Here is a 72,089-nt window from a genome sequence, read left to right on the forward strand (position 1 = left end):
ATGCCCAACTCATCACAAATTTGGAGAAGTTCTCTGACATTGTAACTCTCCATCTTTTACCGGCCTCTTGTTGTTTGCCTTTTTAGAATAGTGTACTATACTTTCGCTATCTCGCTCCTAGCAAGAGATGCGCAAGCCTTTCTCACACTGATTCCCTTCTCAGCATCCCCTGGTTTTCAAAACACTTCCTGTAGGCTTGAAACACGCAAGGTTAACACAATGCTACGCTCAGCCTTTCTCTAAGCTACCCTGTGTGTTAGAGAAGTCTGGCGTTTGAGGGAAACTTCAGGTACTCACCGCGCCGAGGTGCCTGACGCCGGTCAATCCCGCAGCTGCCATCCAATGTTGTGCCGGTGGATCCCGCAGCTGCCACCAATGTTGTGCCGGTGGGGTTATCACACAGTAGCCCACCGTCAACAGGGTTGTGCCAGTGGATCCCACCGCTGCCACCAATGTTGTGCCGGTGGGGTTATCACACAGTAGCCCACCGTCAACAGGGTTGTGCCAGTAGATCCCGCAACTGCCACCAATGTTGTGCCGGTGGGGTTATCACACAGTAGCCCACCGTCAACAGGGTTCTGCCAAGGAGTTGGTAACGCAGCGCTCGTCACCCGTTTCGTGAACGAGGGCTGTGAGCTCCCTGGGCGGTAGCGATGAATCCGAGTCGGCGTTGGTGAGATGAAGAAAAGGCTTTATACTCTATTTACAGGTACTTAAACAAGGAGTTCGGCTCTGGGGCCGAAAGCTACCATAGCCGTACGCGACTATTCTCGCGCAGCGACGGCCGGGGAGATTCCGCCGCGTCCGCACTGTCAGGGGGCGAACTGCTCCTCATGGACGCTAGTGACGAACTCACACTTGGAGTCTCGAACGGAAGCACTTGAGACTCCGTCGCCGAGAACCGCTGACGCTCAAAATGGTCCAATCCGATGGCAGCACTTTCGCAGGGCCAATGGGAGAGCTTGCTGCGCTCTCGCTTCAAATATGCCGCGGGGCGAGAAGGGGTTCACCGTCAGGGCCACGGCGCGCCGTGCTGTCTGGACATTCAGCTCATGTTGAAACACGTCGCTTCTATCCCTTTGGTACGGCTCGCCTCCAGTGCACTGGTGCTTTGCAAAGAAGTATCCAGAGTTTGTGAAGGAGGCGTTCGCCGAAGAAGTTTGGCGTCCGGCTGAATTTCTGGGCGGCTTTGGCCAGGCACAACAGCGCCCAAACAAGTGCAAGGCATTCCCGTTCTGTAATTGAATAATTGCGCTCAGAGGACGAAATCAGGTGGCTGGCATAAGCAATGACGCGGGAGGAACCATGCTGGTACTGTGCAAGGATGGCACCAATATTATGGCCCCTAGCGTCGGTACACAGTGCGGTAGGTGCAGAAGGATCGAAGTGCACCGGAACAGGTGGGGTGGTGAAGGCGGAAATAAGCGTTGTGAAGGCATAGGCTTGGTCACAACCCCATGTGAAAGGTACGTTGTAAGCGGACGAGCGATGTCTGCGAAGTTCAGAATGATGCGGCGGAAGTAGGAGCAAAGGCCAAGGAAGCTTCGCACGTCATTTGAGCTACGCGGAGTAGGAAACGCGCGCACGGCTCGAACTTTGTCAGGGTCGGGCTGCATACCATTCGCATAAACCCAGGACTTTGATTTGGCGCCGGCTGAAGCCGCATTTTTTTGGATTTCAGTTGAAGGTCGGCGCGGTGAAAAACGGCCAGGACAGTAGAAAGTCGATCAAGGTGGGTTGCAAACGTGGCAGAGAAAACGGCGACGTCATCTGAGTAGCACAAACATGTCCATTTGAAGCCAAGGAGCGAATCCATCATGTGCTCGAATGTCGCAGGAACGTTACAGAGACCAAATGGCATCACCGTGGATTGATGGTGTCCGTCGGGGGTGACAAATGCGGTTTTCTCGCGATCCCGTTCGTCGGCAGCAATTTGCCAGTGGCAGGAACGCAGGTCGATGGAAGAAAAATAGCTGGCAATCATGTAAGCAGTCAAGCGCGGCGACACAAAATATCTAACTTTAGTCTTTCTTTTTGACTAATACGACATGGGACGCCCAGGGACTGCAGGAAGCTCAATAAAGTTTTGCGCCAGCATCTTGTCAACTTCTTTCTGTATATTAAGGGAGACACGATAAGGCCTTCGGTGGATAGGGCATGCGTCACCCGTATTGATGAGATGGGTCACAACGGATGTTTGACCATATGGTCGGTCCCCGAAATCAAATATATCACTGTACGACAGCAAAAGGTCGGAGAGAGCTCTGGCTTGGTCATCTGGCAGATCTGCGGCTATCATGCCTGAAAAGAGGTTTGAATGGGAAGAAGCCGATATATGTTGCTCCGACAGATTCTGAAGCGTTAGAGCAGCAACTTCGTAGTCAGCCAAATGAAACAGATCAGCGAGTGCGATGGCATGGGTAACACTTGGGTCGAGCGGCTGAAGTTAAGGACGAGAAGATAGGTGCGGTTAGCAGTGACAGTCACGACGGTATGAGGGAGTATGACGTTCTGACGGAGAACAACATCGATAATTGGGCAGGTGACGTATGCGCCGTCCGGAACCACTGGGAACGGGGCCAGCAGAACATAAATAGCAGCTGGTAAGGATTAAAACCAGCCGAAAGACGCAGACAAAGAGAGAAGCATACAACACAATGCTGGACTGACGACTGCGTTTATTGCTAAGAAACTGACATTCATATTTACCCTTCAGCGAAGAAGCAACACATGCGCACGTGGCAAGAGAAATAAAAAATAAAAATAATGATCACGAGGAAAATTACCTCAACAGCACGCTATGTGCGCTGTAAAAAGCTTAGGAAATGAAATTGTTTATCGTACAAGGTGACAGAAGTTTTGCTATCACAAATCTCATCATTTTTATTAATGTGAAAAGCTTCCAGTATTTCGCGTTGGCTCTTTGTTTTACCCCGCCCCAGGTTGACTGTTTCCTTAAGCAGCGGCCTGCATTTATGGTTCCGGCAGTGTTTCGGCAAATTGACCCGTTCGTCGGAAAGTACGGATCTTTCATATTCACGAAGTCGGGCATTTAAGTACCAACCAGTCTGTCCAACGTACATATTCCCTAATGATAATATAATGCAACACACAACTTGAGTTGCACAGGGTAAAAACTTCGTCTCATGGTTCACTGTGCACTGTGGCTTATTGCTAATTCTTCTGCACAAACTAGCCAATTTACGTGCAGCCAAAAAATCCACTTGAGCACCTTGACGATTGACGACATTTTTTATGTTGTGTGAAAACGTGTGCACGTAAATATCAGCTTCGGGCGATAAACGAACAAATTCGGCGGACCGGAGGCGAGGCTTGACCTCGGTGTTTTCGGAGCATAAGGGCATGTCTAAGCGAAGAAATCCAGTTCAGCAATCAATCACGGCAGAATGGGCCGTTAAAAGGTCGATGCCGAGGATCACGTCGTGAGGGCAGCGGTCGATGACAGTGAAGAGAACAGGGGTAGTGCGACCGAAAATACTTACGCGCGTAGTGCAAAGTCCCACGACAGCAGCGACGCTTCCATTGGCGACAAGAACGGCCAATGAAGCGGCGGGTGTGACAACCTTTTTGAGACGGCGGCGAAAGGATGAGTTGAAAACTGAAATTTGGGCACCAGTGTCAATGAGGGCAGTAACAGGGGCACCATCCACACAGATGTCTAGAAGGTTGCGGCGATGAGCGAGGGCCAGCAGAGGATTTTCGGGTCAGGTCATCAATGCTGCGTCACCCCCAGGAGCTGTATTGATCAGTTTTCCGGATGAGAGAAGTGGGGAGAATATGCACGGCGTGATTGGGGCGAGCGGGACCGCCGTGTCTGAGGAGACGGTGAGCGGCTGGACATGCGTGGGGCTGGCGAGTTAAAGTCACGAGATCGCGTATCACGGACATAGGTTGGGTGTGGAGCATAGTCGGCGCTGCGATCAGGATAGTAGCGAGGTCGAGGTGGCGAAACCAAACGGCTGCGGCAATAGCGAGAATGGTTGAAGCAGATGTGTCGGTCATCCGAGGCTCGCCATTCGTCCGGGTTGCGGTAGCGGTAGCGGTATCGCGTCGGAAAGGGAGTGGTAGAAGCCGCAGCAACTACGACTGGAACGTTTTTTTCATATTCTTTTTTATTTATTTACCCTAAAGGCCCAAGTGGGCATTACATAGGGGGGGGGGGGGGTAACGTCATGAAATAAACACAATGAACAAATCGGAACAGTAACGTGGCGGCATGTAAAAGTGCTAAATATACAAGAAGAAGCAATTAGGAAGAACATGATCACAATATGATGACACGGAAATATGCAAGAAAATACATGACACACAAAGGTTAAAGCAAAAGGAAAAATCGAAACAAAAGTAAACCACAAAAGGTGAAAATTTCCCACTACGCTGTTAGAAAGTCGTTAAGTAATGAAGTAAACTGGTCATAATCGATAGTATTAACTACAGAAGAGGGGAGAGCATTCCATTCTCTTATCGCTAGGTGTAAAAACGAAAATTTAACTGCGTCTGTTCGTGCAAATGGGGGCTCGATTTTTTTATCGTGGTCAAAACGATGAAACGTGCGTGTGGCGGGCGTAATTATCGGTGCTGAGAAAGAGGTAGGGTTATGGTATATTTTATGAAAAAACGCAAGGCGTGATTGCTTACGTCTTCTTTGTAATGTTGGAAGTTTAAGATTCTCCTTTATTGCTGTTATGCTTGAATAACGTGAATACTGACGTGAGATGAATCGACTCGCTCTGTTTTGAAGTGCCTCTAATTTGTTAATAAGATACAGTTGATGAGGACACCAAATGAATGACGCGTATTCGAGCGATTAGTCGGGTATCTGTATTAGCTCTGCAAAGTGACCGGCGGATAAAACCTAGAGTTTTATATGTGTTAGTCAGAAGATTATTTATATGCACAGTCCATGATAAATTAGGGGTTAAATAAACTCCTAAATATTTAAAGGATTCGACAGGCTCTATTTCCGCGTTGCTAATATAGTAGGTGTTCGACAAAATCAGGCTGCAGGTACTGAATCACATTAATTTAGTCTTTTTAGTGTTTATAGTCATTTGCCATTCAGAGCACCACATGTCTAACCTAGATAAATCATCATGCAACATAACACAGTCAGTAGGATTAAAAATTGGACGGTAGAGGACACAATCATCTGCGAATAGCCTGATTGATGATGTAATGCTGGAAGCAATATCGTTTAATATATATTAGAAATAATGTGGGCCCAAGGACAGATCCTTGAGGGACTCCAGATTTCACGGGCTGAGGAGAAGATTTAAAGTCGTCAGTAATAACCGATTGAACTCTGTTGTTTAAATATTCTTCTACCCATCTGATAACTTTAATATTTATGTTAATGCTACTCATTTTATATATGAGGCGATTATGGGGCACACGATCAAAGGCTTTTGCAAAATCAATGAAGATGGCGTCAGTTTGGATTAACTGTTCTAAGTTTCGGTGAAGGTCGGTAGTTAGTTCAAACAGCTGGGTTTCACAAGAACGACCGCGCTGAAATCCATGCTGGTTGGGAAGCAAGATATGATTCTGAGTGATATATTTCATTATATGAGATGATATGACATGTTCTAGTAATTTGCAAACAACTGATGTCAGTGATATGGGTCTGTAGTTTGTCATATTATCTCTATCCCCTCCTTTAAATATAGGTAAAACATGTGCAAGCTTCCAATCATCAGGAATCTCAGCCGTATCAATTGATTGTTGAAAGATGAGTGCCAGGATGCGCGATGTATATTGTTTTGTTATTTTTAGTAGTTTTGTGCTAATTTCATCAGGGCCCGGGCTCGAAAATGCAGGCAGGCGTTCAATAGCCCTCTCTATACCCTCGGGATGTATTTCAATACTAGGCATTGTGAATTCAATGCTAGGTGCGGGTTCAAATGTAGGCAACGGCTTTTCTTCTCCAAAAATGCTACAGAAAAAAGCATTAAACTGATCACACATGTCAACTGGGTCAATTGAGGTACCATCTGCAGAGACTAAACACGGGAGTTCCTTTTTTTGTGCAGGAGAAATGACTTTCCAAAATTTTTTAGGGTTGGTTTTCAAAAAGTTTGGCATGTCAAAATTAAAAAACCTATCTTTCGCTTCTTCAATTTTCTGCTTGCAGGATTTTGCAAAGTTCATATATGCGGTCCAGTCCAACGTTGCTTGTGTGCGTGCAGCTTCGCATACAGGCGTTTCTTTTTGTTCAGGCATCGTTTGATATCCCTTGTGAACCATTCATTATTTCCTGTGGTTGAAAGCCACCTTTTAGGAACGTATTTCTCCTGCAAACTTTTTAACAAATCACGGAAAAGCAACCAGTTTTCAGAAACACTTCGATTACAATACGCAGATTCAAAGGAATAATAAAAGCTCTCAAGGTGGGTATGAATACTGTCTATGTCTGCTTTAAAAAAATCATAAATCAATTTTTGGACACAGATACTTTCGGGGTAACTAACTGGAACATGCAGTGAACAACACGGTGGTCACTGATGCTCTCAAGCACATTTACAGAGGCACGTTCAGGGTGTGTTGTAAAAACTAAGTCAAGAATGGCATCATCCCTTGTCGGAGAACAAACAAGCTGCGTCACTTGGAATAAATGCAACAAGTCAAGAAAATCAGTACAACCACGGGGCTGACAAGAATCAGCAAGTGAAACAGATGACCAGTTGATATGTGGGAAGTTAAAGTCACCGGCGAGGATGACAGGAGAGTTAAAATACTTGTTCTGAACATGTGCTAATACGTCGTTTAATTCTACAGCAAAGTCAGTGGAATAATCTGGCGGCCGGTAGCATGCTCCGATAACTATGTTAAAGTTTAGCAATGAGCAAGAGACCCACAAAATTTCTAGTGGACTATCTATTGCGATAGGCCTTGTATGAATACCTTTGCGAACAGCAATGATGACGCCACCACCTCTTTTATCTGTTCTGTCTTTACGAAAGATAGAAAAGAACTTTGAAATCTGAAGTTCTGAACAGTCAATTTCTGGAGTTAACCACGTTTCTGTTCCCACGATGGCATCAGCAGAGCAAGTGTGGACGAAGGACGCAAGCTGGTCTTGCTTATTGATTATGCTACGGAAATTTGCTACAATTAAAGAAAATGGAGTTGCTTTAGTAGCCTGTTGCCGAAATTCAGCTGGTCATGGTTGACGATTTTGCCGAGTGCATAAGCAGACTTTGTCGCTCACAGCATCATATCGATATTGTTTCTTCGAGAGAATAAGTTTGTCAAAAGAATACTTCGGCTTTTCATTCGGATCACGGTTTTCACGAGCAAAATCTCGAAGTTTTTTCCGGGCAAATTGGATTCGGGGGGAAAAGTCTTCTTCAATATACACCTTGGGATCCGTGACTTCTTTGAGCTTAGATGCATTGTCAAGGATCATGCATTTAGTTTTGTAGCGGAGGAATTTAACAATTATTGGGCGATGCTGGTCCTTCTTTCGAATACCAACACGGTGGGCTCGCTCAATATCAGAAATGTGTACATCAAGATACTTACTGCAAAAGTCGACAATTAGTGACTCTGAGGCTTGATAATTTTCTGTTTCTTTTTCTGGTAAGCCCTTAAATATCAAGTTTTTTTCGGCGCATACGGTTGTTCATGTCGTCCACAAGGTTAATCATGCTGCTTTCATCATCATGAGAACAGGAAAGAGCCGATATGTCTGTTTTCATGTTGTCGACTGCGTCCTTAAGATTCGAGACCGTTTCGGAGCTATTTTCCAGTTTTTCTAGCGCTTCCTCAACCTTTGAAAGGCGTTTTTTAATGTCAGTTATACAAGTTGAAATATCCTTCACTTTACCTAGTAGCTCTTTCTGAAAGTTTTCTTGTGAAGACGCCGGACTCTTCAAAGCCTCAAGGATTCGATCATTTTTGTCAGGGCCTGGATTTGTCTCAACGTCCCCACAACAGATGAGAAGGTAAGCCATGCAAAAACATGCCGCCAGAAGCTTGCCTCCAGGGCAGTACCTAGCTAAAAGCATTGCGGTCGCAAGGTGATGCGTTGTCCCAACATGCCGGGACGATACCCTCTGGCTGAAGCAGCCGATTCGTACACGGTATGTCACTGTATCAACACCCATTTCAAAAAGTGCACATATAGGCGTCACTCATACATTGGGATTTGCGGCAAAGAGCTAGAAAATATAAATTGGGATACAGGGCTTCCACTCACCTAGAACAATAAGGGCACTGTTTAGTCAAGAACACTGTAGCCGCAAATCCCAAGGAGCCACGAACTGCGAAGCCTTTTATAGCGGTGCAGCCGATGCAGATGCCGCTAGTCCGTCCGGAAGGGCACAGTGCGCGAGCACTGTGCGCTGTTGTCGCTCCCAAGATGATTGCAGAAGCGAAGGCCGGAGATGCAATGGCAACGATAACACCACCACCACTGCAGCACGTGGATCACGATGGAAACGATGGTTTAGAACAATAAGGGCACTGTTTAGTCAAGAACACTGTAGCCGCAAATCCCCGTTAGGTTGGAGCGAGGGCTGTGTGGAAGGCTGGCCAGAGTTGAAGCTCACGTTCGCGTTGAGGCCCACATTTACGAATTCCTGGCGAACTACATTGGATTAAGGCTATAGTAGCATCTGCTTGCTGAGAAGCGAGCGCAACGGGCGTCATAGATTATATCTCTCAGCGAACAATCCTGGTGAAGTTGGAGGGATGAGATGGCTGCTGCAGTGTTGGACTATCATTGCAGGAGGACGTAGCAGCTGTGTTTGGCAAGCGGTCGTAGCGGTGAGTAATACTACGGCGTTGTTTTGCTTGCTCAAGCTGCCGGCAAGCGTGGATGACTGAGTTGACCGTCGGACAGTCTTTGCAAAGCAACAGATTGTAAACATCGTCTGCAATTCCCTTTTATATGTGGCCCACTTTGTCTGCCTCCGACATTGCGCTGCCCACTTTACGGCATAGGGCTAGAATGTTTTGAATATACGACAAGTATGATTCCGTCGAAGACTGGGCACGTGATGCAAGGTCTTCTTGTGCGCCGAGCTTGCGTCCGATCGGCTTGCCAAATAGGTCTCGAAGCTTCTCCTTGGACATATCCCAGGATATGATATCGTCTTCATGCGTCTCAAACCAGACGTGCGCAGTATCTGCCAGATAGAAGATGACGTTGGCGAGCATGAGGGTCGCGTCCCAATGGTTGTGCTTGCTGACGCGCTCCTGCATAGCGAGCCAGTCTCCTACGCCGACGTGGTCGGTGCCGCAAAAGGTACTTGGAACACGAGGCTGCCTCATGACGATGGTGAGTGCGGGTGGTGCGCTGAAGAAGGTGTCGCGTCGGATGGTGTAGTGATAGTACCAATCTGGCAGCCACTACGGAGATCCAGGTTTGGCTACTTACGTACTCCCTGCAATCCTCCACCAGATGTTAAAGGAAAGTGCACAGCGGTAAACGCTAGTTCACTGTGAGACGCACACACCAGCAGAACGAACCCAGCTTATCCTGAGCGTCGCCTTCTTCACTACACCACACCAGCACACACTGCGCTCCGTAACAATATGTTATAAATGTGGTACGCAAGCGGGACAGTAGATTTTATTGAAGGCTGTGGCTAAAGGTACGTCCGACGGACCCGGTGTGGTTTTCTTCGGGGTACGTCGGGAAAGCCGGACGGATCGGGAGGGGTACGGCGGACGGACCCAATCGGTAGGGTTACGTCCGACAGACCCGACGCATTTTTCTCCGGGACAAGGTAGATATCGCGCCTTGGAATACGTCGGGAAAGCCGGAGGGATCCGAGATCCCCGGATGTGTGGTTGTAGCAACAACTTGGTAGCGGTATGCAGCCAAATCGAAGTTGGTACGAGGTGTGCGAGGTGTGCGAGGTGCAAGAAGTATGTACGGGCCTTGTATGTACTGCACACGTGAAATGTGAAATTACGAATAATAGTACAGTGGAGAGAATAGTGCCTAGAATGGGTGATAGACTACGCGATGGCAAGGTGACAAGTCTACGTGAGTTGGACCGCGGCAGTGTGGCCAACACGACCAGAGCGCAAGCGCATTTAAGCCCGCGACCCGCACGCCCGCTCATTTGGTCCTCGTTATCATGTGGATGAGTGTTTACCACGGTCGTTATGTAGTTATGTAGTTTTGATTCTTCAAAGCTTCCCCACTTCCATCTGTGATGAGATGCGTCACGTAACGCATCGCTTTCTGCTCGTATTGAGGTTTGGCGCTGCAAGTTCTACATACGTACTTAAGCGGCGCAGAAGAAGCTGGGTACCGCCGGCGTGTCTCTAGCCCAAGCATCGCGTCATTCGTGTTTGTTGTACAACTGGAGGTGTGGTTTGTGCTTACCATGAGATGCTGTGATCTCCGGATTACGTCCTACGAGAGTGCTGTGTGAGACTACGAGAGTGCTGTGATGAGTGCGCCGATGTCCGGACGGACATCAGTGTGTCCGTTTATGGTCGGCAATGTTCCATGTGCATGTCAGTGTTTATTAGGTGCAGTAGTAAGTCCAAAAACGTCGCGTAAAGAGAGCGTCGTGGGAATTTATTCACACGCGCTGTGCCACAGTCAGACGAAAATAAGTCATCGACAATTTTTTATCAGACTGCACAACGGAGCCTAAAAATCGAAAAATGGGAATGCACATGATACAGTTTTCGCATGTTGGAGTGAACAGAAAGCTAAGTGCCCAGTCCACACTGCCGAGATGCGCATTACTACAGGTGAAATGGTTCAGGTATTCTGTAAAATAGCTATCTGGCACCTTCCTAAATGTTCAGGCTTTGTACTATTGTTGCAGGTCACTTTATCATTAATAAAGGAACGAATATGCTTTATGTGATAGTGCTTTTTCAATATAGTATGTTCATTTTTGTTTTTTGTTTTTCATGCTAGACAAACACAAATGGTACACTCTTAAACTTGTCAGTCCAAAGCTGAACATGAATATCTGCCATGCATGGGACAGCTTTAATGCTGGAAAGGTTGACGTGTGCAGCATGTACGTACACATTGCGACATCTCGGCGGCGCGTTCGGCTATTTGCTCCAAGCCCCAAGGTCGTGATGGTTAATGCCAATGATGGCAGAGTCGCACTTTGGTGCAGGTGAAATGCAAATGCATCTGTTTCCTGCGAGATGTCAACGCAAAATACAAAGCCCAGGCAGTCAAATTAGTCTGTAGCTCTCCACTACAGTATTCTTCATAGCTACATATCTCACTTTAGGATGTGAAACGCTACAAGCCACAGGTAGGATTTGTTGTTTTTTAGACTTTGTGACTTTTCATCTATGCTGTGCAACACTAACTTTAGTTCTCGAACAGCTGTTGAAGATAAAACCGAAGCAGTTCTTGGCATGGTTTCTTCTTGGATTCATTTGCTAATTGTAGTCCTTTGCAATTTGCATCAGTGCTGGACAGTTCAAATAGCAGGCAATTAAATTAATGGAATGATGTGGATCACGCATTTCAGTTCTGACAAATGCAAAGCAACGGTCCCCTGCACAGGTGCCCTTAGACAAATACATACTCGGGTGGGTGATTGTGACACATATCAAGGGTCGACAAAGGCCATGTGGAGCGAGTGGGATATTCTTCATGCAGGCTAAAATAAAATTGTACAACAGCTGCTGTACCATGCAGACAAAAATTGTTCATTTTGTGTATGATTAACTGACCATGAATTGCATCTTAATCAGAGTATGATGTGATACTTTTGACCACCTGAGGTTCTCTTACATGCATTGACACTGCACAGTGCATGACAATCTGCATCCATGGGTTCAGCAGCCAAGCCCTCTTAAGTACTGAGCCAGCACAACGGGGTCCAGTAACAAAATGCATGCCATTACATTTACTTCTAGCCTGTGGTTTCCTTCATAGAACTAATGTATGCAAGGAAAAGTAATAGCAAGAAAACACCAATTTTATTGCACATTATATTCACATTTCAGCAAACATCTCTAGGAAGAAATTTCTCATAATGTTTTCATGGAAACCATGAACATCTTACAAAAACAAAACAGTGCACTTACTGCACTCCAATTGTTAATGGGCAAGGTTGCATCTATGCTACTACACTGCACTTATCACAAAACAACAAGCCCCATCTGCTTTGGCCAATCACGATGAAACTAATGGAGACAGATGTCGCACACCACAGACTGGTCGTCTCGTAACATATCTCTGCATACGTTGCATTTCAATTTCATGCCTTTCCACTTAGCTTCAGCTGTTGCCAGCATTACTAGTCACTCATCTTTTCTGAAATTTCTTTTTACGCGGTTGGGATCAGCATTCTTGTTAACGATGTTCTCTGGCATTCTCGATGCTATCATTTTCACATCTTCCTCACGTGGAAGAACGAAGAAAATGACAAGCCTTGAACAGACAAAAAATTAGGGACACTCCTAATCTCCACCTGTAAGGGTATGATGGCTCTTGTCTGCAGATGCCATTGTGGATTCCCGTTAATTTACTTGCCCTTTGCTACAAACTTAATTACTGCCCCGGAAAGGCGGTGGTGCCGGGTTCGATTCCCGGATCAGGACGAATTTTTCTTTAACTACGAAGTTTCTGAGAAAGCTGTATAGCTTTCCTTTGTAGCCGTATGGCTGCGCTTGGGTGGATGCAATGAGTAATTACTCCCTTATTACAAATCTACTCCACCTTGGGGGATTCCCCTAAATATTTGACCAACACCATTCCCACTTCGAGTTATAGATCAATTCGCTCTCGCCCTACCGTCTGCTCTGCTGACCGTCCTGGTTAGCTCAGTCGGTAGAGCGACTGCCCCGGAAAGGCGGTGGTGCCGGGTTCGATTCCCGGATCAGGACGAATTTTTCTTTAACTACGAAGTTTCTGAGAAAGCTGTATAGCTTTCCTTTGTAGCCGTATGGCTGCGCTTGGGTGGATGCAATGAGTAATTACTCCCTTATTACAAATCTACTCCACCTTGGGGGATTCCCCTAAATATTTGACCAACACCATTCCCACTTCGAGTTATAGATCAATTCGCTCTCGCCCTACCGTCTGCTCTGCTGACCGTCCTGGTTAGCTCAGTCGGTAGAGCGACTGCCCCGGAAAGGCGGTGGTGCCGGGTTCGATTCCCGGATCAGGACGAATTTTTCTTTAACTACGAAGTTTCTGAGAAAGCTGTATAGCTTTCCTTTGTAGCCGTATGGCTGCGCTTGGGTGGATGCAATGAGTAATTACTCCCTTATTACAAATCTACTCCACCTTGGGGGATTCCCCTAAATATTTGACCAACACCATTCCCACTTCGAGTTATAGATCAATTCGCTCTCGCCCTACCGTCTGCTCTGCTGACCGTCCTGGTTAGCTCAGTCGGTAGAGCGACTGCCCCGGAAAGGCGGTGGTGCCGGGTTCGATTCCCGGATCAGGACGAATTTTTCTTTAACTACGAAGTTTCTGAGAAAGCTGTATAGCTTTCCTTTGTAGCCGTATGGCTGCGCTTGGGTGGATGCAATGAGTAATTACTCCCTTATTACAAACTTAATTACTAATTCCTTTTTTTCATGTCTCTGTTATCTCAGCCATACTCATTAGCATATGGTTGTAGGCTGCCCTGTTGTGTGATAGACAACCTGGCATAGACCTCTGTAAGCCTCGCGTTAGCCAAACTGTACAAACTTGCCTCCATGGCTGCTTCTAGTAGCCTTTCTTACTCGGAGCTGAAACGTCCCGGAACATTTTAAATATAAGTTTGTAAGCTTGAGTTAACAGCTCCTGCCATGTCGTGTGGCCTCGTGACATTTGGCTCGTGGCACTTTTGGCTTGTGCACAGGGACCATCTGTTAATCATACTGGTTAACATGCATGAAAAATACATTTTCACACAAACTGGTGGCAAATGGTCAAGTGGGGCACTGCAGATTCCGAAATATATACCTATATGCATGCAAGGGTGGCATTATCACATAACATGATCAAGAGTTCTGTCAGTACCTGCAGTTAAGGGCACTTCAATGCCCATTAAAGGACCACCTCAGACAATGGTTGTTGTTACCACAAAACTTGTTCTAACAGCATGCTGACACCATTCCACTGAGCGATGGACATGTATATGCATACCTTAGATAGCTCATGATTTTGGATCGCATTTATTTCTATGACTTCCAAGGAGTTCTTGTCGTCAGAAACCCTACATTTTATGAAATCGGGACAGCTGTCTTTAAAGGTGATGAAAAGAAATAACCAGGTTACCTTGCCACAATGCTAAATTACAGAGGGTGAATATGCTGCATGAAGATACCAAGAAGCTTGTATGACACCAGGCAACCAGGCAGACATCTCCTGTTGCCATTAAAATATATATCTCTCTCTCTCAAGAAGTTTGTACAAAGAAAAGTGAGAGTGAAATGGCAGGATTTTTGAAACACTGAAATAAACAACAAACTACACTTTGTCAAACCTGTCATCGAGGAATGGAAATCATGCAGTCATCAAAAACACAACATGGAGGATATTTTAGGTCGTCTTCACAAAAGACACAACCACACCTGACACACAGCTTTATAATTATGAAAAGGACAAATCAATATGCAAGGCATGTGGAGATGAAGTAATAATAAACCATATCTTACTTACATGTGCGCCAGACTCGAGAAAATAAGAGGAAAACATTTTGTACAATTTTGCAACAGATCCCTTTCCATCCCAGCAATGTCCTAGGAGAGACGTGCAAATTCTTTGAATTTTTGGTTTCCTAAAATGTTCCTAAACAAGCTACATCTTAAAGAACATTTTAGTCATTACACACAAAATAAATACATTAAACCTTGTTCTTGGTGCATGGCAGCATAAGTCGCTTATGCACCATAACAATCAACACAATTCGCTAATAAGCTTTCAGTCTGGTGTGGTCCTTATTCATGTGACAGCGCTGTCATGAGGGTCCCAACGATTGGAGAGTGACCTATTCCAATAATTTTTAAAAACTGAAGGCGATTCTACAGATCTCTAAAGACGCGCGGGTGTTTGTTTTCGACTGGAGTGCTCAACTGTTTTGTCAACGCCAGCCTGCTTTGACAGCCTGGAATGAAACTTTTAAAGAGAGTACATTTTTGAACATTTAACCTGTTTCTGAAGGCGTTGCTGAATGTCAGCAGCTGAATGTCAAACGCCACCTAGGTAGGCTTTTTAGCAAGGCAGCGGTGTAGCGTGGAAAATCGTTCCGCCGGTCCATCGCTTGCGCCGCTGACTTGAAAGGCGAACTGTTCAAACTTATAGCTACTGACCACACCTGAAACACTGAATTGTGCATGGTCAAGGCAGAATGTCTATAACACTGAGCACTGGTAGCTATCGATTTCGCGCCCAATATTATGAAAATCCGTGCTCTCTTCGATCATTGATACGTCCACGGTTGAACATTTATGCGCCTCGGGGTAGGCCAGCCGTGGGAACATGGATGCATGGTTGTAGCAACGATCACTTGCATGGCACACTCTGCAAAATTCCACCAGCTTCTGCAACGAAATGTGCAGCGCACATTTTCTACCGCGTACCTAAGTCCGGCGACGCATGCATATCTCCCGCTCGTTTCAAAGCTGCGCGGCCGTTCAGTCGGGTTACGCTAACCTCGAGCATGCGGGGGTTTAAACTACTTGTAGGCAAAATTCAACGACAAGAAAAAGATGCAGGCTGAGCACTTGTCTAGTCTTCCACTAAATACCAAACAACATTGCTGTTCGTGTGGAATTCGGATCATTCTCGCTTACGGCTTTCTGGTTGTGCACTCCTCTATTGCGCTGCAGCAGGTCTTCGCCTCGACGAGTCGACGTGCAGCTCGCCGCTGTAACTGCGCAGGCTTCTAGTAGATTCGGCGTGTCTTTTGCCACCTACGGCTCTGGGGTAGAATCTAAAGGAAGGATTTAACTGGAATCATTCTATTTCCTCGGTCTGCATGTGAGGAACGAACAATTACCATTTCACATACAGCGTATATAGATACTTTGGACGGCCGAATATGTTCTGCACGGCGAGGTGCGTGTTTTGTGCCGGCGCTCGATCTTCGGAGGTCGATGCAGGGCCTAAGACAGCGTAAATGCTAAGAATAGCTAGCTTGCATTACAGGCAGATCGAGGTGATAGCTTAGTGCGAAGCGAAAGCTGCTCGTGAATGTGCGTATCTCGATGGTGGAGCTGGTGCAGTACGTCGCATCGCCTGCAGCTATGTGCGTGACAAGCGATGCTTGCCGTACACAATCCTGAGTGAAGACCGTGATCTGTGTTAGAATGGATGAACTCTTCGTAGCACCTCCTCAGGAGTCGCGGTGCGACATACGCGTTCGACGTGCATATAGCCATGAGCCTGTATATCGACGTCCGCCGTATATTTACGAGAATCGACTGGATACGTCGGACGTACCTTTAGACACCTCGTTTCTTGGAACACGCAATACTTTGCATTTGTTAATATTTAGTATCATTGACCATGCATTCCTTGCACCAGTTAGCTCAAGATCAGACGGAAGAAGACAACTATCGTGCGTATCTGTTATTTCTCTAAAAATAACGCAATCATCCGCGAAAAGGAGAATATGATAGTTAACAGGAGAAGGAAGATAATTGATGTAGATTAAGAACAAAAGTGGCCCAAGGACTGAGCCTTGGGGAACGCCTGCATGCACTTCTGCAAAACGTGAATTAAAACCATTGGCGGTAGCAAACTGCGATCGATTAAGAAGGAATCGTCAATCCATTTCAGTAGACAAAAGTAAATGTTAAAGGTCCACGGAAACGGCCCCCAAGAAGACACTGATAAACGTGTTAAGTGTGTAGAACACATCCTTTTGAGCATTAACGCAAAGTATAACTCCTTAGAACAAAGCCAGCGATTTATTATTAATCTTTAAAAACAGCGTTTTTCAAATTCGCAGGCAGAGAAGTCGTCGTTTGGCGGTGTCGCATGGAACTATTTCCTTAACCCGTGACGTCATGGGTGAGTTGACTGGCAAGGCTTGCTAGAAGCTGCCATTCGCTGCGGCCACTGCAGCCATGACGTCACGGACACACTTCCGGTAGCTGCGAAAGTCGTCTGCTCGTGCGCTGCTCGAACTCTGTGCAGGCTGTTACACAGCTCGCCGCCCTTATCGGTTAGGTGGCCATTGCCCATCAAGTACAACCACCGAAGCGACGCAGTGATCGGCGGAACGAAGCTGCATTTACAAATATCTTATTTATATAACGTGGTTTCAGGAGCACCGGAGTGTCGTCCGACGAGGCGTTAACAGCACGGTCAAGCACCGCACGATGGCAGCACCTCCTCGACCGCCGTAAGCAGCGCCGCTGTGGCCCTTCCTCCGGCATACCGTTCGCGAACGACACGGCGGATCGTCAGCACCGATGTCCGAAATAAAGCGTGCTAAAATTTGTTGGCGTCTGGAATACTGAGCCGAATATCAAGTATGAAGCCCTCGTGAGGATCGCTGACCAGCAGCAAATTGCTGGTAAGAGCGATAGCCGTGATACAAGCTAGATTCTGCTCAAGCCAGCTGCCGCTGGTGCATTTCGGCTGATCCGATCTGCTCGTACTAGCTCTGCGATTAATGCGTCGGCCGAGGTAATCCTATAATTATTTTACTATGGCAGGATCGGATTCACTATAATGCAGTTTCATAAGTAGACGATTTACGACACCGTTGATCATGTTCCAAAGCGTCGACCGCCGCGGCTTCGAAGCGAAACAATATAGACCTAGCGACGACTAGGGACGGTCAGGCACGGCGCCGTCGTTCGCCGCGCTCGCGCGCCCCACCCCCGCGGTAATTATGTAATGTACCTCAGCCTGCTCGCGGCATCCCGTGCTGCAAGCGTTGTAAACTCGTGTACTTTCATAGCTAAGGCCGGGCATTTTTTTGACGTTCTGCTCAGCAACAAACCGTTCAAACGATACTGCAGGCAAGACAAGGCTTCAGTACGCAGTCGCTGCGCTGTCGGCCGTAATCGAAGACGTCGGGCGGCACCATATTCTATACATCGATCTTTAAACGTGATACAGTGGGCAAATGAATAACTTTGTGAAGCACACCCGCTCGTACGTTTCGCGCACTCGGTCGCCGATGAGTAGCTTCCGTCAACAGACGCTGTCATAACCTCGGTTAACGACGCAAGTCGTTAAGCTCGGTTTGCGATAACCGCGGTTAGTGGTGTAACCATGGTTTGGTCCGCCGTGTAACATAGGGTAACCATGGGTTCGCGGTTACACTAACCGTCTCTGCGCGAACTGGCGAACTCCTCAGGCGTGTGCGAGCGAGGACGGGTTGACGCGAGTACGCCAGCGAGCGAGCGCGCGGCAACCGGAAGTTCGTCGAAGTGACGTATGTCTGGGCGGAGCTTTGAACTTGCTTGTATTCTTTATTTTTTTTATGTCTCCCTTCGGCGTACGAGTTGAGAGGGAAATTTTGAAGGGTCATTTTTATTCGCCGATATCTGTGGTGTTGCAGAAGCTAGACCGAGAATGTTTGCGGGAGAATGATGGGTGGTTCAATAACTATCAGTGTTATGGCGTTGTTTACCCTTCTTGGTGACCCCTTTCAGTGGACCTTTAAGGTTACTTAGTTTTAATAATAGGAATCTGTGACATACCTGGTCAAAGGTTTTAATAAAGTCTAGGAATATGCAGTCAGCTAGTGGTGATTGGTCAAGGATATGGTTTAAAGGGGCCGCGAAGCGCTTAGTAATGCGATGTCGGTCATGCTTCAGGTCAATTCTTTATGTCACAGGGATACTAGCTCAAAAGGAATTACAAGAATCGGTGCACAGGAACGGGAGGTATTCAATGAAGAAATTTAAACATAGAAGCAAACAAAAAACTGCCCTCAACTCATATTTTGCGGGGCTTCCCAATCCCATTTCGCTCTCCCATTGACGTCATTGGGTGCGACCAATCAAAAGAAGCAAACCGATGACGTCGCGGACGTTATCGCTGCATGGTTGCCTGTTTGCTTAAACTCGTTCCTGCCATGGCCGGCAGCGTCGTTTCTATGGTTACAAGGAATACATGGGCGTAAGTTGACAGCGTCGCTCCCATGGTGATAAACAGGTGGAGGGTCAGCGACGCTTTACCATCCGATATCAGCACTGCTAGCACCTTAGGAGGGCATAAGAAGTCACCGTAAATGGACTTGCCAGACTTATCGGAACTCGAATGCGAGATATCGCGACAGAGCGACGATCTGCGCGTTATTCCGTGCGGGGATACGCCGAAAGGGGATGACCAGCAGCCGACCAGCTTCGTCGTCCACCGCGCGGTGTTGACGACGATCGCCCAGCAACGCTGCCAGGGGCCGGATTACGCACCGCTCCCAAACGGATCGCTCTCAAAATCGCTCTCAGAGGCCTGACCGGCGGCCATATTGCTTTTCTGCGTCACCAGTGGACGTCATGAGACCTCATGAACACAAAAGAAACGATGACGTTGAGCACCTAAATACGGCCGCCAATTGAGAGCGTTTTTTTGAGAGCGACAGAAGCAGTCTCAAACGTTTGAGAGTGAAAATGGCGGCCGCGTACATTCCGATGCGCCGCTTGTATCGGCGATCCATGGCGAAAGATGAAGCACGCAGACGCGTTTGACTTGCCGGACGAGTTGTTCCGACTCTGTTCAACTCGGGAACAAGCAGAAAGTGTAGTGACTGCGCGACGATTGCTGACGAACATCGATGAACGGCGGCTTGCGGGCGAATGCGTGGCAAGCGCACCGCATTTTTTTGCTACCGGAGGCTTCCAACCACGATTATACCGTGCTTCCAACGTACGTAGGGAATGTAAGATCGTTTGCATCACGCAGTGCGTCGGTAGCGGAAGCCATCGGGCGGAACGATGATTGCCGTCAAGGATACGGAAACAAGCCGCTAGGCAAGGGGTACTACGCACGTTGTGAACATCACAATAGTGAGTAGATTTTGTTTTTGACTTCGTGTGTTTGGCTAAGAGTTCGGAAGATAAACTTGTATTGTGCCTGCTTTATCTCAGATCTCCAACGCGACCACGCGCATTTCGTAACTCTGGCTGCCGCCGGACGCCTCCTCCACGACGCGTTCGTCTAGCAGTACTCCTGTGCATCAAAATGTGATCGAAGGTCTGCTGAACACCTACGTCTTTTTCCTGGTTAAGCTCTAAAAGCCCGTGTTGGTCATCGAGCGATATTGATTAAATTTATTGATGTGTGCAGTACCACTTGTTGTAAGTCGGCTTCTCTGCAAGCCTTTTTTTTCAACCAAAAGGTCTCGTTCCCACTCGTGCATTGTTTTTCAATAGTTGTCTTCACGATGACCTAGCGAGAGCTGTCGAAAGGGTTCTGTATACCTGCCCTTTATATGTAAAGTACAGGATGAAGGGACTATTGATTGTCCAGCGCGCCTTGCTCCTCGATGACAGGTTTCGGGCCATTTGTCACGCTCCCTGCCTGCGACACATTCGCGACTTGAAAGTAAATGCGCCGTAAAAACGACTGCTTCATTTCATTTCAGCAAAGACCTAGATTGTTTTTTGATGACAAGACCTTTTCTTTTTTTTTTTTGGAAAACAAGCCTTGCAGGGAGAGACTGACAGGTTTCGGCTTCGGCAAGAGATTCATTTCCTGAATTTGCTAAGACGGGCTATATGCCAAAGAATGCACATTGCAGTGAAATTTTGTTGCTATCATGGCAAAAGCAATACGAGACAAATATTTATAGTGTTTAAATTTATTTGATGCCTAACTGGGTTGCTTCTGTTATGCAGGTAATCGTAGCACGTTATTTATATCACTACCAAGTTACAAGGCTGTCCTTACAATGATGCTTGCCTAAACAGCATTGGCACACCTTGTCAGCATTCCTGCGAATGTTTACGATTCTGGCAGTGGGCTACTTGGTATGGATCTTAAATTGTGTGCTAAAGCGTGCTCAAAAGCTGTTGAGATTAGCAAAATGTGGGCCTAAGTGGAAGTCATATTTTGGTTGTGCAGGAGACGGTAACTACCCACTGAAGTCATGGCAGATTACACCAGCGCCAAGCCATCCCAGTCCCAGCTCGCTGTCCCTTCTCTGCTACCGTCTTGCAGCCTGGTACAGTTGGCTGTGGTCACTGTGGTGTACACATGCTTAAACTGAAACGTGCAGTATTACAGCAAGGCAGTAAATGTTCATGATGCTGATTGTAATCAGAAGATACCACCAACAAAGATCTTTTTACTGCCACTATATTCAGTAGAAACACTTATTTCTCAGCAACATTTCAGTTGATTGTTTTTGCTGCAAAAGAGGCAGCATATAGAGAAGCACATGTACCTTGATATACATTGACCATACAACATTGACATGTACATTCGAGAGGAAATTACTAGGCCCAAAGAATCCATTCCCTTGCATATTGAAGTTACCTATACAAATAGGTACTATATGCATGGTGCAGTATACAAAATGCTTATATATCAGATATAACAAAGCCAGCTGGTTGGTAGACTATTAGACATCTTGCTCTCTGCTGTAGCAGCTGCTAGGAGAATAGTGCACTTTACTTGGCTTCAGTGCCCAGAATGACTGCTGAATGACAAAACTCTTAGTGACAATAAAATAACTGCAATCATAACAAATGCATTGCTGGGGCTATGTGTGAATAAAGGTTATTTTACAGTAATAAAACGTGCAACACTGTCGAGAAGAATGCTAAACAGCTTGAAGACAGTAGAGGAAGCTAAACTATAAGCATCCAATAAATGACTACGCAATAAATGTGTGATATACACATTTTGCACAGCTACTTTTGTCCTTGGCATTTATTTTCTAAGTCTTTTCAACAAATAACAAAAAAAAATTCATCTGTTCAAACTGATATTTTAATAGAAAAGGCTTGCACATAATTCACACAATGTTGAAAGAGAATGCGTAATGTGCATAAAATGAACATATTTTGAAACGCTAAAGACTTCTTGATGGATATAAAGGCACTTGAAAGCTAGCTGTCATAGTGCGATCGCGGAAATTGAGCCGATTTCCAGCTCGCCTGCGGCATCACATGCATGATACGCTTGCTTTTCCTGCCGGCAGAGTGGATACCGTCTAGCAAGAACAGGCACTATGACACCGTCAGAGAAGCCTTTCAACAATGTGCGACCAACACCGTCACTCTTCCCGCTGCGCGAAATGCAACATACTAGACACCCCTGTTCAGTCCTACCTTTATCGCCTCTAAACTTAGGTCTGGTTGAACAAACTTGTTCTCGCCTCGGTGATGGTAAAAAAAAAAAAAAGTGTTTTATTTCTCTTGAACAAACCAAAATGGAGCATAAACGTCAGTTTATGTGACGTTTATGTACCTTACACAGTCTGAACAACATCAGCAACTGAACATGAACAGAGTGGAACAGCAGCAGCATCAATCGCAATATGAAAAACCGAGCCCAATGTGCCCGAAGTCAACTGGTTGCGAAGCACAGCAGCGAGTCACTGTGGCTTGCACGACAAGTCAGTGGTAGAGGGTCGTGCGTCGGATCTCGTTTCCCGCATTGCAGTCGCGAGCTCTTGCATAGCGGCTGCCACCTACTTTACTGATACTGTCAGCTTCCAGCTGTCGGCAGAAGTAATAGTGTAGCCTTCATTTTCCTTTTGTGTTTTCCAAAGAAACAAAACACTAGATCACATGGCTCCCGCTCGTCGCTCTTGTCATCGCTGGTAAGCACTGATGGAAAACACTCTCTCCAGCAAGTCGACTTAGTCGATTTTCGTGACAAACACTTTCACCAAGCTGTTAACTGCAGGGTAGTAGCCTTCACTGCTTTCAGTCAGCTTTTGGGGGCTACTTACGACATCCGCAGTGGACCTCGATTTTAAACTACGCGTAAAAAGCAGCAACTAGACCGGAAGTCAACTGTTTCTTTGCAGGCCGCCATGCTCACGCCTCGCTGTCGTCAGCGGACCCTCGCGGCGAAAATTGTTACCTAGGAGCACATTTAATTGTAATACTGAAATTGCTTCTATTTTTATTTGCCGTCTTTTAGTTTAAAACAATGTTTCTTAGGTAAAAGAACATTTATACTTTTATTCGCCACGTTTTCACGAAAAATGTTTGCACACGGCCCTCTTATTGCGCAAATAAACGTTTCCGGGGCGGGGCACTGCTATTAAGCACCCTAGCCTGCTTGGAATTGGCTAAAGCCGCGATGTCGTCACGCTTCACATGTCTGGGCCTCGTCATTTTGACGTCACGCTCTCAAACTTGAGAGCGATTTTGACAGCGGTGCGTTCCGGCCCCAGATCACCGCCAAGCAGACGATGCGCACTAGTAAATATGAACCGCAGCACTTTTCTTGCATCCTTTCTTGGATGCAGCGGCTCGATTAGATCGTTTACACCAAGTCGTTCTCGGTACGCAGGCACGCCTCGCGAACTTCGAAAAACAACATACGTGTTATTGACGAAATGTGCCTTGTCCATATCGCGATTCAAAACGTGGTGATAGAGCCACTCTGGTAACATTACGTTCATTTTTAACCCCGGAAGTGACACGAGCAGAGAGAACACCACACTGATGACTTGAAAATGTTGCTGCGTCCAGGTGCACGGAGCCCCTGTGCAGCCAGGAACCGGGACTGCATATGCCAAGAGGAATATATGTATCTATATTTTTTGTACTCTGCCTGGATACCGAGGTGTTACAAATCGCATACGGCGACCTCATCGAGAGGGGCCAGGAGCCTGAAATGGATATCTACAACAAGGTATTTCCGAAGTTGAATCAACTGAAGAAAACACTAATGGTGGCTCCCGCGTAGTGCACGTAGCGCATTTCGTTTTCTTCTTTGCAATGAGGCCTTCTAAAAGCGTACCGCATGTCCTTCAAAAATGAGAAGGGTGCAGTGCACCAGAAACTGGCAGACTAATTTTCCACATTAAGGACATTCGAACCTTTCCAACATGTGTGCATGCTGCAAAAGCACAGTATTTCACTGGATTCCCTAGTGCATCTTACTCATTTATCATCATTGCGTATGTGTACAAAGCTATATCAGTAATGTAATGACTAATCTATTGCAGAACTTATTAGAATGCACAACCTTTTCTTTTATTCCCTGAGGCGAGAAAAAGTTATTAAAAAAAACACTCTACATAGGGGCTTTGTCTCAAGGTATGGAGGTGATTTGGGGTGGTACTCTTTTTGCAGTATGCTAAACATTTGAGTAAAACCAATGTGGACTGGAGCTTTGTAAATCCCGAGATCGCTCTTTCACAGATGTCTCTCTTCTTTTCATTCTAGAAAATATTATGTGGCCTACCAACAGTTTGCAAGAAGAATTTGGGGGAGAAACTGAAATGGAGAAACAACAGTGATCCCTTCAAGTACGGTGACCATGATTAGGAAGATGTTTCCATCGGAACGCTACACAGGGTTAAAAGTCCCAACTGTGAGGGGTAAAAAAATAAACCACTTTTTTCAAGCTTCATTTGTATAGCAGCGAGTTGACAGTCGGCGCTTGTGTCTCGTCTCTTGTCCTTAGTGGTCGTGTGTGTTTGCGCTCTATCAAAGTTTTCCATTTGTTTATATAGTGCGCAGCTTGCAGCACGGATTACAGCATGTGGTACTGTTCAGCCGAAAAACAATCAGTATGCCAGGCAAAGACAGAAAAGGGCAACACAGATATACAACTTTTGACACACTTTTTTTCAGGGCTCTTCATTTTTGGTCTTATACTTTCCGGAACCATGAGGCCAAACTGCAACACCGTATTGCAACACTGGGAAGAACCAGGAAAAGCTAATGTTTCCCATGTGGCCATGTTAATGGCCATTTTTGAAAATCTCCTTAGCAAAACAGTGCACAGGGTGACGGAACAGAGTCACGAAGACACAAACACAGACCTCACTAGCAACTGAATAAATATATTGCTTGCAGGCAAGAAATGCTGCACGCTGCGTCACTAAGAGGCATGTACCGACTGGCAAAGCTACTTTCAGCGATGCATTTTAGAAAGGTGCCAATGGCCCTTAGGATACACATTTAGGTGTCTGTTCCAAGGCTCAGCCATAACAATACCTATATTCTGATAGCGAGGCAAAAGTTCTGGCATTGCATAACTTTGACCTGAAGCTATGTTGACGCGTGGAGTATTGCAGCAAGGTATGAAGGTATGAAGTAATGTATGAAGCAGACCACGTTGAGCTTCCAATGCCGAGAGCATACCAGAGAAGAAAAAGAGGTTCATATTCTTGATGTGCAAGATTCGACACCTACTCCTTGCTGCCAAGTATAATAACCCGGATAGCTCTTTTGGAGTCACATAGACGGTAGGGAGCACTAAATGCAAGCAATGGTTACTCCAAATGCAGCAAGGTGCCAGTGACCACTTCACTTGGATGCTGGATGAATGCAGGGGCAGGAGAGGCTGAAGGATAATAGGAAGCATGGCTTCTATCACTGTCAACAATGTCTAGAAGTTTTCACAAATAGGAATCTGTGTTCTTGTCACCCTTAGAGACGGATAGAAATTTAAATCAACACATGTGATCTGAGGAGATACGCACCAGTTACAAAGCTACAGTTGAAATTTTCTATGGAAGCACATACAAAGAAAGAACAGAAAGAGCTTGTGAGCAGAGTTGTATCCTCACAGCCGCTACTTTAAAGACGTCCAACAAAAGATTGATGATGTTATCAAAAGACAACTGCGGAATTTCCTATAGTATGTATAGCAGCGAGACTTACATCAGAAAACAGTTTACGTGGCAGTTTTTATCGGTCATATATCTATATATCTTCCTTTAAGCAAGCCAGTTTTAGAGAGGGCCACAATCGGGACCACAGGTTTTTTTTTTTTCAAGAATATTTTCAGTTCGGGTTTGTCCCAGTGCAGCTGCATTGCATTACAACTGGCACATTTCGCTGGTTTGAGTTCTGCAAAGTTCAACAGCACAACAAGCATTGCTTTCAAAGTGCTAATCATTAGCTACAAGAATAGCACAGCTGTAGGAAGTTGGTTAAGGTGCCAGGTAATATCGCTGGACATATGAACACAGGGCTTCGAACAAAATATGAAGGAAGGAAGAACAGATCTTCATTTCTGAGCTCCGTAATTTGCACACCATAATCACTCACAACATCGAAAAAAGATGCTGACTGGGACACACACTGGACCACAGCAGATTGTTTGCATGCCACTTATGACGTCTTGCAGTGGTCTGGTTACTCAAGGACACGAACAGTTTTGCTACAGCAGTTTGAACTTGTTTGCACTTAGGGGACAGTGGAGACTGGATCAAATGCAGTTGGTCAAAAACATGGACACTTTGCAGATGCAGAAAAACATCCATCTTCAACACAAAGGTCATGCACACGGTCGACACGGGATGGTTAGATTTTGCGACTGGCAGCAAGGAACATTCAATGGTGTAGTGGCAGCCAGTAGGTGCAGCTATCGAAACCAGCTGGATGATCACCACAGCTGTCAGAAAGTCCATTTTGCAAGTTTTGAAGTCATGGCTTTGTCTAAGACATTTTGCATCTAAGGCAACGGCAAAGCATTTCAGCAAGCTCGATGGCTGCATGCTCTTTGAACCCGCAGTCAAATTTTCTGTGGCATATGCTGTTATGGCAAATGTCAGGACAACACAGTAGAACAGTGCACGAACACTTTGTAGCAGTCAGTGAGCAAGGTCATTCTTCATGTATCACAACACCTTGATAACACATCTCTTATGTGGATTGCAGAAACCAGACTTTCACTGTGATGTTGGCAATATGAGACGAGAAGGATGCGACTTGCTTTTCTGTACGAACATTCATGTGCAAGCTCTTGCATTGAGAATCAGCTGCGAGTCGGTGCTGATCCCAGCACTAATACTATGAGCTCATAAGGAACATAATGAAGCTTTGCCCTTTTAAAATGATGCATTTCTCCGTTGGAATAAGTGTCACCGAAATCCGTGCCATTCATTGCTTCAGACTGTTATTGTCCACATTGCTATACCAGCCACTATCTTGTGCAGCGGTGGCATAGCTGTAGAACATCAGCCTCGAATGCAAGAGGACCGAGGTTCAAATCCCGGTGCCGCGCAATTCTCCACCGGATTTAAAAAAAAAAGTCCGCGTGTCGATGGAATAGCATAAACAGGTTTGGGGTGCGACCTGATGCCGGTGAACACCTACGGCAACGTACTCCCTCACCAGAACAGGAGCTGGCCACCCTGGTGCAGTAATTGGCCGCAATCTCTCATGATTAGTTCCATAAAACCCCGGCCCTCAGTCACCAGTGGCTGCGGAACAACAGACCACGGCGGCGGTCAGATCTGTGACGCAGCAGGGGGTGCTAAGAATTCCTGGCTCCGCTGGACAGGCCGCCCTTGGAAACGGACCCTGGCAACATTTAACTCTACAACCCTAGCTAGTAGAGCTAGTTTAGCAGTGCTGTTAGAGGAACTAGAGGGTATGAAATGGGATGTCATAGGGCTTAGGTTAGGAGGCCGAATGAGGCATATACTGTAGTGAAAGATGGGCATGTACAGTGTTATCGAGGCTTACCAGAGAGGCGACAACAAGGAGTAGGTTTAATTGTCAATAAGCACATAGCGGGTAATATAGATGAATTCTATAGTATCAAAATTAGGCTTAATAGGCGGCATAAACTGAAGGTTCTATAGGCCCATGCACCTTCATGTAGTTATGATGACGAGGCAGTTGAAAGCTTCTACGAAGATGTAGAATCAGCAATGCGAAAAGTAAAAACGCAGTATACTGTACTAATGGGCGACTTCAATGCCAAGGTAGGGAAAAAGCTGGCAGGAGACCAGGCAGTAGGTGACTATGGCATTGGTTCTAGGAATAGCAGAGGGGAGTTACTAGTTAAGTTTGCAGAGCGCAATAACTTGACAATCATGAAAATCTTCTTCAGCACACAGAAAAGCCAGAAATGGACATGAAAAAGTCCTAACGGGGAGACTAAAAATGAAATTGACTTCATACTGTGTTCAACCCACGCCATTGTGCAAGATGTAGAGGTAACCGGGAAAGTGCGATGCAGTGACCACACGATGGTGAGGTCCGGAATTAGCCTAAATCTGAAGAAGGAACGCAACAGATTAGTAAGAAAGAAACCCATCAACGAATTAGCGGTGAGGGGGAGGGCAGAAGAGTTCATAATCTCGCTACGGAACAGATATTCAGCTCTAACCGAGGACGAGGACATTACGCTAGAAGCAATGAACAATAATTTCAGAGATATCATTACTGAGTGCGCTGTAGAAGTAGGCGGTAGGATAGTTAGAGAGGATATCGGTAATCTGTCTAGGGAGACGAAATATTTGATAAAGAAACGCCAACGTATGAAAGCTTCCAATCCAACAGACCAGATAGAATTGGCCGAGATATCCAAGCTAATCAATAAGCGCAAGGTGGCCGATATAAGGAAGTATAACATGGATAAAATTGAGCACGCTGTAAAGAACGGGGGAAGCCTTAAAGCGGTAAATAAGAAATTGGGCATAGGCAAAAACCAGATGTATGCGATAAGGGACAAGGCGGGCAACGTCATCACGAATATGGAGAAGATAATCAAAGTAGCCGAGGAGTTCTATACAGATCTCTACAGTAGCCATAGTAGTCAGGACCGTAATGAGATTGGCGGTAGGGAAAAACAGTCAGACGTTCCACCAGTGACGAAGGACGAGGTCAAAAAAGCACTAGAAACTATCAGCTGGAGAGGATCAGATAACTACAGATTTGCTGAAGGAAGGGGGGGGGGGGATATCGTGCTAGAAAAACTGGCCACCCTGTATACGCAGTGCCTGGCGTCATCGACGGTACCGGAACCATGGAAGAATGTAAACATTATCCTCATTCATAAGAAAGGGGACTCTAAGGACCTTAAAAATTACAGACCAATCAGTTTACTGTCTGTTACGTATAAGGTAATCCCTAATAGGATCGGTAACCGCTAATAGGTAATCGTAATCGCTAATAGGTAATCGCTAATAGAATCAGTAGAACCTTAGACTTCAAACAAAGGATCAAGCAGGTTTTCGGAAACGGTCCTCTACTATCGATCATATCCATACCATCAACCAGGTGATAGCAAAATGCTCAGTATATAACCAGCCCTTATACATAGCCTTCATTGATTACGAAAAAACAATTGACTCAGTTGAAACCTCGGCGGTGATGCAGGCATTGCGAAATCAGGGGGTAGACGAGCCGTACGTGAAAGTTCTGGAAGATATGTATAGCGGCTGCACAGCAACCATAGTTCTGCATACAGAAAGTAACAAAATTCCGATAAACAAAGGTGTTAGGCAAGGAGACACAATCTCCCCAGAACTATTCACAGCTTGCTTAGAAGTATTCAGAGACTTGCAATGGGAGCAGTTAGTGATAAGGGTAGATGGAGAATACCTCAGTAATCTGCGATTTGCTGATGACATTGCCTTGCTAAGCAACTCGGGGGATGAACTGCAAATAATGATTGATGACCTAGACAGAAAAAGTAGAAATGTAGGCTTGAAAATCAATATGCAGAAGACTAAAGTAATGTTCAACAGCCTCGGACATTTGCTCGTTTATAATCACGTATCATCGTTACCTTTTTGTTAGACTTTGGACAAGTTAACTTAATGGAAAAATTGAGGAGAGCATGATCACTAGGCCTGGCAGATAAGTTACAGGTGAAACAATGTCGGGTCGAGTAGTCAGGATCAAATCAATAGTATTGGCAACGTTAGCTGTTAGTTTGTTGCTTTCGTGCACGTTTGCTGTAATGGGGAAACTAAGCATGCATCTAAAAGAAGTATAATATTGTTACGAGGTTTATTTACACAGATGTTAGGATGCACTGGAGATTAGCACACCACAGCAAACAGACCCAGCTTCCTCGCCCTCTTCTGCTTATCCCGCCAAACCTCATCTTCCTTCAATAAAGGACCGCGGGAAGTGCGTGACACTGCCCCCTTCGCAGACGATGCCCGCCGGGCAAGTCAAGGTTCGTGACGTTGGTAGAAGGGCTTCATGCGGGCCACGTGGACTACTTGAGTCTTCCGAGAACGACACCCTTGGGTGGTCAGGCTACAAAGTTTACTGCGCTGATGCGTTCCAGTACAACGAAAGGGCCAGAATAATGGTGCAACAGTTTCTGTGACAAGCCGCGCTTGCGCAATGGCGTCCAAAGCCACACCAAGTGACCAGGGGCATAATTAACATCTTGATGACGCTTTTCGTAGCGTTGCTTGTAGCGTTCCTGGGAGGCTAGAGTGCGAAGTCTAGCGAGTCGACGAGCTTCTTCAGCCAAAGAGAGATTATGCGCTAGTGAAGTTTAAGCAGGGAGTGAGAAAGGCAAGAAAGTGTCCAAAATGCTTCGTAGAGGTCGTGCATAAAGAAGAAAAAACGGACTGTAGCCTGTCGTTTCGTGCTTAGCAGTGTTAAATGCGTATGTTATAAACGGAAGGACTTCATCCCAGGTTTTGTGGCGGGAGTCGACATACATTGCGAGCATATTGCTAAGCGTCCGGTTGGTGCGTTCGGTAAGACCGTTTGTTTGTGGGTGGTAAGGAGTTGAATGGCGAAAATAGGATGGGCAGAGGCGAAGAATTTCTTCTACAACTTCCGCCGCAAACTGTCGGCCACGATCGCTTATTAACACACGAGGAGGCCCATGTCGAAGAATGATGGACCGTAGGAGGAACGCCGAGACATCAGAAGCAGTGGCTGACGGTATAGCAGCAGTTTCACAGTACCGCGTAAGGTAGTCTACGCACACTATGACCCAGCGGTTTCCGTTGGAGGAACGGGGAAACGGTCCTAGAAGATCAATTCCCGCCTGTTCGAATGGGGTTCGTGGTGGCGTTATAGGCTGAAGATGACCCGGCAGTGAGCAGGTTGGGTGCTTGAAACGCTGGCACTGGAGTCAGCTGGCCACATAACGTTGAGTAGTTTGACGCATCTTCGGCCAATAAAAACGTTCCTTAGTCCTGTGCAATGTCCTCGCGATACCCAAATGTCCAGCTGTGGCATCGTCGTGCATTACCCGAAGAACCTGAGACCTAAGACTTGTAGGAACTACCAGAAGAAGCCGCGCACCTACTGACGAGCAGTTCTTCCTGTATAATACACCGTCACGAATGCAGAATGAGGTCGTAGGGTTCCGGGAACTTGCTGCATCAAAAAGCGGAGCAAACTCGTTGTCGTTCCGCTGCGTAATCTTGAATTCACCAGCATCGGGAAAACTTGTATAGATAGCAGCTATATATTCATCCAAGACCTCATTGTCGCAATCAGTAGTTTCAAGTGGCAATCGTGACAGGCAGTCGTGCTTACGACCACTCTTAAAAGACACAGTAAAATTGAATTCTTGAAGGCGCAAAGCCCACCGCGCAAGGCGTCCACAGGGGTCACGAAGGCTTACAAGCCAACACAAGAAATGATGGTCCGTCACAATTTTAAATGCACATCCATAAAGATATTACCTAAACCGTTGCACACCGAATACAACAGCTAAGCATTCCTGTTCAGTTACTGTGTAATTACGCTCAGCCTTGCTCAAAGAACGGCTTGCATATGCAACGACATGTTCATTCTCATTGTGACGGTGTATGAGCACAGCACCAACTCCAACTGCGCTGGCGTCAGTGTGAAGTTCTGTTGGAGCTGATGGACAGAAGTGGCGTAGTACTGGTCCTGATGTCAAAATAAATTTTAGCTGACGAAAGGCGGAGTCACAATCGACAGTCCACTTGAAAGGCACATCTTTTTGCAGAAGACAATTAAGTGATGTGCTAGATCAGCAAACATTGGAACAAGACGCCGAAAATAAGAGGAAAGCCTAAAAAATCTCCTGAGCTGTTTTATCGATTTCGGCGGTTTAAAACAAGTGACAGCTTCGATCTTTTTCGGATCAGGCCTGATTTCATCCTTGTCTATGAGATGTCTGAGTACCACAGTCTGGCGTTCTCCAAAACGACATTTCAATTGGAATTGAGTACCAGACCAGCTTTCTCAATACACTCCATGACAATCTCTAATCGACTGTTGTGTTCACAAAAAGCAGTCCCGAATGTCACTACATCGTCCAAATAACACAAACAAATGTACCACTTCAGTCCGCCATGAATCTTTCGAACGTGGCTGGAGCGTTACATAATCCAAACGGCATCACATTAAATTCATACAGCCCGTCTGGGATGATGAATGCCGTCTTTATCTTCCGGGTGCATGGGGATCTGCCAATAGCCTGATCGCAGGTCAACTGAGGAAAAATAGGAGGCGGAATGTAAGCAATCAATGGCGTCATCAATACGTGGCAGGGGATACACGTCGTTCTTGGTAACAGTATTCAGCCGTCGATAATCAACACAAAATCGCCATGTTCCATTTTCTTTTTGACTAGAATCACAGGGGCAGCCCACGGACTAGACGATTCCTGAATGATCCTTGATGGAACAGCGCAAAACATCGGGACAAGAGACAAGCGCTGACTTACAACTGGTTTTTATTTCGAAGAAACATTGCTTCTTATACCTTCATCACCCTCTCAAAAAACACATGCGTCGCAACCATATCGTTCAAGCGTCCACAAAAAAGCATAAGACACATAATCGCAGATATTTATAATCACATTTTTAACATGTCAAATTCTTTCTTAGTCAAAGCAACGGACGGTGTGCTGACACAATCGTCGCGCAGACTCGCTATCGAAGCTGCCTCGATTATTTCCCGGACTAGCTGGTCTTTGTGATTAGCCAAAGCTTTGCATTTTTGGAAAACCGGTGCACAACTAGTTGAAGGGCAATCTCTACAATGGATTCCCAGGTTCCTGCAAGCTTGCTCGAAATTATTTTTGTGTTCTAGCAGCCTTTCATTCATGCACCTGCCAGTCTGCCCAATGTACTGTTTACCGCAAGTCACTGGCAACGAATAAACAAGGCCTTCGGTGCACTCCACAAAGGGGGTTCGATGCTTTATCGTGCATCCCTGCTTCTTTTTGGTCGGATCGGAGTTGACTCGTCTGCACAGACTTTTGAGTTTATTAGGAGCAGTCATCACTACATTCACGCCAGCTTTTCGTCCTATGCCTTTCAGGCGATGGGAAATATTGTGAAGATACGGAATTGCTACTACCGGCCTCCTTTCTTTCTGTTTCTGTGTCTGTGCATTATCTTGCTGCTCGGGCCTAGCCTGCATCAGGTGCTTTTTCACCTGCTTGGCAACAGATACCAGCAAGTGCGAGGGGTAGCCCGAGTTGCCAAGCCGTTCCGCCTGGCGACGAAAGCTCACATTCATTTTGTGAACACAAGATTTCCTCAAGGCATTCGTGAAGCACAAGTTCACAATAGCCCTCTTGGTCAGCTTAGAGTGAGCTGATTGGAAGGGCATTGGCGCTTTCTCCGCTCTGGGCTCATAGGCCCAGCAGGCGTGCCCTCTAGTGAACTCAAGTCTCAGGTCTAAAAACCTGAGTGACCCTTGAGCAGGAAGCTCGTGCGTGGTAATAAGTGGCTGCAAAGCCTGCGCAAAGCGACCCACCTCCTCCATTACTACTTCTAGCGTATTCGCCCTTTGGCCATCACAAAGAACTAGGTAGTCATCAACATACCTAAATACCTTTTTAACATTAGTACCTGCAAGGGTTACGTTCAGGAACCTGTCTTTTCGCGCCAAGTACAAATCACTGAGTAGAGGCGCGATGCATGAACCAATGCAAACACCGCGTTTCTGGAGATACACTTTTTCCTCCCAACAGACGTGAGTTGACCTGAGGTACACCGCTAATAGCTCTAGGAACCCCCCAATAGACATTCCGCAGGCATTTTGAAATGCAACAGCACCATGCGTATCTATGCATTCTTCTACAGATACCATCAGCTCGTCATGCGGTATGGAATAATACAAATCTTTTACATCAACTGAGCATGCGGCAAAGGCACTGCTCGAATTGTCAGTTAAAAATCTAGCTATATCGTCCGAAGATTTCACCTGAAATGGGTCGTCAATTGTTAGTAGTTTTAATTTTGCTTGCAAGAAGACACCAAGAATCTTTTGCCACGTCCCTCTCTCAGAAATTATTACCCTCAAAGGCCAGTCTGGTTTGTGAGTTTTTACAGTGAAAAACGCGTCCAAGCTAGACTTCTTGCAAGTCTTTATGCCTCGAAGGAGGTGGTCAAGTTTAAGTTCTTTGCATAGCTTCATAGCAGTTTCCTTTGCTTTCCTAACAGCTGATGTCTTGTGCTCGTCAAAAACAGAGCTGATGGTTTCTAACGCCCTAGTTTTGTACAAGTCCTTGGAAATCACAGCAAAGCCCCCCTCTTTGTCAGAGGTCAGCAACGCAAGGGAATTGTCTTTCAAGTACCTTACAGTACGTCCCACCGGGGGATTCCTCTCGCAGAGCTGGTAGCGGCCAACGACGTCGGCTCCGTCTGAAATACACCTCGCACTTTCCGACTCAGGGCTTGCCTTGGCAACGCGCCGCACCATGGCAAGAAGCTCCGGTGTTGTCTTCTTCGGTTGGATGGCAAACTTAGGCCCAAGGCTAAGCACCTCGCGGACCGGTTGTGGCAGAACATCCACACCAAGCGTGTGGATCTTGTTTTCTTGGCTTTGTTCGGTAATGCCTCTTCTCCTTTCATTGTAGTCAGTGCGCAGCTTTGACAAAATAGAGCGCCACATGAACTCGCTCGTCCTGTCTATAACGCGGCACCAATCCCGCATGCTCCTTCTGCTCCTTCTGAGAGCCATGCTCCTTCTGAGAGCCATGGCCAAAGATGCCTGAAGATTCTTAAATCAGAGTGGAACCATCAAGCCCAACTCTACAGGGACTGCCTTCGCCTGCGTCTATCCACCAACTGGCGACAATGGCGGGGGCCCCCAACTTGTAGGTTGGAAATAAAGTGGATTTGGATTTGGAACCGGTCCGCGAGGTGCTTAGCCTTGGGCCTAAGTTTGCCATCCAACCGAAGAAGACAACACCGGAGCTTCTTGCCATGGTGCGGCGCGTTGCCAAGGCAAGCCCTGAGTCGGAAAGTGCGAGGTGTATTTCAGACGGAGCCGACGTCGTTGGCCGCTACCAGCTCTGCGAGAGGAATCCCCCGGTGGGACGTACTGTAAGGTACTTGAAAGACAATTCCCTTGCGTTGCTGACCTCTGACAAAGAGGGGGGCTTTGCTGTGATTTCCAAGGACTTGTACAAAACTAGGGCGTTAGAAACCATCAGCTCTGTTTTTGACGAGCACAAGACATCAGCTGTTAGGAAAGCAAAGGAAACTGCTATGAAGCTATGCAAAGAACTTAAACTTGACCACCTCCTTCGAGGCATAAAGACTTGCAAGAAGTCTAGCTTGGACGCGTTTTTCACTGTAAAAACTCACAAACCAGACTGGCCTTTGAGGGTAATAATTTCTGAGAGAGGGACGTGGCAAAAGATTCTTGGTGTCTTCTTGCAAGCAAAATTAAAACTACTAACAATTGACGACCCATTTCAGGTGAAATCTTCGGACGATATAGCTAGATTTTTAACTGACAATTCGAGCAGTGCCTTTGCCGCATGCTCAGTTGATGTAAAAGATTTGTATTATTCCATACCGCATGACGAGCTGATGGTATCTGTAGAAGAATGCATAGATACGCATGGTGCTGTTGCATTTCAAAATGCCTGCGGAATGTCTATTGGGGGGTTCCTAGAGCTATTAGCGGTGTACCTCAGGTCAACTCACGTCTGTTGGGAGGAAAAAGTGTATCTCCAGAAACGCGGTGTTTGCATTGGTTCATGCATCGCGCCTCTACTCAGTGATTTGTACTTGGCGCGAAAAGACAGGTTCCTGAACGTAACCCTTGCAGGTACTAATGTTAAAAAGGTATTTAGGTATGTTGATGACTACCTAGTTCTTTGTGATGGCCAAAGGGCGAATACGCTAGAAGTAGTAATGGAGGAGGTGGGTCGCTTTGCGCAGGCTTTGCAGCCACTTATTACCACGCACGAGCTTCCTGCTCAAGGGTCACTCAGGTTTTTAGACCTGAGACTTGAGTTCACTAGAGGGCACGCCTGCTGGGCCTATGAGCCCAGAGCGGAGAAAGCGCCAATGCCCTTCCAATCAGCTCACTCTAAGCTGACCAAGAGGGCTATTGTGAACTTGTGCTTCACGAATGCCTTGAGGAAATCTTGTGTTCACAAAATGAATGTGAGCTTTCGTCGCCAGGCGGAACGGCTTGGCAACTCGGGCTACCCCTCGCACTTGCTGGTATCTGTTGCCAAGCAGGTGAAAAAGCACCTGATGCAGGCTAGGCCCGAGCAGCAAGATAATGCACAGACACAGAAACAGAAAGAAAGGAGGCCGGTAGTAGCAATTCCGTATCTTCACAATATTTCCCATCGCCTGAAAGGCATAGGACGAAAAGCTGGCGTGAATGTAGTGATGACTGCTCCTAATAAACTCAAAAGTCTGTGCAGACGAGTCAACTCCGATCCGACCAAAAAGAAGCAGGGATGCACGATAAAGCATCGAACCCCCTTTGTGGAGTGCACCGAAGGCCTTGTTTATTCGTTGCCAGTGACTTGCGGTAAACAGTACAATGGGCAGACTGGCAGGTGCATGAATGAAAGGCTGCTAGAACACAAAAATAAAAAAAAAAAATAATTTCGAGCAAGCTTGCAGGAACCTGGGAATCCATTGTAGAGATTGCCCTTCAACTAGTTGTGCACCGGTTTTCCAAAAATGCAAAGCTTTGGCTAATCACAAAGACCAGCTAGTCCGGGAAATAATCGAGGCAGCTTCGATAGCGAGTCTGCGCGACGATTGTGTCAGCACACCGTCCGTTGCTTTGACTAAGAAAGAATTTGACATGTTAAAAATGTGATTATAAATATCTGCGATTATGTGTCTTATGCTTTTTTGTGGACGCTTGAACGATATGGTTGCGACGCATGTGTTTTTTGAGAGGGTGATGAAGGTATAAGAAGCAATGTTTCTTCGAAATAAAAACCAGTTGTAAGTCAGCGCTTGTCTCTTGTCCCGATGTTTTGCGCTGTTCCATCAAGAATGAATAACCAACATGCCCAAGCTGCTGTCCTGAATGATGCCCTTGTGCAGCATACCACGAACTTGTTCTTCGATTGTTTGGCGCTCTGATGGGGATACACGATAAGGCTTCTGACGGATTGGATCAGCAGTCCCAGTATCGATTCGGTGCTGAGTGCGGGAAATGGGAATCCGTGGTGGCGAGTGCCGAGAGAAATCGAAAGCCGCAGTACGTTTCGCAAGAACTTCCACTAAACTGTGACGGTCACTTGTTGACAGGGATTTGTTAATCATGGCAATAAATTTTGTCTCATCTACGTCTGAGCATGCGGTAGGCTGGGAATTGTCTGTGCTGAGTACGGTCACTTATTTAAAAGTGTCTTCGTCAAAGTTGCCAAGTTTTAGACCACGTGGTAATACAATAGGTTCGTTAGAGCAGTTAGTCGTCCACAAAGAAGAATTGCCATTCATGACTGAGATGATGCAGGCGGGGAATCAGAATACTTTTCTTCGCGCACTTGAGGGTGAGTGGTTCAACCACAGCGTCGAACGAATCACTGGCACAGCTTGAACAAACAACTTCTATAAACTCTGCTGACATTGCAGGAATGACTATGTCGTCCGAAACCGAAAGCGTGTTAGGATTGGTCCGCGAATTTTCACACAAAGCAGAATCAACTCGAGTGCCCACAGAAATGTCTCCGTTGCGAAAGTCGAGAGTGGCCCCACATTGTTCCACGAAATCGAGTCCAAGAATTACGTCATGCGTTGATCGAGTAAGTACAGCGAATTCAGTTCGGAATGTGTGTCCGGCGATAACAAGATTCACGGAACAGACTCCAAGTGGGTTAAGCGGTTCGCCACCAACACCACACAATGTTGTCGCACTATCCCAAGCAAACATGATTTTACGACCAAGGTAGTTTTTAAAAGCGAGACTTATAATAGAAATGGTTGCACCTGTGTCCATCAAAGCCATAGCACGTACACCGTCCACAAACACTTCGATTCGGTTCTTTAACATGGAAACAGGTAGAGACATGGGTAAGCTAGAATCATTTGCGGCCTCACATCCATCGGCCGCACTCACTAGTTACCCGGAGGTGGCGACCGTCGTCACGGAGAAGGGGAGCGTCGTAGGCGCCGAGATGGTGGTGTCAGGTTACGATCAGAGGCCGGTGATTCGTTTCGGTGCAGCGCCATTCTGCGTTCTTGTCGGCTAGCTGTTGCTCTGTACTCATTCTGGCCAGGTGTTCTATATGAATCATCATTGTCAGCAGGAAACCTTGTACGGGAGTTCACCCACTGTCGGCGATACTGCTGGTACGGACGGCGGTTGCGGCAAAAACGCGAAATGTGGCCGATCATTCCACAGGCATAATACACTGGCGGCGCACATTCATTCGATGAATAAGGCTCATCGTCACTTGGATTAAACGCTTCATGCTCTGGATGTGGTCGACGAGGATGACGAGAGTGCTCGCTGTTGTAGGCGTTGATGTTGAGAGGCTGGATGTTCGGGCGATGAGCAGCAGAGCATCGGGTGTCCGAAGGAGACATAACAGAGGGAACATAACAGGTAGAAGATGGGCTATTGTCTGACGAATAGGTGCCACTGTAGACGAGTCTGACGTGGCCCCCAATATCTTGATGCCTCCGGAGCCCTTTCCGGACAATCTGTCGAATTGTATCTGCCATGTTCGTCGCTTCAGCCACATCCACACTGGCGACAGTTGTGACATTCGGCAACCGACCAAACTTCGGAATGATACGGCGTCACTTCAAACCTTCAAACATGCTGCAGTGTCGGGTAACATCAACAGTGGTATTCAAACCATCCTTTCAGATTAGAAAACTGTATACGTTTGCGCAATTCCTTTGAGGAGATGACCCACTCTGTCTTCCTCAGTCATCCGAGCACCAACTATTCTGCACAGTTTGAGGACTTCTTCTATGTAAGTTGAGCAGGTCTCCCCCGGTACTTGCGCTCGTTGAGCCAGTCTGTTCGGCGCTCTTTTTTCGAGCATCGGCATCGCCAAATCCCACTCTCATTTCTTCCATGAAGCGATCCCAGGTGGTAAGGGATGCTTCATGATTGTCAAATCATGTTAGCGCAGTTTCTTCAAGAAAAAATACCGCATTCGCCAACTTGGTATTAGCATCCCTGCGGTTGTATTTGCTCACCCGATTGTAGTGGGTGAGCCAGTCATCCACGTCTTCCCCGGACTTGCCATAGAAGTGCCGGGGTTCCCGATAAGGCTGTCCGGTGGTCGGTTGAGCTGCTGGTGTGCCTGCGTTGAACCATTTGCTCGCGCCATCTCCGTCCGTATAGGGGGGGTAGCCCAGAAATTCTTCTGCTTCGGCGAAGTAGGAGAGGCTCCGTGGTGATCTGTAGCCCGCAAACTCCACCACACTTGTTACGAGGTTTATTTACACAGATGTTAGGATGCACTGGAGATTAGCGCACCACGGCAAACAGACCCAGCTTCCTCGTCCTCTTCTGCTTATCCCGCCAAACTTCATCTTCCTTCAATCAGGACCGCGGGAAGTGCGTAAACATATGTTCTCCTCTGCACTGCTTGTATTCTTGCAATGTTTGTCCATGTTGATGAAATCAAGTTCTGGTTCTTTGCTGCACTTCATTTGCATACACATTAGTGTTGACAATATTGAACTTTTGCTCATTTATTCGTTCCGTCCTGGAGCGTAAATACCTCTCGTTCATACAGGTAACTTCTAACACCCTTTCCGGCGGTGTAGATGCCTAGAATTTCGTGTTTTAAAGCTGCCGTAAAGTGCTAGCTTGAAATTACTTTAACTTCCCCTACAAGCTGTAAAGTTATGTTGTTTCTTTTCTATGTGTGTGTGTGTGCGTGTGTGCGTGTGTGCGTGCGTGTGTGTGTGTGTAAATGGGAGGGCACATCTCTCAAGGGCGCGAAAGACTAGAATCACAACTCTCTGCGATTACTCGCAATACGTTTTTTTAAATACACTCGCGCTTGTTCAGTCATTTCCTTTCGCAGTGCGCACGCCCATTCTCACTCATTTCTCTTTCAATAAACTCATAAATAACTTCACATCTGACGTTGTTTTAGACGAAAGAGCAAATTGCTATCGCGAGAGTGCCAATATAGAAAGCTTCTAATAAGACGTAGCACACAAAAGCTACGTGTGTGCTGGCCGCTCCACGCTTCTGCGCCGCGTGTAGTAGACAACGCACCCGGCAAGGAGCAAGCAAGAGTTGACTGCAGCGCCGCTAGTTATCGCGATGGCCACCGGGGACACACACGGGGGTATCGGGAGCTGTGAAACTGAGTTTGTTCTGGTAACGTTGACCTTGGGTTGTACAATGTCACCTTGAACAACCTTGAAGGTCATAGATACTGCGCTTTTGCTTTCGTATAAATCAATGTACCGTCTTTGACAAAACTAACCGAGCAGCCTTATAAACTAGCGTACACTATACAAGAAAAAAATAGGAAAACATGATCTTGACCGGTTAGGTATAGGTGTCCGAAATTCCCTGGCTCCCACTCAAAAGTACAAGTCCCCTCCCCAAAACTTAAGAGCCATGAGCGTGTCCTGCCGCGGTGGTGCACTGGTTAAGATGCTCGAATAATGTGCCGGAGTTCCCGGGCTCGATCTCGACCGCCGGCGACTGCGTTTCGATGGAGGCAAAACAGAGAGGCGTCCGCGTGCTGTGCGATATCAGTGCGAGTTAAAGATCCATAGGTCGTCGAAATTACTCCGAAGCCCTTCACTACAGCTCCTCTTTCTCTCCCACCTTCCTCGATCCCTTCCCTTACGGCCCGGTTGAGGTGTCCACAGAGACAAATGTGACAGATACTGTCATACTTGTACTTCTTGTGAACCAATTATTATTATATTAGCTGCCAGCATCACGGAGATTTTCATCGTACAAGGCTTTTTCCTTACCCCAGAGCCTAATTAAAAAAAAAATATTAAAACCACGGATTGAAAAGTGGATGTTAAACAGGCTATCGCTGCAACATTCACAGCTTTCGCTCAATGACTAGGCTGAAGCCATGCTTAAACCCTCCAATTTTTTTACTACAGGACTACACCGTATGAAGTCCACCATGCGAGCTCTCGGGGAGAACCTTCCAGACTCCGCCGGATGTCCTGCGACGAATTCTGAGCGGGCATCGATTAAAGCAGAAATTGTATACAGACAGATGGTCCCGGCAGACTCCATCACTGCAACCTGGAGACGAAGTAACGTGCGGAACTTCCGCAGGGGCACATTATGGGTACCTGCCAGTACCTCATCAGTGAACGTCCACTTTGAAGATAGCACCGCAAGGAACCGACACGGTGTCCCCTTGCTCCTTCGACTGAGAGGGACCGATCTCATCCTACTCCATCACAACTTGAGTAGCAGCTCATCCATGTGCAAGCTCATAAAGCCAGCACGCCATTGGCCCATTTAACTTGCTCTAAAATCCTCGGATTGACCACCAGAAGCTGGACCGCGACTGATGTGTAGGATGTGTCCCAAATGGGGGAGAGCGCGCCGGGTCTCGGCCGCTTCTTGACTGCCTTCTATTCTTACCCACCCGGAATAAACCGCCTTATGCAAGATCTGCTCCAACTTGTAACGTGTCCCCGGACGAGCGGACGGAGGAGCTTGGTGTTCATCGTCCGAAGCTCGATGAGGTCGTAATCTTTATCACACCATCATCGCTTCGAAATTTAACTATGCACTTCGCGGGTAGCCACTGACTACAACTCGGTCATCCACGCTCATAACACGTACCCAGCAAGGTAACAGTTACAACCTGGCCCGAGTCGATGTTGATCGCTTTCTTTACCTTTATATGGCTAGAAGGAGCAGTGATATAGCTTCACAGCGTCTAGGAGTACGACTGCCGTTCGAGACATCTGCACCTCAAACAACAAAATCACCCACAGCCCACCACTTTCAGTCTTACGGAATGCCCACGCATCAATTGGAAGAGTTATGCACCAAGGATTGTTAAAAAGTGGCGATCGGAATCGTGCTGTGCCTAGATTATTAATGCGCAAGCGTTGTACGGCTATGCAGGCGGATTTTGCGTGGGCATCACTTTGTCGGCGCTGTAGTAGAGGAACTAGTTGGCATATCCGAAAAAGAATGGTGCCATAGGTTAGAGCGTCAATGAAAGTTGCGCGTGACAAAATGGTTGGAGTGGCTTAATTAGGTAATTAATAAAAGTACATAACAATAATAATTGGTTCACAGAAAAGGAAAGGCGCAATGTCTGTCGCACTTGTTCTGTGGGCACCTTAACCGCGCCTGAGAGGAAGATGGAAATGAAAGCGGAAGGAGTGAAATGGTTGCCGTAGTGGATGGCTCCGGAGTAATTCCGACCAAGTGCATTAACATCATAGAGGGGAGGGGTGACGGTGCCAGGAGCAAGCGGTGGCCCTACGGGGCCACCGCTTAGATGGCGGACGACACCGCGTCTTTCTCTCCCTCTTCATTTTCTTTCTTCTCTACTTTCTCTACTTCTCCACTGCCGCACGAGGCAGTGGAGGTGGCTCAGCTACAGAGCCAGTAGCAGGCCCGTGCATTTTCTTTTTCTTCTTTTTACATTGGCAACAATAACAACAGGGTTGACATCGCACTGCACATGAAACCCTCTTCTTTTCGTTTCCTTCGACAGAGAGAGAGAGAAAACTTTTAATGAGCATAATAATCAGTAAGAATTCGCAGGAGCTGGGTGGTCGGTGCCCCTAGTCCAGGGCTCCGCTGGCAGTAGCTGACTTGCGGACTAGCTGGATAATCCAGGCTTGCTGGTCCAGGTTGTCGCTGGTCAGGGCCGCCTCCCACTGCTCGTGTGTCGGGCATGGCACTAGTAACGTTGGGTCAGGTTTGTCCTGGCATTCCCAAGAGATGTGATAGAGTGTGGGGCTTGCACCGCACCAATGACAGTAACTAGTGTATTTTGTTGGGCTTGTCTTATTTAAAAGTTCGGCGACAGTGCACAGTGAACACGGACCTAATCTTGTTTCCTGTCTTACTGCAGTCCCTGTCACGGATCGATTTCCGCGAACGGCCGATCGCACAGCAAAGACCAGCTGCCGCTTCATCACCCTCGGTCATCCTTCCCACGGCTACCTGGCGCATGCGCGCTCCGTAAAGAAGTTCGCCACGACGTTCGCGCCACACCAGCCTACTTAAGAAGGACGACATCCAGCTGCGGCCTCAGTTCGGCGACAGTGCACAGTGAACACGGACCTAATCCTGTTATCGTACTTATCCTCAAAAAAATGTATTTGTGTGTGCACTGTTGCCGAACACAACGCGTGCCATGAGTGTCGCCCTTGTTTCTTTTTGAGCACTCGAGTGTACAACGAAGATTTGTCTTTGTACTCACAGCTGTTCAAGTTTGTCTAGCTATGAGTAAGGACGGCAAAGAATTTTCTAAGGCCCTTGATGACTTCAAGCGCGAAATTCGAGCGGACCTCAGGACTTTGAAAGACAGTGTGAAATTCTGCAGTGACACATGTGATGGTGTAAATGATATTAAGAAAGAGCTGAAAGAACTGTGAAAGGAGTTTCAAGAGGTAGTAAAAAGGAACGAAGAAGTCACAGCCGAGAACCGCAGATTGAGCGATAGAATCGAAGAGATGGAACAGCATCAGAGATCTAACAACCTAGAAATCAAGGGTGTTCCAACAGATGGAGATGCAACTGATGTCGTTAAGAAAATTGGCACCTTCTCGGGCGAGCCAATTAGTGATGCTGATATCGATGTCTGTCACCGTGTCCCTGTGCACAAGTCGGAAGAGAAAAACATTGTTGTTCGTTTCGTCCAGCGTACCATGCGAAATGCAGTCCTGCAAAAAAAGTAAAAAACAAAGGATGACTACTGAGGATCTAGACTATGAGGGGCAACCTTGTCCTGTATACGTGAATGAACATTTGACAATTCTGAACAAAAGGCTTCTGGGGGCTGCAATTGCCAAGAAAAAATCTGCAGGATGGAAGTTCGTGTGGTGCGCAGGAGGAAAAATTCTTGCTCGAAAAGATGAGAACTTCGATGTAATCAGGATTGCTAAAACATCTTATCTTGAAAAAATTAAACTAAGGTTGGTGTCGCATCTGTAGGATGCACTTCAGAACAATGATGGCAGGAAAGGATATTTGCCAGTATTACGACTGTCAGTCTTTTAACCAAAAGTACAGGTTAAACAAAGAATTTTCGGCTATACATATGAACATGCGAAGCGTAAAAAACAAAGTGGACAATCTTGAGATACTTCTTCAATCACTAAGCATTAAATTTTCTTCAATAGTGTTGACAGAAACCTGGCTAACACAGAAAGACACGGTACCGCACCTTCCTGATTACAAATGTGTTAACCTTAGTAGGGACATAAAAAGGGGCGGCGGCATAGCAATTTTCATAAAACAAGACGTGCAGTATGAGGTGCTGAGCGACATGACGAGATGCGATCGAAATATTGAAAGCCTGTTTGTGAAATTGTCAAACATCACTGTTGGCGCGATCTACAGACCGCCCGCAGGCAACACAGCGGAATTTATTGAATTCATCGATAACGCGCTGTACTCTTTAAAGAGTGTTACCAAGTCATTTATGGTTTTTGGTGACGTCAATATAGATACCATATCAGATAGCCCATGCGCAAGAGACTTTCATGACATCTTAAGTTCGCACGCCTGTTCTAATCTGATATCACTACCAACCAGGGTCACAGCAGATACTGCCACGTGTCTTGACGTATGCATCACGAACTTGAATGAAACGAATGTTATCGCTGGCGTTCTGACCTATGACATCAGTGATCATTTACCGATCTTTTGCTTGGGTTTTCCTTTTGACAAGAAAAGTGCCTCTCCTCCAGAAAAAGTTTTGTACCGAGCAATAACTGACGAAGCCTTGATGCGGTTTCACAACATGATCGAACAAGAGAACTGGGATGATGTGTTTAAGCAACATAGCGCCACACTGGTGTACCAAGTGTTTTTGAATATATTTAAGCGCTGCTACGATATGGCCTTTCCACTAAAAAAAGGTGGTAAGAAACACAAACGGATCAGGAAACCATGAGTTACTAGTGAGCTGTATACCAGAATAAAAGGAAAAAACCGGAAATTTCAAGAGTTTATTAAAACTCGAGACCCATGTTTACTGACCGAATTCAAACAATTAAGAAACAAACTGAACTCAGATCTCAAGAGCGCAAAGTCTAGTTATTTCAAAGATAAATTCCAGGACGTTCAAAATGACAGCAGAAAGACATGGGACATGCTGAATAACATATTAGGGAGAGGCCAAGCCGGATGCAGTCCGAAGGAAATCCGCATTGACAATGTGGTGCTAAATGGCAACGACCTAGCAGACGAAATGAATAGGCACTTTGTGAAAACAGGTATACACTCAGGCCTATATGACAGTGCAGATGACTGCATACGTGTAAACAGTGTGCTAGGCTCCATTATGCTCACTCCTACATCACCTGATGAAATTGAAAAAATAATAGGAAATCTAAAAAATCGTGTCGCCTGCGGTGATGACGGATTAAAGGCATTGCCTATTAAGCATGTGTCGTTCTTAATAAGTCCTATATTATCGCACATAATAAACCATATGCTTCTTAGCGGAGATTTCCCCGACGATTTGAAAATTGCAAAAGTTACACCTATCTATAAAGGCGGTAGTGAGACTAACTTAACTATAGGCCAATTTCGGTTCTGACTGTTTTTTTGAAGGTATTTGAAAACGTCATCAACATCAGGCTATGCGATTTTTTTTAAGAAACACCGAGTAATAACAGAATCTCAGTATGGTTTTCAAGCGAACAAATCAGCAGAGCAAGCACTTATTGTCATCAAGGATAAGATAATTGAAAATATAGAATAAAAAATGCTTACTCTTGGCTTATTTTTAGATTTGAGCAAAGCCTTCGACACTGTTCAACATGATATTTTGCTAAGAAAGCTGGAAAAATATGGCATCAGAGGAGTGGCGCTAAAACTGATTCGTAGTTATTTGGAGAAACGATATCAATATGTGTGTATCAATAATTGGTCCTCAAGCAAACTAGAAGTGCAACATGGCGTTCCACAGGGCTCCATTTTGGGACCCCTGCTTTTTCTTGTTTATATAAATGACATTACCGCAATAACTGGATCCCGACAAATAATAATGTATGCAGACGATACTAATGTTTTTTTCACCGGAGAAAACGCGCAGGATATACAGAACTCTGCAAACGATTACTTAATAGAGTTATCTAAATGGCTTCAAAGAAACCGCTTGAGTCTAAATATAAATAAAACGAAGTACATAATATTTAGACCAATAAATAAACAAGGCTGCAACTCGGTGAGCATTAGGTTTGAAGGACGCTTGTTGGAACAAGTTACAGAACAAAAGTTTCTTGGTGTTTGGTTCAGCCACGACCTCTCATGGAATACCCATGTTAGTAAACTTAAATCAACCTTGTCTCGTACCATTGGGTGTATTTATAAAGTTCAACATTTGATACCCAGACGCCTAAAACAAGCACTGTACTATTCTCTAGTTTACTCCAAAATAAGCTATGGTGTTTTGGTTTGGGGAACGACAACAAGCTCTAACTACAATAAACTTAATGTATTACAAAAACAAATATTACGTATATTGGAAGATTACGCAGGTAATAAACAGTCTTTGAGAACACAACCATTGTTTGTCAAATATAATATGTTGAAGGCTGACCAGGTGTACTTCTTCAAACTATTGCAATGGATCCATAAACACAAGCTACATATTTCCCCAGCACATACTTCAAGCTCATACAACATTCGGAACCCAAAACGAAAAATGCCGCAAGTTAGAACCAATTACGGAAGGCAAACACTGGATTTTCAAATAACTAATGCATTGAACAGCAACGATATGCAGGTAAACTTTAATATGGGTCTCAAAAGTTTTAAAAAGTACTGCAGGAATTTTCTTGTGAACAGTAATATTCAGTTCCCATTGGCGTAAATTATTGCAAAATGTGTTCATGCGTTCTATGATCTCTCGCCATGTCCTTGTCATTTCTTACAATTTTAGTGCACTTCTGTGAAACTGTACTGTAGCGTATTGGTTACACGATGCATGTCATGGTTATGTGTGATGATTTGCTGATTGCTGATTGGAAACCGGTTTGTTGTCCAATGGCCTATTGTTACAGACATCATGTTCGCGATACATCATTAAATAATTGTTATTTTGTACTTATCGTTGTTTTGCAGATCAAAGTGTTTGTGACTGCATGTCAATCTCGCAGTGACGAGTCCCGTTTAGTACCCACATAGACTGCTTGACCGAACTTTGTTTTACTACTTTTGTTTGTGTACATTGTGTAAGGGGGTCGAGGCCCTTGTCAGGTGCGTTGTCGCCTTTAGCCTTGGCCCCCTCTTAGACTGTGTCTAAGGAATCAATAAAGAAAGAAAGAAAGAAAGAAAGAAAGAAAGAAAGAAAGAAAGAAAGAAAGAAAGAAAGAAAGAAAGAAAGAAAGAAAGAAAGAGAAAGAAAGAAAGAAAGAAAGAAAGAAAGAAAGAAAGAAAGAAAGAAAGAAAGAAAGAAAGAAAGAAAGAAAGAAAGAAAGAAAGAAAGAAAGAAAGAAAGAAAGAAAGAAAGAAAGAAAGAAAGAAAGATTAGGGAATGTGTGTTTGTATTTTTCTCCAGTCTATAGCGTCCGAGGAAGGAAGGTGTTTGTGTGGTGGTGAGAAAATTCTTCTTTCTAACCGTAGGTGTTCCAGCCTGTCGCCGTAGGGTCCTAGGAGACGGGTGGGGTAGGGATGGGGATCCGCCCGGTTTGTGAGAGCTCGGGCTAGATCATTCGCTACCTCATTTCCTTCTAGGCCTTCGTGTTCAGGTGTCCATGTAATTGTGTGCGTCTGTGAGATGGGACGTAATATTGCACACGCTCTTCTGTGAAGTTTTCCGGCCAGGTAGTCCCTGCAGGCTGGTTGGGAGTCCGTCACTACGTGTGATGACTTCTTTTGGTGGTCTTGTGTTTTTATGGTGACGGCTATTGCCAGTGATTCCTTTTCCTCAGGATCCTTGGGATAGATAGAAGCCTGAATAATTGGCCTCTTCTAGTGGTCAACTGCAGCTATTGTGAACTTGCCAGGCTCGCCGTAAGCCCCTATGTCCACGTAGACAACTTCCGCGTCTCGACAATTGTTTTTCCAATGATTTGACTCTGGCTTTCCTTCGACCCTTCTGTAATTCATGGTGCATGTGCTTGGGTAACGGGTTCACATAGATGTTGTTTCTTGCGGATGTTCGAATTTGTGATTTGATCTCGGAAGTTCTTAGTGCCTGCCATAGCCCTAGTTTTGACAGGATTTCCCTACCCGCCTGCGTTGTTGTTAGGCGTTGTTTCTGACTCTCTAGAACCGCCTCCTTGAGCTCCTCGAAGTTGTTGTGCACTCCGAGTGCCCAAAGACGTTCCGTTGATGTTGTTGGCGGGAGGTTTAGGGCCGTTTTATAGGCTCCTCTTATTCTAATTTCGTGATATGGGAGCCCGTAGGTAATCCTGCTAACGACTAGGGCTTGTACAAGGCGGAGGGTGTCCTTCTCCCTCATCCCTTTCCGGTGCCAGGTCACCCTTCTAATCATTCTGGAAATTTGGTTGACTGTGGTTTTGAGTGTTTTGATTGTATAATCCACTCTCAAATTGCTTTGCAACCACAGCCACAAAACTCTGATCTTGTCCTTCTCTTGAATTGTCTGGTCTCCTAGAGAGAGCTGAATTTCTCCTGGGGACATGTAATTTCTTCTGTGTAGCCTGATAAGTTCGGATTTTTTCTGGGGAGCATTGAAGACCGCTCTCCCCGGCAAATTCCTCGACTAGGTCTATAGCGGCTTGCAGAGCTTCTTCTTTTTGCGCCAAAGATCCCTGAGTAGCCCAGATGGTGATGTCGTCCGCGTATAAAGTGAAGCCAATATCATTGCGGGTCAACAGTTTTTTTTGCTAAATTTATCATTGCTATGTTAAATAGCATTGGAGAGATTATAGAACCCTGCGGTGTACCTTTGTTCGGCATGGGTACTTTTGGTGATCGGATCTCTCCAATTCCTATGGTGGCTGTGCGATCTGAGAGGAAAGCCTTCACGTATTTGAAGATTTTCTCCCCGCAGTTGATATTGTCTAGTTCGTGCAATATGGTTTGGTGGCCAATGTTGTCGAATGCTCCTTTGAAATCTAGTGCCAGAATTAAATTTTCGCCTTTTCGGGGTATGGTGTTGATGACTTCTTCCCTAATCCGGAGGAAAGCATCTTGCGTGCAGAGTCCCTTGCGGAAGCCCAGCATGCAGGAAGGAAAGATGTTTTCGTCGATGTAATTTTGGAGCCTGAGGTGGACTACTTTTTCATGGAGTTTTCCCAGGCAAGAAGTGAGGGAGATAGGACGGAGACTCTCCACAGCCGGTGGCTTTCCAGCCTTTGGTATGGTGATGATATCCGCGTGTCTCCAAGCTGATGGGACCTGTCCCTTCTCCCACAGTTCTTCGTTGATGTACTTCGTTAGGTCTTGCAGATGTTCGGTGCTTAAGTTCCTAATCATGGCGTGGGTGACTTTGTCTCCTCCAGGGGCAGTGTTTCTTGTAAATGTACGGGCGGCTGAGTAGACCTCCGCCAGTGTTATGGGGGAGTCAAGGGAGGGGTTTGGTTGACCCGCATATGAAGTTTGGCAAGCCTGAGTAGGGTCTACTATGTATTTCTTGTGCATGGCGGTGATCAACTCTGCATCTGTGCCCGGGTATTTATGGGCTATGGTGTGGAGGGTTCTTCTTGTGGCCGTTATGGTTTTTGAGGGCTCTATCATGCTTCTTAATATTGACCATGCTTTAGCCGTGCTTAGGGTACCTTTCAGCGAATTGCAGAAATCTGCCCAGTTTTGCTTGGCGAGCTTTATAGCATACTCTTGTGCTTCAGCCGTAACCTGTGCTATCTTCATTTTAAGTTTTCTATTTAATTTTTGCATTTTCCACCGTTTTAATAAACGTTTTCGGGCTTCCCATAAATGTAGAGATGTCTGTCTACTTCTGGGGTTTTTGTTTTGCCGGTTAGGGGAGGCAGCCATCAGCGTTGCTCGCCACTGACTCGCAGTCGCTGAGATCTGTCATGCCAGCGGACCTTCGGTGGGCTTTTAGCCGAGGGTCATCGGAGATTCCCGTGCGTTTTGGCACCATCTCAGTTATTATTTGGATTTTCGAATTGAATTCTTCTTGAACTACCGCAAATTGAGTTTGCGTGGCAATTTGTAGGTCTTGGAGTTGTTTGGTTAGTTGTGTCATGGTCTGCTGCATTTGAATAATCATTTGTTGCATTTGACTAAGAATGCTTGGTGCGTTTTCTTGAGTGTGAAGTCCGAGAGTTTGTGTAAGCGGTTTCTGCCGTTGCGTTTGGAGTACACTCGCCTGTTGAGTTTGACACGCGGAGGTGTTTACAGCATTTTGTACCGGTTGTGGCTGTACCGATACTATTGATGAGGGTTGGGGGCAGTTTGCTTCTGACCCATTTGTAGTAGTTGTTGCAGTTGTTGTTCTACCTTATTAAGGCGTTTCTGTTGTTCTGATAGTTTGATTTTTAGTTGTCTATTTTGCTCTTCGAGCCTAGTGCAATCCTGGCATGGACCATACCCGTTTAGAGCAGTGGGAGAGGCAACCTGAGCCCAGCTTACCCTTTTGGTGTCGTGCTCTAGCTTGTCTGGCGTCGCCCCTATCGCTTCTGGTGGTCCCTGCTGGTTGGGCCTAATCTGTTGTGTCTTCTGTTGGGAATAGTAGGCTGTCAAGTCTCGTTCCTTGGATCTCGATCGGGACTGGGGTCTCTGTTTCTCTGCCAGCTGCTCTTCCTCCTCCTCCGATGAAAACCAGCGGCGCTCCATCTGCTTGGTCTGTTGATCTCTCCGGCTGACGTGCTGCTTGGGGGGCTTCTGTTGCTGATTGTTATTGCTTTGTTTAGCTTTGTTGTTGTAACGTCCGATATGTGCCCTGAGGCGCTGCTTGCAGGCCTTGTCTCCCGTTGGGTGGTTTCCCTGGCAGGCCACGCACTTGGCTTCACAGGTGTGGTTTTCCTCTGGTTCATGAAGGCCGCAGTTCCGACATACTTTGTCGTTGGGTGTTGGGCAGACATCCGCTCTGTGGCCTGCCTTGAGACAGTCTTGGCAGATCTGTTGGGTTGGTCGATATGGGTAACATGCCGTCTCTCCCCCGTAATAGATGACGTAGCGGGGGAGAATGGGGCCTATGAATGTTAGCACTGCCGTGCGAGACTTTCCCAACATTCGTGCTTGAACGATCTCGACCCCTTGTGTGCGTAGTCGGATGTTTGATAGAAGCTCCTCTGATGGTGTGTTTGGATCCACTCCATGAATAACTCCTCTGATGACGTCTTCAGGCGCCGCCAGGTAGACGTTGACTTCGTAAGCCTTGTTTTCCAAGGTCAGACTCTTGATGTGCCGTATGGCGTCCGCAGTCTCGTCGTAAGGAGTGCTGCCTATGATGATGTTCGATCCTGTGCGGGGTCTCACAATAAATTTGGAGAAGTCGCATAATGCTGGGTTGTTGCAGGCAGCCACGATGGCTCTTGAGAACTGGATAGGAACGAATTTTCTGACTTCCATGCCTTTCTTGGGTCTCATTGTCACCTTATAGTCAGTTTTAGGAAGGGGTGGTAATTTCCTCCTATTCTGAGACGTTGTTTGATCCATAGCCGGCTGTACTGGCGATGCTATCGTTTTCTTCGGTTTCACGATGGTCTGCAGCAAGTGCGTCGGGGGAGCATAGATCTTTCCTGCGATCACGACTTGTTCGCCTCTTGCTAACCTTTGGCGATTCTTCTTGCATATGTTTACGTGCCAGTTGGAGTAAAGGTCATCCGGCGTCCAGGCACGACCCTCTTCCATGTCCTTAGGAGTTTGGATTTGGACGTCTAATTCCATTCCCTGGTGTTTAGCAGAGTGAGCTGGGTTAGCGGTTGTTGAACAAAGACCACTAGATGCCGCTTCGCCTTGGTCTAAGGTATCCATGCGCTCTGGGTCGGCATTGCTAGGCCTCGCATCGCCTAGCATGGCCGCCGTCGAGAAGCTTCAAAAGCCCATTTCGATGTCCAATAAAACACTCACGGGTTTGAGAAAGGCCTCGGTGAATTCCGGATGACTTCAGGAAGGTCCTCGAAACAAACTTTCCAGGATTTGCTGGGTTTTCCACACAATTTCCTTTCTTGTTAGCCGAGCCCAATCGAAGTGCGTCCGCTCCCGTCGGCTTCTTCTTCTTCTTCCTTTTCTTCCTTCCTTCGACACTTTGAGCCAGTTAGATGTTCATAGGAAATGCCCAGTATCTGTCATTCGCAAAAGAGGAACTGTTTGGTATATCGAAAAAGAGGATGCTACCATCAAATAGAGCATCATGGAAAGATGCGCAAGTGACGAAATGGCTGTTGTTTAGGTAATTAATTACAAAAAATTAAGTGGTTTACCGCAAAAGAAAGCTCGTTCCAGCTCCTATAGGTGGCGCGGCGGCAGCACATGACGGCTGAGTCGGTAATAGCGCCGCTGATATATAGCACACGTTTTGACAAGCGGGCCTTCTTTTTGGTGTTGGGACATCGTTTGTGCGAGGTTTGGCGTCTAGATAAGCAGCAGTATGTCATATCAGTTATAAATGCGAAGTTATCTATAGTTTGCCTACAGTTTCAAAATAAACGTTCGATACGAGTGCGCATATGGATTCGCTAGCTTACAAGTGAAAACTCCGTCAGTATTGCCGCATGTGCTAAGCATGCCGCATTAAAGGGCGACAAACTCTTTAGGCGACAGTTTTTCGAATACTCGCATTTTATGTGATATTTCAGCGCGGCCATTGGGTGTTTATGTTGTTCACGTGCTCATATACCGAGTATTTAACAGCTTCTTTGTCTTCGGCGTATATCATGAAGCAGTCCGAGGCAAACGTATGCTACTGTCCAAAATATTAGGGAAACGGCCATTTGAGCTTATTGAAACAGCCGAAATTAACACCTGTGGTGTGTTTTTTGGACTACGGGAGAAAAGCGCATGATCAAGTAGGGAGAAGACATCTGTAAAGAAATGATTGTGTTTGTTCAGACCCATTGCTCACCTCATCCGAAAAATTAAAGTACAACTAAAACGTTAGCACATTTCGAATATATCACTCCCATTGCTCACCCAGACGAAAAATGAAAATACATTTGAAGAATGTGCGCATTTCATATCGTTATGTCGACACGGTATGGTCAGGAAGTCATGCTTACAAATCTTATCCTTCATTTTTATATTTTTCTATTAGTTTCGTAGTGATTAACCAGGATAAACTAAAGCTGACCGACAGCTGTAACAAATCTGCCCGCGGAGAACTGTAGGCGGTTATTAATGAGAGAAAGATATCACCATACGTTTCATATCAGCTTGGTGTTTAAACACTGCAGCACTTTCGTGCAGGTACGATGGCATGATATTAAGCCCGAATTTAATGCGATTCGCGAGCATGAATGCACCGACGACGCGGCATTTTGCCTCAACAAAATACATCGCTCAGAATTCACATGGGTCCTCAAGTCAAAACGTCTTACAAACCGGCCCAGCGAACCGAAATGTTACTTTTTACTCATTTGCTCCGTGGGAGGAACAACATATTTGCTTTGTCAAAAAGATTTGCGCATCTCGGAAACGCAAAAATATTCGTTTTCTGCTCGCATCTCCACAATCTAAGCAAACGCGGTCTCGCGCGCCGCGAAGAACGACCACCGCTCGCTGCTTCAAAAACAGGCCGCGCGGCGCGGCCACCGTCGCTGAAACGACCGAATCTATCACTCGCGGAATCCCGCTGACACATCTATAGCGGACAACATAGCACGCTTAGGCTTACGAATTTCTGCAGTGATCTCGGAAAATTTTTCATTGCAAGAATTCATGCGTGCTCTACATGTTCTATTGGAAAAAAAAAAAACAAAGCGCAGATTGTGAGGAAACGTAGTTCTAATCACATGTGTGCTGATCTGCTATCGCGCAGGACACCTATAGTTGCGTCATGTGGTAACTGAAGTAACACAAATATAGTTTATGACGCTCACATCGACTTGTCGTGCAAAGATATAGTCAATACAAGATATATAGTGGCTTGAAGTGAGTTATCAACAGCTGTGACCATAAGTAGCTAGCGCATGAACACTGGCAACCGCTGCCGGTTCTTAGCGCCGACATTATAATCACTGCAGACGATGAGGAAAGCGTCCGGTCTTCTCCCGTAGTTAGCTTTCTTTTTTTTTTTAACCACACAAATGGCAATTAATGAAGCCAAAGAGGCTGGATTCGAAACATGTGGATTAGAACGTGGAAAAGAGCCCGCTGTACAAGAAAGGAACTGCACAAGAATGCTGTGTGTGTATCCCTCATTTTGTCCTTGTCTTGTTTGCGCTACGTTTCCTAAAATGCAAATGCACCAACTCGCCCAATCAGCATTCTTGTGCAGTTAGCTTTCTCACCTGTCGCTACTGTTACGTTTCTCCACCGACAAGTGGGACAGCTGACGCGGCCACCGCATAGCAATAGACAGAACCGCGAGCGGATCGGCCATTTCGGCGCCGTCCATCCGCCGCCCAACGATTCCTCCCGGGGGCAAGTCTCGACGTGATCCTGCCACGCGCCAAATGTGCGTGCGCGCGTGTGTGTGCAAAAGCTGGCCAAGCCTGGAGCTCGAGGGAGAGTGCGTCGCCCTCGCCCGTCTGCAGGAGGTGGAGGAGATGCGGTCGGACCACCTGCGATGAGTCATCCCGTCGTGCCCAAACGTGTTTGGCTCTTCCTTCCCTGTGAGGGCTTCCCCCTTTCCCTGTGAACTGGCATGCCTATAAAAAGCAGCGGCAGACTCCGCTGAGAGCCTGCGACAGAGCCTACTTTGACGCGCCGTTGACACGACGCTAGACACCAGCTGTGTGAGAGTGTCTGTATTCTCTCCGGGTCAGCTTCTCTGCTCGTTTCTTCATGATGTTGTTTCGTTAGATGACGCCTCGTCTTTGCTGGGACCGTTGATGCTCGTCCGCCGAGTCACGGAGCCGCCAGGCCAACGCTACCGAGGGGCGCGCAAGCCAGAACGTAATACTACTGAAGGCGGTCGCGTTCTCGTCGCAAACTTTCACGGCGATGGCCAGCGGCACACGTTGAAGATTCCGCCGGTGACGACGTTATTACCTGAGCTCATAACGGCTTATCGAAACAGGTGGTAGTTTACGAGTGAGATATGCAAAAGGCAACGCAGCAAAATGCAAAATGAACGGTCATGCACGAGTATATGGCTAGTTTTTGGGCAAGTGGTGACATGTGGTCGTATTAAAGCCATTCAAACAAAATCCTGGTGCTCGTTAACTGCGCCAGGGAGCGCCTCTAATCAATCCTTGACATCTGGCTAGAATGCTTCCCAGGCTAACAATCTTGCACCTTCGCCATGTATTATTGGAAGTAGCAAATTAAAAGGAATATTCAGAGCTAGTACTTTTCGCCCTAATAATATTTTGAAGTAAACTTACTACAACCACATATAAGAGTTTCTAAAAATACTCTGCTTGTGACCGGTCAGCATGGCGAGGTCGATGTACCTTGATGGAAGAAACCATGACGGACAATGGGGGCCTAAAAAGTAGAGGTTGAATGCATTCCTGCATTCAAACCTCCCCGAAAGCTCCTTTCTTGAGTTCAGCATCTGGGCTATTCAGACTACAGCAACATTCAGAAGCATTACCGCAGTCCACGCTGGATGGATGCTTTTTGGGTTGTATTGAAGTCCGCCGTCGTTGGAAATAGGTGTATTAATGGTTATTCGTCTGCAATACTTTGACGTTTGGCAGCGGAACGGTAGTGCCGATCCATGGGTTTTTCGACAAGTATTCCAGACAACGGGGAAAAACCGTCGAAACGGTGTCTCTAGCAAGAACAGAAATTCCTGGCGCACTTCCAAGCAGCTGCTTGTTGTAATGAGCCTCCCATGCTTTGGTAACAAAATTTGATTCAAATTGCTTCTCGCACACGGAGTTAGTCGGCTGCAACAAGGGGACTATAGGTGGTATGGCGTGTCGCCAAGCTTTTAAATGGATTTCATATTTTGGAGCAGCGAACTGGAGCACATTCTCAGAGCACGGTGTTGTAAACGGAGTTACATTGAACAACGAAGCACCTTCTCCCCATGTCGTCATTTTTCCATCGCGAAACGGTCGGTGATAAAATCGCGTCTCAGTGCGACGATTCCCGTGAAGAGGACGACCATGTAGCCAAACGTCAACCACAGCAAAAATCTCACGCTCTGAGCTCGATGCTAGAAGGACCATCCATATTTTTAAGACTCACGAAAAGAGCTACGCTATCGATACAAGGAAGAAGAGAAGGAAAGACACACAAACGAAGACAAACTTTACTTTGTGATGAAAAATCAAGGCATATATAAGAGCGATCCCCGCTCCAATCTAATTCGTCTAATTAACACATCACGTTTTCACAAACCCCGCCTTTACGGCCAATAGAGGTGCGGGGTCCCCTTTACGGTTCATCATCATCATCATCATCAGCCTGATTATGCCCACTGCAGGGCGAAGGCCTCTCCCATATTTCTCCACTTAACCCGGTTCTGTGCTAGCTGCATCCACTTGACCCCTGCGAACTGGTTAACCTCATCCGCCCACCTAACTTTCTGCCGCCCCCTGCTACGCTTTCCTTCCCTTGGAATCCAATTTGTTACCCTCAGCGACCATCGGTTATCCTCTCTTCGCACCACATGTCCTGCCCATGTCCATTTCTTCTTCTTAATTTCCACTAGAATGTCGGTAACTTGAGTTATTTCTCTGACCCACTCTGCACGCTTTCTATCTATTAATGTTACCCCTACCATTTTTCGTTCCATAGCCCTCTGGGTTGTCCTCAACTTAAGTAGAACTCTCTTGGTTAGCCTCCACGTTTCAGCCCCATAGGTGAGTACAGGCAAGACGCAACTGTTGTATACTTTCCTCTTGAGCGATACCGGTAAGCTGCTAGTCATAATCTGCGAGTGCTTGCCAAATGCGCTCCATCCCAATCTTATTCTTCTTGTTATTTCCTTTTCATGGTCCGGATCTGCGGTTACTACCTGTCCTAAGTAGACATATTCGCCTACTACTTCCAGTATTTCGCTACCTAATGTAAACTGCTGTTCCTTCCCGAGGCTGTTGAACATTACCTTAGTCTTCTGCATATTGATTTTCAAGCCTACCTTTCTACTTTTTCTGTCTAGGTCATCAATCATTATTTGCAGTTCATCCCCCGAGTTGCTTAGCAAGGCAATGTCATCAGCAAATCGCAGATTACTGAGGTATTCTCCATCTACCCTTATCCCTAACTGCTCCCATTCCAAGTCTCTGAATACTTCCTCTAAACAAGCTGTGAATAGTACTGGGGAGATTGTGTCTCCTTGCCTAACACCTTTCTTTATGGGAATTTTGTTACTTTCTTTATGCAGAACTATGGTTGCTGTGCAGCCACTATATATATCTTCCAGCACTTTCACGTACGGCTCGTCTACCCCCTGATTTCGCAATGCCTGCATCACCGCCGAGGTTTCAACTGAGTCAAATGCTTTTTCGTAATCAATGAATGCTATGTATAAGGGCTGGTTATATTCCGAGCATTTTTCTATCACCTGATTGATGGTATGGATATGATCGATAGTAGAGTACCGTTTCCGAAACCCTGCTTGATCCTTTGCTTGATTGCAGTCTAAGGTTGTCCTGATTCTATTAGCGATTACCTTAGTAAATACCTTATACGTAACAGACAGTAAGCTGATTGGTCTGTAATTTTTAAGGTCCTTAGAGTCCCCTTTCTTGTGAATGAGGATAATGTTTGCATTCTTCCATGGTTCCGGTACCATCGATGACACCAGGCACTGCGTATACAGGGTGGCCAGTTTTTCTAGCACGATATCCCCCCCGTCCTTCAGCAAATCTGTAGTTATCTGATCCTCTCCAGCTGATTTCCCCCTTTTCATAGTTTCTAGTGCTTTCTTGACCTCGTCCTTCGTCACTGGTGGAACGTCTGACTGTTTTTCCCTACCGCCAATCTCATTACGGTCCTGACTACTTTGGCTACTGTAGAGATCTGTATAGAACTCCTCGGCTACTTTGACTATCTTGTCCATATTAGTGATGACGTTGCCCGCCTTGTCCCTTATCGCATACATCTGGTTTTTGCCTATGCCCAATTTCTTCTTTACCGCTTTAAGGTTTCCCCCGTTCTTTACAGCATGCTCAATTTTCTCCATGTTATACTTCCTTATATCGGCCACCTTGCGCTTATTGATTAGCTTTGATATCTCGGCCAATTCGATCTGGTCTGTTGGATTGGAAGCTTTCATACTCTGGCGTTTCTTAATCAAATCTTTCGTCTCCTTAGACAGCTTACCGGTATCCTCTCTAACTATCCTACCGCCTACTTCTACCGCGCACTCAGTAATGATATCTTTGAAATTATTGTTCCTTGCCTCTAGGGTAATGTCGCCATCCTCAGTAAGAGCTGAATACCTATTCTGTAGCGAGATCCTGAACTCTTCTGCCCTCCCCCTCACCGCTAATTCGTTGATGGGTTTCTTTCTTACTAATCTGTCGCGTTCCTTCTTCAGATTTAGGCTAATTCGGGACCTCACCATCCTGTGGTCAATGCATCGCACTTTCCCGATTACCTCTACATCCTGCACAATGGCGGGGGTTGAACACATTATGAAGTCGATTTCATTTTTAGTCTCTCCGTTAGGACTTTTCCATGTCCATTTCCGGTTCTTCCGTTTGCTGAAGAAGGTATTCATGATTCGTAAGTTATTGCGCTCTGCAAACTCAACTAGTAACTCCCCCCTGCTATTCCTAGAACCAATGCCATAGTCACCTACTGCCTTGTCTCCTGCCTGTTTTTTCCATACCTTGGCACTGAAGTCGCCCATTAGTACAGTATACTGCGTCTTTACTTTTCGCATTGCCGATTCTACATCTTCATAGAAGCTTTCAACTGCCTGGTCATCATAACTACATGTAGGTGCGTAGGCCTGTACAACCTTCAGTTTATACCGCTTATTAAGCCTAATTACGATGCCAGCAACCCTCTCATTAATACTATAGAATTCATCTATATTACCCGCTATATACTTATTGACAAGGAAACCTACTCCTAGTTGTCGCCTCTCTGGTAAACCTCGATAACACAGTACATGCCCATCCTTCAGTACAGTATATGCCTCATTCGGCCTCCTAACCTCACTAAGCCCTATGACATCCCATTTCATACCCTCTAGTTCCTCTAACAGCACTGCTAAACTAGCTTCACTAGCTAGGGTTCTAGCATTAAACGTTGCCAGGGTCAGTTTCCAATGGCGGCCTGTCCAGCGGAGCCAGGAATTCTTAGCACCCCCTGCTGCGTCACAGGTCTGACCGCCGCCGTGGTCAGTTGTTCCGCAGCCGCTGGTGACTGAGGGCCGGGGTTTTATGGAGCTTATCATAGGAGGTAGTGGCCAATTACTGCACCAGGGTGGCCAACTCCTGTTCTGGTGAGGGAGTGCGTTGCCGGAGGTGTTCACCGGCACCAGGTCGCACCCCAAACCTGTTTATGCAATTCCATCAACACGCGGATTTTTTTTTTTTTTATCCGGTGGAGAATTGCGCGGCACCGGGATTTGAACCCCGGTCCTCCTGCGTGCGAGGCGGATGTTCTACCGCTACGCCACCGCTGCCACCTACGCCACCGCTGCTACGGTTACCCGTAGTTAAAGGTTAGGTCGGTCAACCCGTGAAGTACGTGTGTCGGTGTGTGATTGAGGAATAAGTTCAAAAAGTCACTTTCTTTTACAAACAACAGACTTTTTATAAGTAGTAATCCAAATTACACTTCATAATATTAGAATACAATGATAAAAATAAACGCCATAACAGGATAGTGATAAAAGTCGACTCGGTAAATGACAAGAGGGAAAAGCCGGCAATGATAGCAGAGCAAGTATTCCAACTATAATAAGCAGGGGCGAGAGTTACACAGAAAACACCGCTTGAAGGTTCACTGAAATGGGTCACCAAGAAAGATAAACAACGCCATAACACTGATAGATATTGAACCACCCATCATTCTCCCGCAAAAATATTCTATCTAGCTTCTGCAACACCACAGATATCGGCGATTAAAAGTAACCCTTCCAATTTTCCCTCTCAACTCGTACGCCGAAGGGAGCCTTAAAAAAATAAAGAATACAAGCAAGTTCGAAGCTCCGCCCAGAAATACGTCACTTCGACGAACTTCCGGTTGCCGCGCGCTCGCTCGCTGGCGTACTCGTGTGTCAACCCATCCTCGCTCGCACACGCCTGAGGAGTTCGCCAGTTCGCGCAGCGACGGTTAGTGTAACCGCGAACCTTTGGTTAGCCCATGTTACACTGCGGACCAAACCATGGTTACACCACTGACCGCGGTTATCGCAAACCGAGCTTGGCGACCTCGGTTTGCGTCGTTAATCGAGGTTATGACGGCGTCTGTTGACGGAGGCTACACGTCGGCGCCCGAGTGCGCGAAACGTACTAGCGGGTCTGCTTCACAAAGTTATTCATTTGCCCACTGTATCACGTTTAAAGGTCGATGTATAGAATATGGTGCCGCCCGACGTCTTCAATTACGGCCGACAGCTCACTGAAGCCTTGTCTTGCCTGCAGTATTGTTTGAACGGCTTGTTGCTGAGCAGAACGTCAAAAAATGCGCGGCCTTACCTATGAAAGTACACGAGTTTGCAACGCTCGCAGCACGGGATGCCGCGAGCAGGCTGAGGTACGTTATACAATTACCACGGGGGTGGGACGCGCGAGCGCGGCGAACGACGGCGCCGTGCGTGACCGTCCCTAGTCGTCGCTAGGCCTAAAATGTTTCGCTTCGAAGCCGCGGCGGTCGGCGCTTTGGAACTGATCAACGCTGTCGTAAATCGTCTACTTATGAAACTGCCTTATAGTGAATCCTATCCTGCCGTAGTAAAATAATTATAGGATTAACTCTGGCGACGCATTAATCGCAAATCTAGTACGAGCAGATCGGATCAGCCGAAATGGACCAGCGGCAGCTGGCTTGAGCAGGGACTTGCTTGTATGACGGCTATCGCTGTTACCAGCAATTTGCTGCTGGTCAGCGATCCTCACGAGGGCTTCATGCTTGATATTCGGCTCAGTATTCCAGACGCCAACAAATTTTAGCACGCTTTATTTCGGTCATCGGTGCTAACGATCCGCCGTGTCGTTCGCATATACCGTATATGGTATGCGGGAAGAGGGGCCACAGCCCACAGCGGCGGTGTTTACGGCAGTCGAGGAGGTGCTGCCATCGTGCGGTGCTTGACCATGCTGTTGACGCCTCGTCGGACGACACTCCGGTACTCCTGAAACCACGTTATATAAATAAGATATTTGTAAATACAGCTACGTTCCGCCGATCACTGCGTCGCTTCGGTTGTTGTACTTGATGGGCAATGGCCGCCCGAGCTATGTAGCAGCCCGCACATAGTTCGAGCAGCGCACGAGCAGACGACTTTCGCTGCTACCGGGAGTGTGTCCGTGACGTCATGGCTGCATTGGCCGCAGCGAATGGTAGCTTCTAGCAAGCCTTGCCAGTCAACTCACCCGTGACGTCACGGGTTAAGGAAATAGTTCCATGCGACACCGCCAAACGACGACTTCTCTGACTGCGAATTTCAAAAAAACGCTGTTTTTTAATGTTAATAATAAATCACTGGCTTTGTTCCAAGGAGTTATACTTTGGGTTAGCGCTCAAAAGTATTTGTCCTACACACTGAACACGTTTATCAGTGGCTTCTTGGTGGCCGTTTCAGTGGACCTTTACAATACTAAGCCAGATCAAGGTTAAACAAAGGCGAAAACAATATTCTATTAACCGACAGTCTGTGGCAAAAGGAATTCTCATGGCTTTCTTGTTAGATGAGGTGTCGATGTCGCACAGTTCATCGGTAGCGGCGGCCGTACAGATCAGGAGAAAACGATGAGTTGATCGCGGGCTCGGTGAAAAACAAGACATTTTCCCACAGCGAGCAGCCGCGAGAGAGGTCCGTAAGACTGAATCTTCCCAGAGCGCACTGCCGCGGCAGTTCTGCGGCATGTCTTTTTATAATCTCGGCTGGCTACGCGCCAAGGACGAGCGCTGCACGGTCGCTGCCCCGGAGCGTCATGTCGAAGCATGCTCGGAGGCGCTGGGAGATCCGGTAATTTCCGCTCTAGCTTGCATGAAGCGATGCATGCTTTGTAATCCCCCATGATGATGTCGCTGGCAGCAGACGACGGGCAGCGCAGCCAGGCTGAATTGAGCAAGTGCCTTGTCGTTTTCGATGGTCCACCGAGCAAGCACACGGCTTTTCGTGCGCTGCCCTTACGTGCGTGCAATTGTAGGCAGATGCCTGAGGAACGTATGCGTCAACGCTGTGCTTGAAAAATCGAACAGGCTGCGAAGAAATATAAAGTAGTGCGACGCGGACCTGTTCGAGCTGACTGACTGGCCTATGCGTCTGGACCTGGCTGCCCGTCGACATCGCTGATATTCATGATTTCTAGTTCTGCAGAATAGTTTGATACTTGCGTAGAAAGGATACCAGCGAAAACAGCGCAGCCCAGCAGTTTACTCTGTTGAGTATGATACTGTTGCCAACGACATCATGGCGTATTACCCAGCATGCATCGCTTCATGCAAGGAGATCCCGTAGCATCCGCTCTATATGTGAGGCTGCTTGTGACACTGTCCCCCCCCCCCCCGCCCCCCCCATTGAAGAATATTGTGTCGGAATATTCTAAACATCCGCAAGCGCCAAATCTTGGCGAGCGACGTTATTGCATCCCGCAGAGGGGTGCCGTGGATTGGGTCCGTCCGATGCACTGAAGATCGATCGCCACTCACTACGGTCCATGATGCGCACCATATACACACTGATCAGAACCCGCATAGCACCACAACACTTTAGTTCGGCAGTCGTCTCCTGAGCACATGTCACAATTCACTGATCATCGATAACAATCAAGCAAGCACAAATATACAGGCACATTATTTACGGTTTCATGACACCAATCAAAACAATGCGACTAGGTAGTAGTGTAAGGTGAAGAACTATACCAGCCGGCTGCTCTACGCTGGCCAGTCTCTTGTCAATGTGCACATCCTCAATAGACTGTGTATGGGAGGGCTTAGGAAGCTCTACCTCTCCAGCATCTCTGTCTTCTTCTGCCGAAACTACTTCACGGACGGCTGCCATGATGGTGTCGTCTTTCCTTTGCTGGTATTTCATTAGCATGTTGATATTTAATATTTGTTATAACATTGTCCAAATCCATTTCATAGTCAACATCGCCTCTGCGGCTGATGAGCGAAAAAGACCTCATCCATTGCATGAGCAGCCTATTGTGCTCTGTGGGCAGAAGAATAAGACCCTGCTCTCCGTGCTTGAGTGAGCGTTTGCGGCTCTTGATGTAGTAACGGCTGTAACGCTCTCCTGCGCGCTCCAGCTATTCGTGGGCAAGTTTTCAGGTATTCTCCAGTCTCTCCCGTACAGCAAGGATGAACTCGTACGTAGTTCGCAACTCGTCAGGGATGGTTGCATTAGCCCAAATCTCTCTAAGTATAGCCAGAGGTCCGCGCAGGTTTCGCCCATAAAGATTTCGAATAGGGAAATGCCCAGGTTCTCTTCGGGTACTTCCCTGTATGCTAACAGGAGTGGAGCCAGACAGGGATCCCAATCAGTCGGCCTCTGTTGATACTTGCGCTTCGGCATTTGTTTAAGCGTGCCGTTAAACCGTTCGACTAGGCAGTTCGCTATCGGATGGTAGGGAGAGGTATGCCACTGTTTTACTGACAACAAGCGGCTAACCTCTTTCATTACTCCGGACGTAAAATTAGTGCCCCTGTCACTGAGGGTCTCTCTGGACACTCCTACACAGGAAAACATTTCTACAAGAGCTTTGGCTACCCTTTCGGTTTCGATGCTAGGAAGCGCGACTGCACCAGGGTTTCAGTGGCATAGTCCACCATGGTCAGGATGTACCAATTGCCTTGAGTGGACTTCGGGTTGAGTGGGCCAACAATGTCGATCGCTACCCCTGAAACGGGGTCTCAATGGCGGGAACTCGGACCAAAGGCGCTCGTGTGGTGTGACCCTTCGGAGTTGTGCGCTGGCATAGATCGCAAGAGGCAACGAACCGCTTGGCGTCAGCCGGTTTTGCGGGTCTGCAGCTTCAGTAGAGTTTTCTTCGCGCCTTGGTGGCCTCCCATCACCCAATCATATGCCAGCTTGAGAGTAGCTGATTTGTACTTTTGGGGGGCACCAACTTGAATGTACTCACCGCCGGATTCGGCGACGTATTTTCTCTGAAAAACGTCGTTAGCAATGAAAAACTGGTGACTACCCTTTCTCTTGTTTGCTTGCGGCGCTCCCAAGTGATCGAAGGATGAGCGTAAGGTCGTGTCATTCCCTTGCTCTTGAACCAACTCTTCGCGGCATACACTAGGGAGGCCTTGTGGGACTTTAAGCTTTTCTCAGCAATATATCCTTGCATTCCTGCTCTACCGGGCAAGCTTCAGTGGCATCCGAATTGGGTGCGGTGCTCTCGGTGTCAGGCGCTTCATCAGCCCCCCCCCCCCCCCCCCCCCCCCCCCCCCCCTTAAAAGTAAATGTTGGACAGTTGTCCAACATTTACTTCAGCGGACTTCGTAGCCTCGCTTTCATTTGTCTTGTGCCAGTTTGAATCGAGGTCATCTGCTGGCCTAGCACCTTCTACATTTCCCAGCACCAAATCATACAAGGGATTCTCCATGCACTTACTGTGAAGTCGTTCCTTAAAGTACGGCGTGCCCATATCGACCCAAGCTTTTGGGAGCATTAGGACCGAGCGGTCAAGTAAGCAAACTGGAGACTTCGTATCGGTGATATCTTCCTTCCGCAGTAAGTCCTTCCTTACCACCACCGTGTTGCAGCCTGTATCTCTCAGGACTCGAACTGTCCTGCCCCCAATTTTGCCAGCCTGGACAGGTAAGCATTCCCTGGCTATGCATTCCTTCTGGTGAAACCAGCGTTGATGAAGGGGATCTTCTCTCCGTCCTTAAGTTCTAGGTTATGGGGATTATTCTCGAAAGAATGCCCCACAGGGGGGGGGGGGGGGGGGGGGGGGGGTGGCTATACGCTAGAGCCGCCTTCTAGCCCCGACGTGCAACCCTGACAGAGCTGTGACCGCCAACCCGCGGCGCGAGAAGTCGCTACTGTGGCGGGTTGGGACCAGAGGGGACCGAGTGGTTTGGGCGCCCGTCTCGACTGCGGGAGGTGGCCAGTTCGAAACCCGCTACCGGACACCCACCGGTAAAATTGGTACAAATGTGCCCCGGCCCGGCGCCCGGCTCTCTCAGGGATGTGCGTTTGGAAGAGGCTCTGCTAACCCTGCTCTGCTCCTTCGAGGGCTTAAAGTTTCGAACAAACTAACGACTGTAAAGGTCGGGTTGACAGAAGAAAAAGGGTCGCATAATGGGCTTTTGCCGCATGAGGCGGAATTATTGTTGTCCAATGGTGGAACTTATCACTGCCACACCGCAGCAAATATTTGAGACCTATCACCCCTTTCCCAAACATTTCACCCCAGAAGAGCCGAGCACCAGGCCGGGGAAAGCTTGTAACCATTGAAAAACCAGCGGGTACCCGGCGGCACCAGGGATCGAACCTGGTACCTCCCGAATACGAGGCCGATGCTGTACCACAAGGCCACGCTTCGGTACATTTTGTGCAATGAGGCGGCAGTGCCAACCTATACCTCATCGCGCTTCGCATCCATTTCAGATAACTCGGCCTGTTGCTCGCACAAAATCTTTTTCAGGATCTTTTTTTCCTCGAGCAATTGTGGACTGGAATGCCCTTCCCCACGAAGTCGCCGCCCTCTCATGCCAATATTCAGTTATTGATGCCTTAAAAATTTATTTTCAAACACAATGACCTGTGATTGTATTTTCTCCTCTGTAAACCCACCCCTTATGTAATGCCTTCAAGAGAGGCCTTTAAGGAAATAAAGTGAAGTGAAGTGAAGCGTTCTCGGTCGACATCAAAGACCTGTACTATTTACTACCCCATGCCATGTTACTAAACTGTGTAGAAGAATGCATTGACCTGTTTGGAAAGGTGGCTTTTCAAAACTCAGCAGGAATTTCAGCCAGTACCTTTTTAGAACTTTTATCGTTTTACCTGAAATCTACCTATATCGTGTGGAATGGCAAGCCCCACCTTCAAAAGGAGGGGATATGTATCGGCTCTTGCATTGCCCCCATACTAAGTGACCTCTTTTAAGCAAAACTTGACAAGTCCGTTAAGGATAGCTTAGACAATATGCAGGTAGCTAAAATCTTTATATACGTTGACGATTTCTTGATTTTTATTGACAATGACCAGGATTCGTTGGACTCCAGAGCTTTTATTATACTTACATTGCTGAGACAAAGCTTCAATCCGCTGGTTTTAACATTCGAACTACCTTCTAACAACAAGCTCAGCTTTCTGGACGCTAGTTTCATTTTTCATCCCGGTCACACCTGTTGGGCCTACGAACCACGCAATAATAAGCCACTGTTATCCTTCAATTCAGCCCATTTCGAACTGGTCAAAAGAGCGATTGCGAATATTTGTCTCCACAATGCCCTCCAGAAATCGTATCTTCATTTGATGCCCAAATGTTTCCAGCGACAGGGCAACAGGTTATCGCTTATAGGCTATCCTGTTCATCTGCAGGTATCTGTTGCTGAAGTATTGCTAAGAAAATTAAATAGTCAAGACAAAGCAAGTACTAGAGTGCCGTTTCAAAAACAGAAAAAAGTGGCCGTGATCCTTTAAATTCATCATCATCATCAGCCTGACTATACCCACTGCAGGGCGAAGGCATCTCCCATATTTCTCCATTTAACCCGGTTCTGTACTAGCTGCATCCACTTGACCCCTGCGAACTTCTTAACCTCATCCGCCCACCTAACTTTCTGCCGCCCCCTGCTACGCTTTCCTTCCCTTCGAATCCAGTTTGTTACCCTAAGCGACCATCGGTTATCCTCTCTTCGCACTACATGTCCTGCCCATGCCCATTTCTTCTTCTTAATTTCCACTAGAATGTCGGTAACCTGAGTTATTTCTCTGACCCACTCTGCACTCTTCCTATCTCTTAATGTTACCCCAACCATTTTTCGTTCCATAGCCCTCTGGGTTGTCCTCAACTTAAGTAGAACTTTCTTGGTTAGCCTCCACGTTTCAGCCCCATAGGTGAGTAGAGGTAACATGCAACTGTTGTATACTTTCCTCTTGAGGAATACCGATAAGCTGCTAGTCATAATCTGTGAGTGCTTTCCAAATGCGCTCCATCCCAATCTTATTCTTCTTGTTATTTCCTTTTCATGGTCCGGATCTGCGGTTACTACCTGTCCTAAGTAGACATATTCGCCTACTACTTCCAGTACTTCGCTACCTAATGTAAACTGCTGTTCCTTTCCAAGGCTGTTGAACATTACCTTAGTCTTCTGCATATTGATTTTCAAGCCTACCTTTCTACTTTTCCTGTCTAGGTCATCAATCATTATTTGCAGTTCATCCCCCGAGTTGCTTAGCAAGGCAATGTCATCAGCAAATCGCAGATTACTGAGGTATTCTCCATCTACCCTTATCCCTAACTGCTCCCATTGCAAGTCTCTGAATACTTCCAAGCAAGCTGTGAATAGTTCTGGGGAGATTGTGTCTCCTTGCCCAGCACCTTTCTTTATGGGAAATTTGTTACTTACTTTATGCAGAACTGTGGTTGCTGTGCAGCCACTATATATATCTTGCAGCACTTTCACGTACGGCTCGTCTACCCCCTGATTTCGTAATGCCTGCATCATCGCCGAGGTTTCAACTGAGTTAAATGCTTTTTCGTAATCAATGAATGCTATGTATAAGGGCTGGTTATATTCCGAGCATTTTTCTATCACCTGATTGATGGTGTGGATATGATCGATAGTAGAGTACCGTTTCGGAAACCCTGCTCGAAGTCTAAGGTTGTCCTGATTCTATTAGCGATTACCTTAGTAAATACCTTACACGTAACAGACAGTAAGCTGATTGGACTGTAATTTTTAAGGTCCTTAGAGTCCCCTTTCTTATGAATGAGGATAATGTTTGCATTCTTCCATGGTTCCGGTACCGTCGATGACATCAGGCACTGCGTATACAGGGTGGCTAGCTTTTCTAACACGATATCCCCCCCGTCCTTCAACAAATCTGTAGTTATCTGATCCTCTCCAGCTGATTTGCCCCTTTTCATAGTTTCTAATGCTTTCTTGACCTCGTTCTTCGTAACTGGTGGAACGTCTGACAGTTTTTCCCTACCGCCAATCTCGTTACGGTCCTGACTACTTTGGCTACTGTAGAGATCTGTATAGAACTCCTCGGCTACTTTGACTATCTTGTCCTTATTCGTGATGACGTTGCCCTCCTTGTCCTTTATCGAATACATCTGATTTTTGCCTATGCCCAATTTCTTTACCGCTTTAAGGCTTCCCCCGTTCTTTACAGCATGCTCAAATTTTTCCATGTTATACTTCCTTATATCGGCCACCTTGCGCTTATTGATTAGCTTTGATATGTCGGCCAATTCAATCTGGTCTGTTGGATGGGAAGCTTTCATACTCTGGCATTTCTTAATCAAATCTTTCGTCTCCTTAGACAGCTTACTCGTATCCTGTCTAACTATCCTACCGCCTACTTCTACCGCACATTCAGTAATGATATCTCTGAAATTATTGTTCATTGCTTCTACGGTAATGTCGCCATCCTCGTTTAGAGCTGAATATCTATTCTGTAGCGAGATCCTGAACTCTTCTGCCCTACCCCTCACCGCTAATTCGTTGATGGGTTTCTTTCTAACTAATTTTGTTGCGTTCATTCTTCAGATTTAGGCTAATTCGGGACCTCACCATCCTGTGGTCACTCCATCGCACCTTCCCGATTAACTCTAGATCTTGCATAATGGCGGGGGTTGAACACATTATGATGTCAATTTCATTTTTAGTCGGCCCGTTAGAACTTTTCCATGTCCATTTCCGGTTCTTCCGTTTGCTAAAGAAGGTATTCATGATTCTTAAATTATTGCGCTCTGCAAACTCAACTAGTAACTTCCCCCTGCTATTCCTAGAACCAATGCCATAGTCACCTACTGCCTGGTCTCCAGCCTGCTTTTTCCCTACCTTGGCATTGAAGTTGCCCATTAGTACAATATACTGCGTCTTTACTTTTCGCATTGCCGATTCTACATCTTCGTAGAAGCTTTCAACTGCCTTGTCATCATAACTACATGTAGGTGCATAGGCCTGTGCAACATTCAGTTTATATCGCCTATTAAGCCTAATAACGATGCCTGCCACCCTCTCATTATTACTATAGAATTCATCTATATTACCCGCTATATACTTATTGACAAGGAAACCTACTCCTAGTTGTCGCCTCTCTGTTAAACCTCGATAACACAGTACATGCCAATCCTTCAGTACAGTATATGCCTCATTCGGCCTCCCAACCTCACTAAGCCCTCGACATCCGATTTCACACCCTCTAGTTCCTCTAACAGCACTGCTAAACTAGCTTCACTAGCTAGGGTTCTAGCGTTAAACGTTGCCAGGGTCAGTTTCCAACGGCGGCCTGTCAAGCGGAGCCAGGAATTCTTAGCACCCCCTGCTGCGTGACAGGTCTTACCGCCGCCGTGGTCAGTTGTTCCGCAGCCGCTGGTGACTGAGGGCCGGGGTTTTATGGAGCGTATCATAGGAGGTTGCTAGCTTAAATTCATACTGTGTCTCATAATTTGAAACGAATAGCAAATAGCAATAGCAAACGAATAGTTGTTTTTTTTCAGCCCCAGAGAAGTTAGAAAGGCTATGCAAATTTAACAGCTGAAAAGAAAACCCGCCAGCTGCATGTGAAAAGAAACATCAAGTGCCTTTTGTAGATTGCAAAGAAGGAGTCGTTTATCAGATTCCACTCTCGTGGAACAGTATGTAGGCCAAACGGGTCACTGCTTGAATGAGCACCTTCGTGAGCATAATCGCAATGTTAAAAATGAAGATGATAGAGATGGACAACTAGTAGCACATTGTAACACCTGCAAACATTGTATGTCGCTCGTTGACAAGTGTTTCGTTGTCGGAAAAAGTAAGGATAAGCGCACCCGAGAAATAATCAAAGCAGAAAAGATAGCCAGATTAGGATGGGCATGCGTGAGTACCCCCTCTGTTAATCTTTCAAAAAAAGAAATAGATTACATTCGTTCCTGCTGATTCCGTGCATGACTTGTGAGATCACGACGATGTACTGTGCATATATAGAGGTGCCGTTTTTTTCCAGATAAAGTTGTTGGAAGTTAGCGTTGTGTCTCTCCTCTCGTTCTCAGTCCCTCGTCTTGCGTGCGCTACAGCTTGAAAGTGTAAAGCAACAAGCCCAAATTTCGACATTATTGAACTATATTTCTAGTTCAACGGGCCCTCTTCCCTTCTGCTATAGTCACGCTCATTGCCGTGACCACATGTTGTGTCGCTGTCGTTCGGCGTTAAAAACCGCATCATACCGCAAGACGTCACACTTCTTTTCGATGGCTTCATTCCTTCAGCTGGTCACAAGAGTGTGCAAGATTTTGAAGGCTGAGGGCAACAGACAAGACAGGCTCTGCAGACAACTCTTGGCTTCTCAGCTATTTGACTCCTATGACGCTTCTCATCCCCTCCGGGAATTCCTGACGATTTCTGCCCGTACTAAGGAATTCATCTGGACCACGCAGCTGCGCCATCTATGGAACGGCGTCAAGCTCAATATCATCATCATCATCATCATCAGCCTGATTATACCCACTGCAGGGCGAAGGCCTCTCCCATATCTCTCCACTTAACCCGGTTCTGTGCTAGCTGCATCCACTTGACCCCTGCGAACTTCTTAATCTCATCCGCCCACCTAACTTTCTGCCGCCCCCTGCTACGCTTTCCTTCCCTTGGAATCCAGTTTGTTACCCTCAGCGACCATCGGTTATCCTCTCTTCGCACTACATGTCCTGCCCATGTCCATTTCTTCTTCCTAATTTCCACTAGAATGTCGTTAACTTGAGTTATTTCTCTGACCCACTCTGCACGCTTTCTATCTCTTAATGTTACACCTACCATTTTTCGTTCCATAGCCCTCTGGGTTGTCCTCAACTTAAGTAGAACTCTCTTGGTTAGCCTCCACGTTTCAGCCCCATAGGTGAGTACAGGCAAGATACAACTGTTGTATACTTTCCTCTTGAGCGATACCGGTAAGCTGCTAGTCATAATCTGCGAGTGCTTGCCAAATGCGCTCCATCCCAATCTTATCCTTCTTGTTATTTCCTTTTCATGGTCCGGATCTGCGGTTACTACCTGTCCTAAGTAGATATATTCGCCTACTACTTCCAGTATTTCGCTACCTAATGTAAACTCCTGTTCCTTCCCGAGGCTGTTGAACATTACCTTAGTCTTCTGCATATTGATTTTCTCAATAAGCAGTCGCAAAAGTGTCAAGTGCATGCCCTGGAGCCTCTGGACCTACATCCCGCTGTAAATTGGGTCCTTTCCCTTGGGCCCAAGATCGCAGTTGAACCTAAGCGCTCACCTCCAGAGATCTTTTCATTTGTGCACCATGTTTCGCGATATGCACCGGCCAGTGAACACGAGCGCTGCATCTAGGAGGGCGTTGACGTCCTCTCCCGGTCTAAGCCAGCCCCATCCAAGCACCCAATCAAGCATCCCCGGACTTTCCTCGAGCAGCGCGACCTGACTGTTCTTCCCGCCGACAAAGAAGGTGGCTTTGCAACTTCAACAACCGAGCTTTTTAGGATGAAAGCTGATAGCGCTCTGTCGTCCGTGTTCGCTTGCCATGAAGACATAGTGATAGCAAAAGTAAAGAGCCAAGCAAAAAAATTATGTAACAAGCTTAACCTCACGAGCCTATCAAAGCGCATTTCTGAATCCAAAAATGATTTTCT

Source organism: Amblyomma maculatum, chromosome 5 (assembly GCF_055883805.1).
Source record: "Amblyomma maculatum isolate TAMU_Amacu chromosome 5, ASM5588380v1, whole genome shotgun sequence".
Lineage (NCBI taxonomy): Eukaryota > Metazoa > Arthropoda > Arachnida > Ixodida > Ixodidae > Amblyomma > Amblyomma maculatum.